Consider the following 72,089-nt stretch of genomic DNA (forward strand, 5'->3'; position numbering starts at 1 on the left):
ACTTCACCACCACTGTTTTAACACAGCATTTGAACCAGGTGTAAGGTATTTTCATGGTACTCATTTCAGAAAATATCAAGCTTAAAGCACAAAAGGTAAAGCACGGAGGTTCTCGGTTCGGGCTCCGTTGTAGTGGAATGACTTCCCCCTTTCACTCAGAACTGCTGAATCTTTGTCCAAATTTAAAAATGGTCTTAAACTCACCTTTTACAGACTCACTTTGCCCATGATCTCTTAAGTTCATTAAGGTATAAATGTTCATGCACTATAACTTTAAGATCATGCTTGGATCAATCCATTACGCAGTTACTCCTGTAATGTAATGTAAATATTTATCACACAGACACTCTGTCTGAAACTGCTTGTCCCGAGTGGGGTCGCAGCAAACTGGAGCTTAGCCCAGGGCGCAGGACTGAAGGGGGAGGGGATACACTCAGGGCAGGACGCCAGTCTGTCACATTGCACTCCAAGCAGGACTTGAACCCCAGACCTGCCAGAGAACGGGACCCAGCAAAGCCCGCTGCGCTACCGTGCCCCCCGTAAACGTTTATATGTATCTCAAAAAAATGACTAGGTAGGTGATCAGGAATCATCAATATTCTGATAAAGTTGTATGCAGCTACTCATGTGATGGACATTGGTGCATGTGGTGAAAGAAACAAACTAACTACTTAAGAATCACCTGTCTGCAACTTCTAATATAATGCACAAATTGTATTTTCTGTGAGATGTACGTCGCTTTGGAGAAAAGTGTCTGCTAAATAAATAAATGTAAATGTAAATGTAAATCATGGGGGGTGTGGTGACGTAGTGGGTTTGGCTGGGGCTTGCTCTCTGGAGAGTCTGGGGTTTGAGTCCCGCTTGGGGTGCCTTGTGGTGGACTGGCATCCTGTCCTGGGTGTGTCTCCTCCCCCTCCGGCCCTGCACCCTGTGCTGCCGGGCTAGGCTCCGACTCACCTTGGGACAAGCGATTTCAGGCAGTGTGTGTAAATGTAAGTCAAAAACAGAGCAAGTTTTAAATTAATATATGTTACCACTGGTGACAGTGTCTACCTAGAAAAGAGAAATAATGTGATGTCATTGAGGTGCAAGAAATTATGCATGCCCACTGAACCAGGCTAGATGCTGATGAAGAGGAAAAGCTCAGGGAGATGATAAGAGTCCGTAAGAGGCTTCCTCTGGACCACACCGTCCCACTGCTCTGGCTGTAGCCCCTGGGAGGCAGGTTTGTGCCTCGGCTCATGAGTATACACATACCCACTGAGCTTGCCCATCTACTTCTCATGCTGTTTGCGGCTGGGTGTCCCCACCCCCACAGACATAGAATCAAGCCCTAAATATTTACGCTCTCACACATAAGTGCTAGAAGAGTTATAAAGATACACACACATAAGACTCTAAACCCAAGTCCAAAGATGTCAGCAAAGATACACATACAGAAAATTGGGAATGAGGAGAAAAACACTCACAAGAGTAGTAAAGATCAGCAAACTCACACTCTCCTTGACTTGGCATTGTGTGATTGTTCGGTGATGCCTTTTGTTTCCATAGTGACAGCGCCTCATCACAATGGCCTTGCCTTATTAAGAATTCTCCCAGAATGTGTCCAGTCTGACCAATGAGTGTGTGCTCATGGATCAGTGGAGCTAGGCTGCTCTGGACTATACATGGAGTAGGCGGTTTGCTGTCCCATCTCTAACAACTGCATGTTGATACTGAGTTGATACTGAGTAGGGACGTGCAGTGTTAGAGCAAGTGTCCCCCTTGGGGACCGCAGACAGGTCAGGATCACTGCCATCCCACAGCTCCTGGCTGGAATAGTTGGCCTGCTTCCTCCAGGGGAAGCTGGGTGCCACTACAGCGTCTTCTTATACAGAGGGCCCAATCAGGCATGAAGTGTATCCTCTACTCAGAAGCAGCCTTTTGTGTGTGAGCTGAATACTACCACTGTTTCAGATAGTATGTGTAGTCCTCCGCTGATATACACACAATGAGCTTGTCCCCATGGCCATTATTTTTCCAAACTTGGAATGTAGTGACCTGGCAGGTTGGTTTATTTTTGCAATAAAATAAAACACAGTTGTGGATAATCGTAATATATGAATACTCCCCACGCAATGTTAGTATGTAATGCTACTGTGTGCAGCTTACTACCTACTAGGAGACATGTACACAAACCATGGTTTATTACTGTTGCAGGATCCTGCTGCATATCAAGGTCAGAATGTGTACACCCGGTCCAAGGAGCATGTGTACCTGGAATGTTTTGTGCTTATCTCATTTCCATACTGGTGAACAGTAGTGATGGCAGAGTGCTGGTAAGTAGTGGCCTGTACTTTGTGGGGTCCCTCTGGCAGGCCCTTTGCTGCAGACAATGTCATAGCTCAAGGTGACGTCACCCAAGCCACTGCATGCTGAAGGTCTTTCACTGACATCTGCCTGGGACAGCAGCGGTCTGCATGTTTTCCAGTGAAGCTGCCACTTGCGTATGCTGTATCTGGCTTTAATTTTACCAGTAAGAAGCAAAACACTAGCATTAAGCTACTACATTGAAACAGAACAAACTCTAGAGACTGTTAACTCTTAATTGTGCATTTGTAAGAGCAATAAAAATGTAGACAATGCTTTTTTGTTTCTGAAGACACATACTTTCACAACATGTATAGGTATGTGTGTTTAGTTTTCCCAGCTCTGATGTCAGTCTGTAGGTAGCATTCAGGTGCAGAGTTGTGGTGTCATTGTGTCTAGACTGGACCGAGAGCGAGGGAGTTAACAAGCACTGGGAGTAAACTGACACTACAACTAAAGGCCAAGTGGAGCAGGACTAATCCTCATTGCCATGGCAACCAACCAGCTGCTGCCTGTCTCTCTGGACAAACGTCCATTATTGCAAGATTGTGTTTGGCTTTTTTTTGTTCGCACTGGAACACAAACAAGTGGTGAGGGAACGTCTCAGGCGCTTGATTTGCTGCCTGGACCTCTAGTCAGTAGGGATTACACAGGCTAGTTGACTAGTCAATTTGTCGACTTTACTGCTCTGCGATGATGGTTTAAGCTTGATATCGACTAGTCGCTGATCATGTGATTATGACACTAACAACATGGATGCCTCTGAGAAGACAACAGTTGAGGACCCAGGTGGGTCATTGCAGTAAACCAGCAGTGGTTCATCAAGTGTGTGGAAATACTTCACCAAAGATGAAGCCTGTGCTACTGTCACATGCAAAATATGCAAGTCCATCCTAAGTACTGTACAACAAAAGTACAAGTGCAATGCACACTTATCTGAAAAGGCATCCACTAACACTAGCAGAGGAATGATCAAAATTCTCTCAACAGCAACCAATTAGCGACTTCACCAAATGCCCTGCTGTAACAGAGAAAAGATGGCTGCAATTCACCAATTTGCTGGTGAATTGTCAAAGATATTAGACCTTTAGTAGGAATGCCATCACGTGAGTTTTTTTATTTTGCATCAGTCATTTTTCTTTTGCACTTAAATGGGAGTTGTAGCATAAGCATACAAGTGTTATTGTTGCTGTTGAGTTGCAACTCAGCAGCAACAATAACACTTCTATACTCTCTAGCAGCAGGTGAAAAGTAGTGTTTAGTTTAAGATATAATACATTCAGACTGCTTCACTTTTTTTCCATATTTTTTATGTTGCAGCCTTATGTTAAAATCATTTAAATTCATTTTTTCCATCATCAACCTATGTTCAATTCCCCATAATGACAAAGCAAAAACTGGATTTTAGATGTTTTTGCAAATTTCTTAAAAATAAAAAATTGAAATATTACATTGTCATAAGTATTCAGACCCTTTACTTAGTTGAAGCACCTTTGGCAGAGATTACAGCCTCAAGTCTTCTTGGATCTGACACGACAAGCTTTGCATACCCAAATATGGGGATTTTCTGCAATTCTTCCCTGCAGATCCTCTCAAGCTCTGTCAGGTTGGATGGGGAGTGTCAGTGGACAGCTGTTTTCAGGTCTCTTCAGAGATGTTCAATTGGGCTGAAGTCCAGGCTCTGGCAATGCCCCTCAAGGGACATTTACAGAGTTTTCCCTAAGCCACTCCTCTGTTGTCTTTGCTTTGTGCTTAGGGTCATTGTCTTGTGGAAGGTGAATCTTTGCTCCAGAGTGCTCTGGAGCAGATGTTCATTAAGGATATCTGTAATTTGCTCCATGAGGGTGTGGTGGCGCAGTGGGTTGGGCCTGCTATGTGGTCGTGTCTACAAGGTAATGAATCAACGTTACATAAATACCGATAGCAGCACCGTTTGTCCAGGAGCTTATCAATATTTTGGTACTGACCAGTCAGGAACCAGTACCAATTTAGTACCGCTTCTCAATACCCATCCCTAGTAACGTTTATTATTATCTCTTTCTATGTCTCTCTCTATATAAACTGTACTTACATTTAGAGGGGGGATGCAGTGGCACGAGGCCTGCTCTCTGGTGGGTCTGGGGTTCGAGTCCTGCTTGGGGTGCCTTGCGAGGGACTGGCGTCCCCTCCTGGGTGTGTCCCCTCCCCCTCCGGCCTTACGCCCTGTGTTGCCGGGTAGGCTCCGGCTCCCCGTATGCGACAAGCGGTTCAGAAAATGTGTGTGTGTGTAATTTCCTCCATTCTGATTTCACTCTACCCCCAACAAGTCTCCCAGTCCCTGTTGTTGAAACAGAAGAACCACAACATGATGTTGATACTACCATGCTTCACCATTAGGATAGTATTGCACAGGTGATGAGTAGTATCTTACATCCTCCAGACATGGAGCTTAGAATTCAGGCCAAACAGTCCAATCTCAGTTTCATCAGATCAGAGGATCTTATCTCTCACTCTCTGAGAGTCCTTTAGGTACTTTTTGCAAACTCCAAGTGGACTTTCATGATGGTTGTTCTCCTGGAAGTTTTTCCCATCTCTACACAGGATCTCTGGGGCTTAGCCAAAGTGACCATCAGGTTCTTAGTCACCTCTCTTACCATTTAGATTTATTCATTTAGCTGACACTTTTCTCCAAAGCAACTTACAAAGTTAAGGTATTTACAATTACTTACCCATTTAGACAGCTGGGTAATTCTACCAGAGAAATTTAGGGTAAATACCTTGCTCAAGGGGGTGCGGTGGGGCAGTGGGTTGGACTGGGTCCTGCTCTCTGGTGAGTCTGGGGTTCGAGTCATGCTTGGGGTGCCTTGCAGCGGACTGGCGTCCTGTCCTGAGTGTCCTCTGGCCTTATGCCCTGTGCTGCTGGGTAGGCTCCGGTTCCCCCGTGATCCCTGTCTGGGACAAGCGGTTCAGAAAATGTGTGTGTATCTTGCTCAAGGGTACTACAGCCAGAGGTGGGGCTTGAACCAGCAATCTTTGGATCTACAGGCAGTAGTGCTAACTACCAGCTCTACCAAGGCCCTTCTCCTTTGATTGCTTAGTTTAGCCAGACAACATGCTCTAGGAAGAGTTGTACTTCTTCCATTTAAGAGTTATGGAGGCCACTGTGCCTCCCTAACTTACCCAGATCTGTGCCTCAGCGCAATCCTGTCTCTAAATTCTTGAGGCAAGTCCTTTGATCTCATGGCTTTGCTTTTGCTCTGATACACATTGTCAACTGTGGAACCTTATACAGACAGGTGTATGACTTTCCAAATCATGTCCAATCAACTGAATTTACCACAGGAGAAAAGGTATACAACATGTGTAGAAATATTTCAAAGATGATAAATAGAAATGGGATCCACATGAGCTGAATTTCAAGTGTCATAGCATAGGGTCTGAATATTTATGTCAATGTGATATTTCAGATTTTATTTTTAATACATTTGCAAAAATGTCTAAAATCCAGTTTTTTTCACTTTGCCATAATGGGCTATTGAGTATAGACTGATGAGGGAAAGAATGAATTTAAGCGATTTTAGCATAAGGTTACAACATTACATATGAAAAATTCAAGGGGCCTGAATACTCTCTGAATGCACTGTAACCTTGTGGTCTGTCATTTTGCACCTTCCAAGTAGGATTTCTGCACTAGTTATTTAAGACCTAGTATAAGTCATCTAAGCGGAGTAACTTAAAGGTGCACACTCAGTGAACAGTGTGTACTGTGTGGGGGTACATGTCATTAACCTACCTTTGTCTTCTTGAGGAAGTCCTAAGTTTATCCATGTCTGCTCTCCTTCACAATGTTGACATTGTTCATTTCTGTAAGGTCCCATACATGCATAAGATACGTGCACACACAGGCATTTTACAAAATATTCAGTTATTCATTTAGCAAATGCTTTTCTCCATAGCAACTTCCAGTGAATAGTATGTAGTTACATTCACCCTGGGGGTGTGGCAGCACTGTGGGTTTGGCCTCTCTGGTAGGTCTGGGGTTCAAGACTCACTTGGGGTACCTTGTGATGGATTGGCATCCTGTCCTGAGTGTGGACCCTCCCCTCCAACCTTGCACCCTGTGTTGCCGAGTTAGGCTCCAGCTTGGCACAACCCCGCTCAGGACAAGTGGTTTCAGTGTGTGTGTGTTTACCCTGCAGTTTTACCACCCAATGTGGCTTACACTGCTAGATGCACTACCCACAGTGAGTCATTCATCTGTACACCAAAGGAACTAACTCCCTCACAAATACACTATGGGCAATTTAGAGTCACCAGTCCACCTGAAAGTATGTCTCTGGACTCTTGGACAAAACCCATGTAAACTCTATACAAGCTGAGCAGGAACTGAACCAATGTCCTCTCACAGCACTCAGGTACTGTGACACAACAGCACTACTTACTGTGCTATCATGCTCCCTAAATATAAGTGACTGCTACAGACTGGTGGTTGCAGTGTAATAGGGTGGGGAATGTCTTAGTATCTATTACGATTTTTAAGATAGGATAGTACTTTATTAATCCCTGCAGGGAAACTCATATACAGCAGCTCAACATGACACATTATAACAAGGACAGTACACTGTTATTCAGACAAAATAATAAGTACCAGTTCAGCAACATTTGGATACCACAAAATCCCAAGCAATGCTGCAAGCCAGGTGAAATCCCTTAATGGCCAGTGTAGCCTTTCTCAAAATGATTTTACCAGCAGGAAAATGCATCTTGTCACAAAGCACACATAATCTTAGTAGGGTTTCACAAGCATGATCCAGTGCCTTTATTATACTCCAGTGGTCTGCACAGTCCCTACCTCACAAGGCAATTAAGCCTGTTTGAGATTCAGTGTAGTGCCATATAAGCGGAATGGGTGAGCTATGAAAAAATTTGCAGAAACTGTGTGAAGGTGTCAAATCAGTAGGGGTCCAGAACCCTGTGGATCATTTCCTAATCTTATTGCTCAGTTCATGCTGTTCTGGAGGATAAAGAATGTCCCACCCAATATTAGCTAGGTGTACTTATTAAAGTGGTCCGTGTGTATTTTCACTTTAAAAATCTCGTGATTGTTGTGCTGTCAAACATGCCATCACGGGTGGGAGCAGGCTGAGCCAATGTGTGTGTTGGACCAGTGGTCACTGTGCAGGCACCTGCAGCATTTACAGTCCCAGCACCAAGGAGCAACCATAATGGTAAAGAGTTGTTACGTAAAGCCTGGCCTCTTTGCTAAACAGGCAGATGATTGTGTGTATGTTATAAAAGAGACCCGGCAAAACTTCTCCAAATGACCTGTATCACCCTGAATACCTGCTCCCCCCCCCCCCCCCCCCCCCCCCCCCACACACACACACACACACACACACACACACACAAAAGCTGCTCCATGATAGTCTCAGCTCTGACAACAAAGGCATCCATTTTTACTTTGTTTCTTACACTGATATTCTTTGATCTACAAGCTAAAAAATAATCTTTCTCATCCATGGAACAATTGTGTCTGTTGCCTTGAGAATGAGAGACAGTTATGGCAAAAAAGCAAAAATTTTGGTAATACCACTTTGAGTGTTGTGCTTTGCAAAGCATTTGAAGTTGTGTATACAAGCAGTATTCAAGAAGATGCAGGTATTACGTAATGGTTATTTCTACTGCAGCACTAAAATGCTGAGCGGTTGGGTCACCCGAGGGTGGAGATGAACGTTCCTTCGTGGAGCTGCCTGCTGATTGGTGGAAACTGGGGCAGCCAAACCACGTGACGGTCACCATGGAGACAACAGCGAACCGAGCAATGAAAGATGTAAGGATCTATGGAGATTTGCATGTTTGTGTGTATATATTTGTGAGTGCTTCTCTCATCTTGTGGCTTCTCCAAGCCCCTTATTAGAAGGGCAAGCATCGTTGAGGGCACTACACTAAATTCATCCATACATAGGTTGCATGGTGCAATGGGACTGATATTTAATCACCCTGATGTCATTAATGGGGGTGCGGTGGTGTAGTGGCGCAGTGGGTTGGACCACGGTCCTGCTTTCCGGTGGGTCTAGGGTTCGAGTCCCGCTTGGGGTGCCTTGCGACAGACTGGCGTCCCGTCCTGGGTGTGTCCCCTCCCCCTCCGGCCTTACGCCCTGTGTTACCGGGTAGGCTCCGGTTCCCCGCGACCCTGTATGGGACAAGCGGTTCTGAAAATGTGTGTGTGTGATGTCGTTAATATATGCTCCGATGAGAGTGATATTCATTGACACTGATGTACAGGGTGAAATGCATAATAAATCATGTATATACTGTGTACAGTCCTGTAACACAAACATATTTGGACTCATTTAAATGCAATCTTTTTAATATTCATACATTAATTTCTTTATTATATATTTGTCAGTGATTTGTCTAACTGTAATATTACTGTTCACAAAGTAATAATAGTGCATTTATTTTCTACAGTAATATGTTGAGTAAAACCATTATGCTAATGATCTTGCTTTATTCTAGACGTCTATGATTTATTTTCCATAATGAACTCCATTTACTTTGTCATGAATGCTAGGCTATAAAACCATGAGGTGAGAAAGTAAAGTATGGGGCTCTACATTCCTGTATAGCAAATAGGTACAGTAATTGAATATTAAAGCATATAAAAAAAGCAGCTAAACATAGCTGAAAGGATCTGGACATTGAGACACTGCAACATAATTACAACTGAAATGTCTTTCATTCCACTTACAGATCTTTATTTTATACACCTATAATTTATTTTGTTTATTTCTTCAGCAAAGTTTAAAAAAATCTGGTATTTACTTGCCTGGACTGCTATGTTTTTTGTGTTACCTATTTACAGGAGTTTCTACCATAAAGCTTCGGTAAGGTAATATAACAACACATGTAAAGCTTTTCTTGTCACAAAAGACAATAATGTATTACAAATCAATCAGTCTTACCACATCAGTGTCAATCAGTTCACTTATCTCTGAGGATAAAATATCTTTTAATTTAAACACATTGCTGCAGACACTCATCTTGAACATGTCAAAACACTGCTGTGTCAGTGATGCAGGGGGCCAAAGATGGATCAGTACTGCCACACAGCCTGAGGGACATACTGATCAATGGCCTCTTAGTTACCAGCTGCTGGCTGGTCTGGGGCAACCAAACTGACTCCATATGCACACAGACAACATGCCAAAGAAGGGTAGGACTGTATGTGGGTCTGGATGACCCAAAGTCATTGTTAACTCTGCCAACGAAAGGCCTGTTGTGGACATGACGGATGTTGCTATTTGTTGGGAGTCCTGGAGGTTACAGCTGTCTTTCAACTATCCAGACTTTGAGAGCCTGGGGGATGGATAAACTGGTTTATTTAGAGACCATTAACAGTTTTATCAGCTTCCTGTTAGTTAAGCCCTTCATAGGCTTGTTATGTGGCGCCACCTGTCAATCGTATAGAGGAACTGCAAGGGCCTAGAAGTAGAGATGCAAATAAGGTAGTTGTGCTTAAATTTAATAAAATTTATTTTTTACATTATTAACCGTCCTTCAGAATTGGATGCCTGAATGTGTCCTGTGTAGTCAAGAATTTAGTACCATGTCTGAAGATGCAGTACTAGAAAACACCAGTACTGGCACACCTTGGCTGCACACAGCTGTTCCATGTGCACTCTGATGCTAATAAAGAGGAGTTTGGTGGGATCCTTTCTCTGTAGCCTGAGAGTCTTGCTGCTTTCTGAGTAGCGCAAGGCTGGAGCCACTACCTGAAAGGAGGTGTACTTGAGATGAAATGTCCCCACTGCATTAAACACCACATTAATGTGCTCTTTCAGGACAAGTTAATTTCTTCTCTGATTACAACAGTATGAGTTTACAGCAACTTACTGGAAATGTGTCTGTACTGCTCATATGGTTTCTAGTATTACGGCCTATTCTTATTCCTGGCTCAAGTCCATTGGTTTGTCTCGCTTACAAAGACAAAGTTTCACAACTTTCTGCAGGAAGTGAAAAAAGATCTGCTGCATCACCACCATGAAAACATCACTCCTGTATCTTATTTATCTAAGACATAATTTATGAGTGAGGACCTGGTAGGCCACCAGCCTGTTGTTGTTCCTAAGACATTAATGCAATTGACCCTGAAATACTATAATGACAATACAGCAGGCTGGAAATCACAGCAGACCCTGCTTTGCATATTATAAGTATTTGAAAAAATGTGCTAATTATCTTTTCAGAGAACTGAATGCCAGTTAACAAAAAATGTCTGTTTTCATGTACCTGTCAATCCAAATCTTGAACCCAACACCCTCAAGCACCGACATGGATTTGATGTCGACTCATTACCGACTCTTCACTGAGAAATTGTACAAACAAAATTAATCTTGACTGACTAACAGTACTATTCAATTCAAGTCAATTTAATTTTATAGAGCGCTCTTCTCACGCAGTGACATAGAGCACTTTAACACAGGCATAAGGCAAGAAAAACAAATACATCAGATAAAGAAACAATAAAGACAGTTTTACTATCAACTATCATAATATAATGCTTTTATAGAGCTATAAGTATGCCTACTGGCCACGTAAGAAAGGAGCAAGAACTCCTAACTGAAAATCGAGGGACAAAAAAATACTATAGACAACTCTTTGTACTCACTATAAAAACAAATCTTTGCATGCGCATGGAGAACCTCAAGAATATTCTAGAAATAATACACTAGTTTTGATAAAATATTTTGCTATGTATAAGTTAAAAATATGCTAGTATTTCAAAAAATCGTTCAAATTTGTAGTACAGTCGGGCACCTTGAAAATAAATTTGCATAGCAATGCAAATGAACTTGCCTGACAATTCAATTCATGTTTTTCAAAACACTAATAATACACACACACAGACACTGGCTGAAGCCGCTTGTCCCGAGGGGGGGTCACAGCGAGCTGGAGCCTAATTCAGCAACACAGGGCGTAAGGCTGGAGGAGGAGGGGACACACCCAGGACGGGACTAATAATACATTTTCCTTTTAAAATCAATTTTTATTTTACAAAAAACCTTCCCGAAAAAATATAGGAAGTGATTGTTCACAGCAGCCGTGTCTACAATGATGATAATTTGAATTTGCATCATGGAGGATCAGTGCCATGTTTTTTAAGATAGGATACTGAAGAGTATACCTTATTCACAGATTAATTTGTCTGCAAAAATATTTTTTGATAACTGGAGATCAGTTTCAGGTGTCATTCTGATGACAGCTCAGTTCTGGTCCTTATGTCTTGGAGAGTTTTGTCCACCCTCCTTCGTATTTAAGCATTTGTGGCTGCACGGGCTACCTTTTATATCAAGGGCAGCCTCTCTCCTGTCATCTGTGTTGGGGCTGGGGGCATGCAGAGAAGAACTGCAAAGACATGAGGTGCTGTCTGTGTTTTGAGACCGGCCGCCTGCCCAAGGATTGCGTAGGTCCCTGCTGCTGTTCCCAATGCGGAGGACAGGTAGATCTCTTTCACAGTTGCCCCCAGCGTAGGACGCTCTGGCTGGTGAGGTGCTGAGCAGTGTGACATTGGTGCAGGATGTCCTAGAGGCAGTACCATCGTCAACGGGCACTGGGGGTCAGATTGGAGCAGTGGCAGAAACTGAGGTAAGGGATCGTTTTGCAGCAGTGTTGGTGGGTCCCAATCAGCTGGCACTACTGTTGTGCGTCTGGCTGAAGAGGATTTTTGCTCTCCTGGTCAGAAGGATATGACCTTGAATTTTTCACAGGTGATCAGGAGGAAGAAGAGAGAAAGGAGGGAGGCTGGACATGTCACTGGTACTACACTGGAGGAGTATGGGCACCACACAAAATGGCCAAGAAGATTACCCCCTTCCCCATTGAGACCAGATCATTCAGGTGTTTTGGTTATTGATTTGTTCTAGGTGGGATTCCTTCCTAGGTTCAGTTTTTCAGGCTCTAGTGAGGGGTACCACCTGGGAGCTGGGGATGAGGGGGATTATTGTCTGGAAAGATTGTTTTAATGTGGGATTTTAATTGGATTTTATTTAATTTTAATATTTGTTGATATTTAATACCTTTTAATACCTTTCTTTAGAGTGTTGTTTATTGATAATGTATTACTGGGGATTTAATTTTGTTTTCTCTATTTATAGTGTGATTTTAATAGATTTAATTGATGGCAGATACTGAAGGCCGTGCAGATACTGAAGGTCTGAGTGCTTTGTTGAGGTCCGATGATTTTTTTGAAGTGCTGATGCTCTGCAACTGTGTTTTTGAATGCATGAGTTGTGGAATTTTTGGCTATCAAACGATGATTGAGATGAATTGAAGCAAAGTTGTCATGATAGTTATCTGATGTTTCAAGTGGTTTTTAATCTCTTTTTTTTATTGTTCATTGATTTTTGTTAGTCAGATCTTGTTTTTTTGAAGATACTGCACTATGTTTTAATAAGTTTTAATAACAAATGGGTGCTACTTTGCGACCCACATGGTGGCACATCAAAACATTGCACGTCTACAGCAGTTCATCGGCTCGTAGATGGGGTGTGTGAGCTTGAGGTAGGACACACACTTTCTTCTTCTCAGTCAGACCACGTTGCTGTTAACAGGACTCATGTGTTACTGTATGGCTTTAATTTTTTTGTTTTTACCTCCTAACCATGGCACCAAAGCATAAATGTGATGCAAGTGATGGTGATGCATCAAAGGGAAACGATCACGACTGAAACTAGTCTAAAGTGGAAATAATTAAGCAATCGAAAAAAGGTGAAACACCAACGAACATTGGAAAAGCGAACATTAAAGTTAATTTAATATTTTGCACACACGCATGCATGCGTACACACACTCGCTCCCTTTCTGTCTATTATAAATACTGCAGTTGTAACGACCACACCCCGCACCTCAACCAGCAGCTTCATTTGAAGCGCTTGGCTATAAAAGACACTTTTTCCCAGTTGTGGAATCTCACTCGAGACAACTGTTTTCTCTGTGTTCTCAAGCCTACCTCGCATTGCTCTTCCAAGTCCTGTCCCTCATTCATTGTTTCCCAGTCCCGTTCCACATCTTTTTGATAATGACCGCCCGCCTTGTCCCTCAACCACGATTTCGGATCCTCGCCACTGTTAGTTCTCTGATCGACCAACCAGTCACCCGTCCCCAAGAACACGCCTTTGATTCTGAATAAACGATCCTGCACTAGGGTCCAGCATCCTCTATGTCCTCTGTTTATCATGACAGTAACAATAACTAGGAATGGTTGTGTTGTCATTAAGATTTTATCGGTACCGATCCTGTTTATCAAAATCGATACTTATTGATACTCTTATTTATACTACTCTCCATAAATTTGGTGCAAAAAATAAAGACATGATGACATTAAAAGATATGAAGAGATTCAGCAGTTACTTTATTATTACTTTCTTGCAGAAATAATAAGTTAAATTGTTTCCTGAATTTCCTGTATATGAGGGAGGAGCAATCGCTACAAATGTCTGGTCAACAAAAATAAATAATAAGAAGAACTAAAGAAAATAACGTTCATAAAGAGTAAAGACATGTAAACAGAACAATATAGAGATTATATATAGAAATTACATAGAGAAAGAGTGCTTAAAACTGATGCTAACTCCAAGGTAACTGTATCCTGACTGAGTTAATAACTATATTGTTATTTTGATTTATTTTTATAATGATAACGAGTGTTACCTTGACTCAACGAGGTCGAGACACTCTCATTTTTAGTTTGTAAAATCCCAAAAGCATCGGAGCCGGGAGGCTGCACTAATTTCAAGATTCAAGATTCAAGAGATTATTGTCATATGTACAGTAAACGGTCTGTTACACCATACAGTGAAATTCTTACTCTGTGTATCCTCCCAGCAGCCTATGACATAAATTATAAGGACATAAAGAAAGAAGACACAAGACGTAAATTACAAATTTACAAAATTTCTATTAGTGCAAATGCAAGAAACAAAATTATGTGCGTGTATAAAGTGTACAGTGTGCAATGTAAACATGGAAGATGTGCAAAATCCTGCAGAGGTAGATTGGGTCCATGTTTTTATTCCCATTTGAAAAGGGGTGTGTGTGTGCGCAAAGTATGCAGAGGTAGTCTGTAGTCTCTGATGTTATTTGCATTGTGGGTGTGTGTATGTGTGTGGAGGAAGGATGGGGTAGTTGACACCCCTCAGGATCAGAGGGTAATCTATGTCTGCAGTGATGAGGGGAGAGGCAGTGGATGGGTGTCGTTCACAAGCCTGATGGCCTGTGGTTAAAACTGTTTTTCAGCCGTGAAGTTCTGGCTTTAACACTCCTTTAGCGTCTGACTGATGGTGAGATGTTGATGGCTCTCCTGATGGCTCTAGCCTAGTAGAGGCTCTCCACTGTTGGTAAGGCCCTTCCAGAGATGGTTTGGGCAGCTCTCACCACCAGCTGTAGAGCCTTATGATCCTGTGCTGTACAGCTTCCAAACCAGATTGTGATGGAGCTGGTGAGGATGCTCTCAGTTGCACACCTATAGAAGCTTCTGAGGATTTGGCTTGGCATGCCAAATTTCCCCAGCCTTCTCAAGAAGTGCAAATGCTGATGTGATTTCTTGACCAGATGTGTAGTGTTATGAGACCAGGTGAGATCCTCAGTAATGTAAACAACCAGGAATCTGAAGCTGCTCACTCTCTCCACCTCTGTCTCACCAATATGCAATGTTGAGTGTTGCTCCCTCCTCCTCTGCGGATCGACAATCATTTCCTTTGTTTTGTTGACATTCAGGGAAAGATTGTTGTCCTGGCACCACTTCACTAGGTCAACCACTTCCCTCCTGTATGCTGACTTATCGCCTCCCGTTATCAGTCCAGTGACTTTCATGCCATCAGCAAATTTGATGATGCTGGTGTTGTTCTGAGAGGCCACACAATCGTGGGGAAAAGTGTGTAGAGCATGGGGCTCAGCACACAGCCCTGCAGAGTTCCTGTGTTTATGTTTATTGACCTGGATGTGTGGTTCCCAATTCTAACAGACTGGGGTCTGCCCTTTAGAAAGTCCAGAACCCAGCTGCAGAGGGTGGGTGGCACACTGAGATTATAAAGATTGTTGGTGAGCTTCGATGGTATCACTGTGTTGAATGCTGAGCTATAATCAATAAACAGCATTCGAACATAGCTGTCCTTGTTTTCCAGGTGGGTGAGGGCAGTGTGTATTGTTGTACTGATGGCGTCCTCTGTGGATCTGTGCCACGCCCACACCTCCAAGCTGACACGGAACACCTGGGACGCAGCGCAGACTGGGGCATAAAAGGCTGCGTCAGACCAGCAGCTGATGCGGAACCTTGTTCAGCCTTGTTGTTTGCGACCTCCTAGACAATCTGTTCAGTCTGTATGCGAACTGGAGAGGGTCCAGAGTGTCCGGAGTCTGGACTTCAGGACTTAGAGGCAGCAGCCGCTACCTCTGAAACCTACCTACTGAAAGCAGTCAAACACGCTGCACTGCTTCGGATTTATAGAATGTTGTAAAGTGTTTCATGATGGTGCTGGTGTTACCCTCTTTACACGCAACTACCTTTTACATATATTGCATTTAGCTGTATTTTCACTGAATTTAGTAAAGTGAGCCTACACTTTCCAATGTTTTGCTCTGTCAGCCATGATTGGAGAGCACAGAATGTAAAAATGCATTACACAACGTCAAAAGTAATTGCCTGATGCCAGCAGCTTCATCGTTAGGGGACGGTTAGGAATTTGAAAATGCCTGCTATGTGGTCGTGCCTACAAGGTAATGAATCAACGTTACATAAATACTAATAGCAGCACCGTTTGTCCAGGAGCTTATCAATATTTTGGTACTGACCAGTCAGGAACCAGTACCAATTTAGTACCGCTTCTCAATACTCATCCCTAGTAACGTTTATTATTATCTCTTTCTATGTCTCTCTCTATATAAACTGTACTTACATTTAGAGGGGGGATGCAGTGGCACGAGGCCTGCTCTCTGGCGGGTCTGGGGTTCAAGTCCTGCTTGGGGTGCCTTGGGTCGGACTGGCATCCCGTCCTTTATGTGTCCCCTCCCCCTCCAGCCTTACGCCCCATGTTGCCGGGTTAGGCTCCGGCTTGCTATGACCGCGCTTGGGACAAGCGGCTTCAGCAAATGTGTGTATTTAGCAGACACTTTTCTCCAAAGCGACTTCCAATGGTTACTGTGTAGTATTATAGTTTCTGTTTGCACCGTTTAGTAGCTTTGACATAATAACTGTAGAGGAAATTACCGTGCTATTTCACTCTATGAAAGCTGCTACCTGTCCTTTAAACCCAACCCCCACTATATTACTGAAAGCCACAGTTTCCGTGCTTGCAGAACCTATTGGTAATATTATTAATACTCTGTTACTTAGTGGCTGTGTTCCAAAAGCTTTTAAAGTCACCGTTATTAGATCCATACTAAAGAAATCGGATCTGGATTGTAATTACCCAAGTAATAATAGACCCATCTCCAATCTATCATTTTTACCCAAAATTTTAGAAAAGATCATAGCTTCCCAAATTGTAAAATATCTTAATCATCATAATATATTTGAACAATTTCTGTCTGGTTTCCACACTGGTCACAGCACGCACAATGCTCACACATGTTATTAATGATATTCTCATTTCTTCTGATGCTGGTCAGATCTCTATTGTTCTGTTACTGGACTTCAGTGCTGCGTTTGATACTGTAGACCACAGTATCCCACTGAATAGACTTGAAAACCTGGTTGGACCAAGATACTGTCCTGAAGTGATTTGACTCATATTTAGCTAACTGTGAACAATTTGTATTGAAATCAGATGACTGCACCCCCTCCATCTCAACTACGGTTCAATATGGTGTGCCACAGGGCTCTGTGCTGGGTCAATTATTGTTCTCAATCTATATGTTACCATTGGGTGACATTCGTAAACACAATGTAAGTTTCCATTCATATGCTGATGACACATAACTATATATTTCTTTTAAGCCTGATAACCTATCACATGTGCTGTCTTTAATTGTTTTACCAATATAAAATTATGGATGAGTAAAAACGTTTTATGTCTAAATGCCAACAAAACAGAGGTACTTGTGGTGGGCAGTGATGCCACAACTCTTGACACAATCATGCCAATCTTTATCACAAATGGTAGAAATTTGAAGTGGACAGATTGTGTTAAGGATTTGGGTGTCTTGTTGGATGGAACGCTGTCATTTGTATCTCATGTAAATGCTCTGACTAAGCCATACTTCCTTCAGTTGAGAAACATAGCTAAATTTGTTTATTTTATTTATTTATTCTTAATTTTATAGAGCGCTCTTCTCACACAGTGACACAGGGCACTTTAACACAGACATACAGCAAGAAAAACTGATACAAACAAAGAAGACAGTCAACTAATGACTACCATAATGAAGAACTTATTATAGAGCTATAAGTATACCTACTGGCCACTGGGGAAAGGAACAAAAACTCCCAACTGAAGGTTGAGGGAGAAAAAAACGTCTGGGTGTCCACGGGCCAGTGGTTGCCCACCCCTCCCGGGCTTTCTAGAAAGTAACAATTTGTAAACTAGTGTGTAACAAGTAATTATAATGTTGGTAAATGGCATCCTGGATCCCCAGCTCGGCATGGAACGTCTCGATCGTCATGGCAGATGGACATAATCCTCTGTCAGCACAGGATTCGTCTGTTACCACTGGCTGGCCTCCTCAGGTCTTATGTAGCAAGGTAGTGCTCAACGAGAAGATAGGACAGAGTTAGTAATTTGTTAAAGTAAATTTAAAATCCATTTTTATAAAGGTGATAAAAAACAACCAAGGCAGGTTAAATTACATTACGAGGTGGAATGCCTGAGTGAACATGTAAGTCTTTAGTTGGGATTTGAAAACAGAAACAGATGGGGCATTTCTGACAGTAACTGGTAGACTATTCCACAGTTTAGGTGCTCTATAACTAAAGGCGCGACCTCCTACTGAGGTCTTATTGATCACAGGTACTTTAAGGTAACCTGCATCTAATGAACGGAGATATTGTCCTGGGATATAAAAATGAATGATCTCACAAAGGTAAGCCAGAGCAATGCCATGTATTGCCTTATAGGTCAAAAGCAGGATTTTATAATTAACTCTATAAGAGACCAGGAGCCAATGCAAGGATTTAAGTACCGGTGTTATATGGTCGTACTTCCTAGTTCTAGTAACAATTCTCGCAGCAGCATTTTGTACCAACTGTAGCCTGGATACAGTCTGGTATGGACAACCCGACAATAAAGCATTACAGTTATCCAGCCTGCTGGAAACAAAAGCATGAACCAGTCTCTCAGAATCCTGTCTACAAAGGAATCGCCACATTTTAGCTATGCTTTTTAACTGAAGGAAGCATGACTTAGTCAAAGCATTTACATGCGATACAAATGACAGCTTTCCATCCAGCAGGACACCCAAATCCTTGACACAATCCGGACGCTTGAAGGTAATACCATTTGTTGTAAAGATTGGTGGAATTATGTAGAGAGTTTTAGCATCACCACAAACCACAAGTACCTCTGTTTTACTGGCATTTAGAGATAAAAAATCGTTACTCATCCATAATTTTCTACTGGTAAAACAACTAGCTAACGACGCCACATGTGATGGATCATCAGGCTTGAACAATCCATAAAGCTGTAAAATAAAGCGGCAAATGAAGGCGATTCCTATGTAGACAGGATGCTGAGAAACTGGTTCATGCTTTTGTTTCAAGCAGGCTGGACTATTGCATTGCTTTACTATCTTGCCCATACCAGACTGTATCCAGGCTACAGTTGGTACAAAATGTTGCTGCAAGAATTGTCACTAGAACTAGGAAGTACGACCATATAACACCGGTACTGAAATCACTGCATTGGCTCCTGGTTACATTTAAAGTTGATTGAAAAACCTTTGACCTGTAAGGCAGTACATGGCATTGCTCCAGCTTGCCTTTGTGATATTATTGATTCTTATATCCCAGGACAATATCTTCATTCATTGGATGTGGGTTACCTTAAAGGACCTGTGATTAATAAGACCTCAGTAGGAGGTTGTACCTTTAGCTATAGAGCACCTAAACTGTGGAATAGTCCATCAGTTGCTGTCAGAAATGCCCCGTCTGTATCAGCCTTCAAATCCAGACCGAAGCCTTACATGTTCACTTGGGCATATCACTACGAAATTTAACTCCACTTGACTGTTTTTCCCATCTCTGTGTCAAAATGTATTAAACTTATTTCTTTAAATTATAAATTATTAATAATCTCTTCTTTTTGAGCAGTCTCCCTACAATAAGACCTGAGGAGGCCGGCCGGCTGTTACAGAAACACCCCATGCTGACTGAAGATGATGACCAACTGCTATGATGGATGAGATGTACCTTGCTAAACTGGGAAATCAAGCTACCATACAGCAACAATGCCATTGCTATCTGTAATCTGACTCAGAAGTCCTATTTAATCTAAAATGCCCAGGAGGGGTGAGCAGCCACTGGCACTTGGACCCCCAGAGGTTTTTTCCTCCCTCGACTTTCAGTTGGGAGTTTTTGTTCTTTTCCTCCATGCCCAGTAGGCATACCTATAGCTTTATAGAAGCATTTGTATTCAGCTAGTCTGTAGTGAGGGGACGCGGTGGGCTTGGCTGGGTGCTGCTCTCTGGCAGGTCTGGGGTTCGAGTCCTGCTTGGGGTGCCTTGCGACGGACTGGCGTCTCCTCCTGGGTGTGTCCCCTCCCCCTCCAAGCCTTACGTCCTGTGCTGCCGGGTTAGGCTCCGGTTCACCGCGACCCTGCTCAGGACGAGCGGCTTCAGCCATTGTGTGTACATGTAGTCTGTAGTGTCTTTCATTCCTTGTCTGATACCTTTGTTTCTTTGCTCTATGACTGTATTCAAGCACTCTATATATCACTGTGTGAGAAGAGTGCTCTATAAAAATAATTGATTGAATTGAAAAGGAGCTCAGTTCATGTCCCAGTTGATATTCTAAGAACATTTGGCCACCAAGTCACCTTCTAAATGTGTTTAAAATTATAAACTGTTATCACCAGATAGTTTTTCAGCATATCTATGTGTGCTAAGTGGATAAAAGCAGATATAGATCATATCTGGGACATTTAGATTTGGCAGTTCCAATAGAGCAACACAAAGAGTGTGTGTAAAATATCCACTTCCTTTCTAGGCTTAGATGGTGTTTTCAATGTCATCTCACTTTTCCTTCATCCGAGAGGCCTTTTTACCACTTTTGACAACGGTGCAGAATGGGATCTTTGTTATGCGATAGACTCAGGTATCAGAGGATATTCCAGGGACCCAGGTTCTTCTTATGTTCAAAATTTCCCCTTAACTTGCTGTGGAGTCTGTATACGTGGAGCCATGTTTTACCACTCCCAAGTAAGAATAGTTGGTTAACCGAGATGTTTGTGATACAGGGGCATAGCGCCTAATGGTGGTACTTCACAGTTCCTAAGCCGCTTGGTGGGTGTGGGGGTTGGATATTCTCCCTGTGTTTGTACCCCAAGACATGGGTGGAAGGAGGCACTGGCAAATCACGTGAGTGATCACTATGAGTCTACTGGAAAAATTAAGTAGGAGTAAAGAAATGAAGGTCTGAGTAAATGTTCTACAAACATAGTTGGAATTAATGTCCAGCACACTAGAGTCAGTCACAGAAACCATAAATTTGTTTAGGTGATACAGCAGTTTACGGTGACATACCAGGAAACGCAAGGAATGATGAACCCTAGCATTCTGTCAGAATTTTTTTTAACATTTTCTTTCTGTAGGTTATAACACTTGAAAGGTGTAATATATTTAAAGATGACGTAAGGCTTATGTAGGGATTTTGAAAAGTGTGTTACAGTTACCACAAATATCACTGAATGCGGAGGTAGGCTGAAACACTGCCTGGATTAAACAGCTCATGCATCAGCTCAGCGGATTTAAGGGCTGTATAGAGTACTTGTGATAAAGATTTCCCCCTTCCCTTCCTGGAGATGTTGCCCACTGGTCTATTGACAAATTATGTAATTAGCATTGCACAATACCTTAATGACAATGAAGTATTATATAATTTTGCTTTGAAGCATTTGCACAAAAACCCCAATTTTTTGATAATTAAGCTAACTGGGACCAAGCTGTGTTGGTATTAAAGATACAGCCTTAGTGTTACTTAAGTTCCTCAAAGGGCCCACAGCAGTATTCTTGTATTGGTATAGTGATGCATAGTCAGTTGTGGCATATTTTCTTTTATGAGCATCCTAATTTCCAAAGTATCTCCTACTGGACCCCACAGAAGCTGCTCAGGTTTGAATTGAATTGAAAGAAAACACTGATACTGCATTGGGAGGAAGGGCCCCTGGGGAACTATACTGTGAACAATACAGATTTTATGCCATTACCTTGGCTTTTAATTGGCTTCTCCCCATCTGTACCTGTAGTCATTTTCAATAGCTGCAAAGTGAAAATACCACCAAAGAAAAAGCTTAATTGATGGCCATTCAAAGCAGGAACTAAGTAGATGAATTTACACATTTCCAAATACATACATGACTCTCTCTCTCTTCTAAGTAGAAAACCCATTCATCTTTTTCCTCCTCTTTTGTTTAAGGTGCAAAGAAGATCAAAACGACATCCTTCTTGCTGATGCACAAGAAACTACCATCTTCAATGTGTGCAAGCTGTGGACTGATGGATCACCCATGAACCAGGTATGCTATTTCAAGGAGTCCACTAGGACCCCTAGTCCAATGGGGTAGAGCCTGGGGTGAAGCTTCCCCTTACTCCCTCCTCAACAATGCTGCAGAGGCAGGATGTGCGGGGGAGGTGTGGTGCAAGCAGTACTTCCAGCTTCCGTGGTGTGCCACTCCAGCCATCCACACTTTTGTGTCCCTCCATCCGCCTCAGCATCAGACGCACCAGGACTTGGTTGGCCCAGGCCATACCAAGGGCAGGCAGCACCTTTGTCTCTGCCAGCCTGGGGGCATAGAACCACTTAGGGCATTAATGTCTACAGTGAAACAGAAAACCTGGCTAAAACAAAGCTTAACATAGGCCTGAAACCCAATGACACTGGGATAAAGAGCAGCAGCACAGCTAAACATCACTGCTCTGTGGTCCAAATGGCATATAAATATGGGACTGCACAGGGTGCTCAGCTTTCAAAGCGTGATAAGACATTTCTGCAGCAGCTGGGCAACACAGATGAAACAGCAGATGTGTCCAGGTACTCTCCTCCTTGTTGACCTGAAGAGCACTGGCTTAAGCAGCCTCTAAACCCCCTTTCATGGCTGACATTCCACCAGAAACAAAGGAAAATAATGTCTGCACTCACCCCATATTGCTGACAGCCAAACCAGAGGGGTCTACTACATCAGTTACCTGAGGACATAGCAGAACGCATTCCTTGCTCATACTGTATGAAAATACACTGAGAATTTGTATTTAAAAACCGGAGAAAAATTAAACAATACTGCGATGAAGACATGAGGCATGGCTGGCAGAAAGTGCGCCTGTGTCTAGATGACTGGTTACTCAAGGCTCGCCAGCCCAATCTCACCTGGTTAATACAGAGTACAGGTGCACAGAAGGAGTGACTGAGGCGATGCAGAGTACTGGCAAAGGCCAGCAGGTGGCGTGCTCTTTCCACAGTTTCCTCTGGCCGGAACTCGCAGCGGAACAGAGCAGCTACAGAGTCCACCACCACTAGGCGCACCAGACCTTGTGACAGCAGTATAGGAACCCGCTGAGAGATGCAGGTCTGCAGTGCTCCCTGCAGCAATACAAGTGACATTAATTATTTACCCAAAAATGGCTTTGTATGGCTGTCCACCTGCACATGTTCAGGAGCTGGACACTGTAGCTGGGGAAAGGAAGGTGTGGGCCTGCTCAAACTACTACCATGGCAACCCCCAGCAGGAACAGCAGACAACAGAAACAGAATCACACAGCAAATAATGAAAGGAAACTACTTTATGATGACAATTAATGTTACCTATTTAAGTAGGTGCCCATTTTAATTGGATATGATGATTTTTGTATGAATAGATTTAGGACTCAGGAACATATAAAATTTGTTACTATCTAAACCAATGGTAATTATGTCACTGAGTTATGAGAATTCACCTTACAAAGGGTTATTCAGGAACATTACTTTTGTAAGGTGGAGGAAGATAGTCCTAACATATGATTAAAAATTTAAAAAGGATAATTTAGGTAAAAGCCCTTGTTTAAAATTGTTTTTGAAATTCTCTCAATTTTTAGTTTCACACTATCAAACACTGCTTTTTCCTGAATGCTCACCCAGTGTGACAAAGTCTGAAACTGCCCATGTGCCACTGATGTACTAATGCTTGTAACAAATGTACTGTTTTTCTACAACAAGCCTCCTCCCAAATCTTGGTTGTGCACAGTACTGAAGATTCCTTAAAACTTGCATTTCAATATGATGACTTCTTTGACAAACTTAAAGAACTACGTTTGGTCTGAATACAGTGCTAACATCTAAAAAAGTGACTCACAGTTTGCTGAAGTAAAACAGCAAAGTTAATATAAGAAGTCTGCAGAATTTCAAAAAATGTGTTCAATTTTGAAACAACTGTGATCCCTTATAAACACCCCAGTGCCTGTTGACATTTCAACTCCTTCTCCTTTGCTCAAACACTTGCCAGGGCTACCATGATTTTTGGGAGAGACATGCTGCTGCTGCATAAACAGATTATTACTTACCAAATCAGCAGCATGTTCAACATAGATGTTGTCACTAAAGGGAATTCTGCGCCGCTGGTCTTCGGGACAGTCTGCCTTCAGCCTGGACTGCAGGGTGATGAGCTGACGAAGACGCTTGATTGGAAATGAATCCTCTGTACAGATAAACACTGCTCCTGTTAATATATGCACACAGACAACAGATTGTCCAGAAATGACTGAAGTGGACTTTTACAAGACAGTAAATCACATGTAATATCTTAACTCTTGCAAATCAACTTATACAACTGTAGTTGTACTGTTAAGCACAGTATATATTATATATTGATAATCTGTCAAAGTAAAAATTATTTAAGATATTCATTTTTAAATGGCACTTTATTTCCTAAAATGTTTGTGGAACAGGAGTATGAAAACTGTTCATTCGACTCACTTCCACAGCGGTTACATCTTATTTCTTGTGTTTCTATCTATTAGTGCCTCTAATAAGAGTAAAGGGAGACAAACTGTTCCCAAGGAGTTAAAAACAAAGATAACAGAAAAATCTGAAAGTAGCACAAACATGAGAAATGTTACGTATGCTCATGCAATGAACTGGTAGTCACCTGAATACGGGTCTGGACCAAATCATGACAGATTGTAATCAGACAACTCACCAATTGCCCCCTTAATTAGGTTGATTGGGGGTCAAATTTTCAGTATCTTCCATGCCAAAAAAATACATAAAACCAATACTAGTGTCACTTTTTCCCTCCCAGGCTCCATTCATTTACTACTAGAACCGACCACAAGATACTTTAATGCAACTACTGACACTAGTTAAATAAACGCAACTAACGATACTAGCAAATTTACAACTCAACCTCTCTAAACCTCTGTCTAACCTACCAAAGTATTCCTATCTATCCTCCCTCCTTGTCTCTCTGCACTGGCTTCAGAAAGCTGCCCACATGAAATTCAAGACACTGATTACAGCCTACAAATCCATCAACGGATCTGCTCCCCGATATCTACAAGACCTGATCACTTACTATGCCCAAACAAGACTAATATGTTCCTCCATCTCTGCCTGCTTGTGGTCCCATAATCAAAAGCGCAAAGATTTTCCAGCCTGCCTCCAATGTGGTGGAATTACATCCTGCTGTCATTCAGAAATGCTGAATCTCTCTACATCGAACAAGGGCCCCAAAACTAATCTTTTTGGACTCGCTCCTCCCCTTATGCTTGATAAATGTGTATGGGTTTGTTATTAGTTATATAATTTTTAATGATGGAAAAGCTTATATGCAGCTACTGGTGTAATGTATACTGATGCTATGTGACAAATTGACTATACTCAATCATGTGTCTACATGCAAATCTCTCCTTTTGATGTAATGCACTTTTTGTATTGTTCTTGCAGATGTACACTGCTTTGGAGAAAGGTGACTGCTAAATGAATAGATGTCACTGTAATGCCAAAAACTTACAAAAGCAGCAAAAATTGGAAAAGGGCATATGTTTTTCACAACACTATACCAAAGTCATATATGTCTTAGAACATAGAAGCAGTGATTCCTATATGGAGAGAAAAAAAAATAAAAAAAAAATCAATAAAATACTTAATCTTGTTGTGGCTGCTGCCTGTTCACATGCATTTCACTTTGTACTGTTTCACTGTTCCTTTTGGTCCATTATTTTACTTAACACTTTCTGTTTGAACCAGGTTTGGGTGCTAGGAAAGGCCTACCAGTATCTATGTTTGTCATAAACTATTAACAGTTGTTTTACTAAGGAAGTATGACAACTACATGGAGTTGGTTGCTAAAAGTAAATATTTATTGCAGTTTTCAAAAATAATTTCCGTGATCTCTTTGCTTACCCTTTAGCGACTTAACATTTCCCATGCATTGGTTAACTCATGTTGCAAAACCCGGAGGAGTGAACGACGCTGTGTATTTCGAGGTGGGAGTCCTTTGGCACAACCCACTTGAGAGGGGTGTTTTACTGTGTAATAGAGGAATGTTTTTATATATTGTAAAACAGGGATATTTATAATAGACAAATGTTTTTTATTTATGTTGTTGGATGTTAGTTTTGGGGAATATGTATTTTAGAATTAGTTATTGAGGCTGTTATGTTACTGCTATAAAAGGTTGTATTAGGTCACTCATTAGAGAGAGAGAGACCCCCAGGAAAGGAGAACTGTGTATTGCTGGTAGTGGGAGGGGTTTAAGCCTACAGCTTATATGCACCCTTTTCTTTTAGAGCACAATGTTTATTCTTCTCACTTTATTTTTGGGATTTGGCTTGGGTTAATTGTTTTGTTATTACTGAAGATCACTCTTTACTTAAAGAAAAATAAATATTTTAGGTCTCCACTGCTGCCTCCATCCATTATCCATACCCTCACACTACAATACAAAAAGCCTTTTTAAGCATGGCAACAAGACATTCTACATTTGTAACAAAAATTACTTTGTCTTTTAATGTTATATTTTCATTCACTGATTATCAATAACTACTTGGGCAGTGCAGGGTCACAGAGAACCAGAGTCTGGAGGACAGGGTACACCACAGATGGAAACTTTTTTTTTTTTTTCCCCCCCTTCTTCCTCTCATCTAGTTCAAGGATGTTTTTAATATAAAGTGAAGTTAACAAGATCACAGCCTGTGTCTTTCACTTTGCAAGCTCACAGACACTCTGGTATCAGGATGAAATGTGTTAACACATATACAGTTTCTCCAACTCCTGCTGCAGTACCTTTGATCAAGGTATTTACCCTGAATCAATACCATAAAATTACTCAGCTGCATAAAGCCAAAAGTATACCCAACAGTACCAGGGGCACGGTGGCACAGTGGGTTGGACCAGGGTCCTGCTCTCCAGTGGGTCTGGGGTTCGAGTCCCGCTTGGGGTGCCTTGCAACGGACTGGCGTCCCATCCTGGGTGTGTCCCCTCCCCCTCCGGCCTTACGCCCTATGTTGCCGGGTAGGCTCCGGTTCCCCGTGACCCCGTATGGGACAAGCGGTTCCGAAAATGTGTGCGCGCGCACACACACACACACACACACACACACACACACACCCCCAACAGTATAAGTAGATTTGAAAAAGAAAGAAATTAACAGTAATGAGTCTTGTGTTTCTGTTCTGATACTAGAACTACCATAACCACTGGTGTCAAATGTGGCAGGATCTAGAAAGTACTCATGGAAGCACAGCTTTGCTGAGAAAATATACAGCACAGCAAGGCAGTGAAAAATGCATGTTGCAGAAGTAAAATCATCGTTGTACTGCATAAAAACCATGTTCTGTGAAACATACATATTCATAACAAACTTCTGTAGTGTTTTTACATTCTACGGGACCTGATTACTCAAGAGTGAGAATGACTGACTGGACAAATGAAGCTCTGCCTTACCTGAGCTAAGCCCTCCATACTCGCGTGGGTACTGCACAGTAAGGCACAGCTGGAGGCCGAGCTGCGTCTTTCCCGCGCCGCTCTCTCCAGCCAGCTCCGTGATGCCCGTCAGCGAAACGCCCCCTCGCAGCAAGCTGTCCAGTGCCGGGCAGCCCGTCGTCAGCTTGTGGCCTGGTTCCAGAGCTGGGCGTTCGCCACGGTACAGCTGCAGCGCTGTGTGGAAAACCCAGAAACGGCACTGTGAACAGTTCTCTTCATCTGGTAGGCCGCGGGAACAAGCGGAGTGCGTACCCGTGACGGCAGGCGATCGGCTGCGGCACGCGAGGGCCACGGCGGAGCGCACACTGCGTACATTGGAGGCGGACAGATGCGTAAGACGCTGGAGATCCGAATCGGAAAGAGATAGAATGTCCCGCGCCGATCTCAAGTTCGCTTGTTTGGCAGACAAAAATAAAATGCGACGATTTAGTGTACTCAGTACTGTGACCGCGTCCAACAAAAATATGAGAACCGTTGACATACCTTTTTTCACTGCATTTATAATCCTTGGGTTGAGTTCAAGATGCCCAATGTCCATAATTTCTTAGCAATTAAAATCGGAAGCGCACACAATTAAGCATAAAACTTTCCACACCCCATCTCACATTGACATTTTTAAACGGCGTTCCTACTGACGTAACTGTGATGACGTTGCATGCTAGTATTGGATAACGAAATCTCAACGACCCTTTCGTCGGTTTTGATTGGATTGTAACTAAATTTCCTCCTTTAGAGGAAAGTGGGTACAAAAGGAGAAAGTTTGCTTCATCTCTATGAAGAGCAATCGTGAAAGTGTTCTTTATTTATTCTGGCAGTGCTCATATACTGAAACGCTGTGACAAAATTTCACAGTGTAAATATTCGTAATGGAAAACCATTGTTACTGTTATCGGAAATAAAATGGTTTCTTGATTGCTGCAAGGAAGGTGAAGGACAAATATCCATAATGCAAATTCTCTCAAGAAATGTCTTTAGCGAATGAAATGACAAAACGAAACTTAGAATGAAATCAAACAGTACATTAATACTAACTGGTAGCGTAGTGTTTACGCTGCTGCCTTTAGACTAGACCTAAACCCTGTGTTTATGCACCTGCTTGACGATGAACCTCGGTGCAGGTAGGTAACAAACTAGGTTTACTTGAGACTTATATGTCTGCAGCTATGTCTCTTTCTCTTAATGTATGCATAACTGTACTTTTGCAGAGATGTGTACGTCGCTTCGGACAAACTGAAAAAGCGTCTGCTAAATGAATAAATGGAAATGTACGGTAAGTGTAAAATCTTCAGAATCGTATCATTCATTGAGTAACGTTCTTACCCTAAAAAAATAAAATTTGCTCCTGTGAAAAATGGAAATGCCCAATTCAATCATTGCAAGCATTTAACATAAGTTGGAGAAAAGCGTCAGCTAAATGAACATGTAATCCAAGTCCCTCCCGAAGAAGTAACTAAAACTAAACTGCACTCGGAGTTCGGATTGGGCGAACAAGGACGCATGGGCAGCGTTCCTAACGAAAGTCTATTGAAACACAGGTATACAGCGAGAGGTATTATCGGTGCGATCACAAGGAAATGCTCTCGGTCCGAAGACCGCTTTTCAAGGACCTCAAGCCAACCTTCCTAGCCTTCTTAGCACCCCTCAAACTTTCCGTCTTTCACGGGCTAACACATTCACCCACTAAGATTCCCCATGAGTTCCCAGGGTTGAATACAGTTCCATTTTACACACGATGGGCGGTGCAGTGGCACGGCGAGTAGCGCTGCTGTCTCACAGCCCTGGGTGGTATGAGGGACGTGGGTTCGCTCCCCGCCCCAGTCTGTGTGAAATTAGCATAGCATGCTTCTCCGGATGCGCGTGGGTTTTCCTCGGGTGTTAAGTAACGTTTACATCATGTACTGTACACTACTTAATGGGTCACTCATCCATACATAAGTGGAACAAACTCTCTCTGTCACTCACACACTATGGGTGAACCCGAACAGCATGTTTTTGGACTGTGGCAGGAAACCGGAGCACACGGAGGAAAGCCACGCAGACACAAGGAGAGCACACAAACTCCCCACAGACTGAGCAGGCATCTAACCTATGTCCTCTCGCACCACCGAGACAGAGACGCTAACTTGCTGTGCCACCGTGCCGTGTAATCTGTATTTGTATTTGTTGGCGCAGCCATCTCTGCGTTAGAGAAGTGGTAAATAGATTATACTTAACGGCGGTTCCCTTGCATAACATGACAGCGCACACGGTGGCGGAGGCTTTATTTAAAATTTTCACGAGGGTGGGTGTTCCGAAGGTAATCTTCACTCATCAAGGCACCATATTCATGTCACGCACCCTCAGGAATTTGTATGAACTGCTGGGGATTCAGCCTGTTCGCACCAGTGTGTTTCACCCCGAGACAGATGGGCTGGTGGAACGGTTTAACAGCACTTTAAAAAACATGATAGCCAAGTTCGTGGCTGACGACCCCAGACACTGGGACCAACTGTTGGACCCCCTCTTGTTTGCGGTGCGGGAGGTGCCACAGACTTCCACAGGGTGTTCTCCCTGTGAGCTATTGTATGGCCGGCGTCCCCGAGGGGTCTTGGACATTGTAAGGGAGGCATGGGAGGAGGGTTCCAGTCTCAGCAAAAATGAACTGCAGCATGTCCTTGACCTAAGAGAGCGTTTAAATGCTCTCGGACGCCTGTCACGTGTGCACCTCCAGCAGGCCCAGGAGAGGTAGGTGCGTGCATACAACGGGGATGCAGTTATGTCACTTCACCCCGGGTGAAAAGATACTCGTGTTGCTTCCCACCTCACAGTCTAAATTGCTCGCCAAGTGGCAAAGACCCTTTGTGGTCACACGGCGCATTGGGGAGGTCGACTACAAGGTCCTCCGCTCCGACCGAGGCGGCGCGCGGCAAATATACCATCTTAATCTCCTGAAGCATTGGCAGGAGGCCCCTGTTGCCTCCTTGGCCACCACAGTCCCGGTACGGGATGAATTGGGCCCGGAGCTGCCCGATCCGGGCCAAACCCCTCTTCCTGTTCCAATAGGCCCAGGCCTTACCGAGGTCCAACAACAGGAGGTGGCCCAGGTACAGCTGGAATTTGCCGATGTGTTCTCCCCTCTGCCGGGTCAGCCGACACTCATTCAGCCCCTTGAAAGGGGCCCGGTGTGTAGCCGGCCGTGTTGTGTCCCTGTCTGCAAACAAAAGTTCATGCAGGACGAACTGGACAAAATGCTGCAGTTGGGCATCATTGAGGAATCCCACAGCGATTGGAGCAGCCCACTCAGTTTTGCGTTGATTACAGGCGAGTCAACGCTGTCACTAAGTTTGATGCATACCCCATGCCCCGGGTGGATGAGTTGTTGGACCGGCTGGGTTCTGGTCGCTTCTATTTGACACTTGATCTCACCAAAGGCTACTGGCAGATTCTCTTATCTCCAGAGTCTAAGGAGATCTCGGCTTTCTCGACCCCTTTTGGTTTACACCAGTTCGTTACACTCCCGTTTGGTTTGTATGGGGCCCCAGCCACTTTCCAACGCCTCATGGACAGGGTCCTCGCACCCCACGCTGGGTACGCTGCGGCCTACCTTGATGATGTCATCATTTACAGCCCAGACTGGTCGCGGCACCTGGTTCACTTGAGAGCGGTTCTCCAGGCCCTGAGGGAGGCGGGCCTCACTGCAAACCCGGCGAAGTGTGCGACTGGAAAGGGAGAGGTGTACGGTATCTGGGGTTCCTCTTGGGGAACGGGCAAATTCAGCCCCAAATTAACAAAAAAACAGCCGCCATAGCGGCTTGTCCGGTCCCCAAGACAAAACAACAGGTGAGGTCTTTCCTGGGGGTTGCAAAGTATTATCGCTAGTTCATTCCCGGCTTCTCCACCTTGGCCGCACCCCTGACTGACCTCACCTGCCAAGGGGCCCCAGAGCCGGTCCAGTGAACGGAGCAGTGCCAGCATGCTTTCCAGAGGATCAAAGAAACGTTGTGTGGGGGTCCCGTCCTTGCCTGCCCTGACTTTTCTCTTCCCTTTCTCCTGCAGACTGACACTTCCTATCGGGGTTTGGGGGCGGTCCTCTCCCAGGAGGTAAACGGGGAGTGGCGGCCCCTGTTGTACCTCAACCGCAAGCTGACGGCTCCAGAGTGTAAATACAGCACCATCGAAAAGAGTGCCTGGCAATCAAGTGGGCCGTCCTCTCCCTCCGATATTATCTCCTGGGACGGGAATTCGAGCTGTGCACCAACCATGCACCCTTGCAGTGGTTGCACACGATGCGAGAGTCGAACCCCCGCCTCACTCGTTGGTACCTGGCCCTTCAACCGTTCCTCTTCTGGATAGTGCATCGGCCCGGACGGGAGCAGGTAGTCCCCGACTTCCTTTCGCGGTGGGGAGGGGTGGGGGTTCGGTCCGTCCACAGCGGGGAGGACCCCACGACCCCAGCCCTGGGGACCTGTCACTGGTGGCGGAGGGGTGTAGCATGCCGAGCCCGCCCGGGGAGGGGGCGGAGACGGGCTTAAAGCAGCCACAGCTGGGGCTGATTTCTTCCCCGGTGCCCGGCAGTAGGGGAAGACACCAAAGAGGAGAACCAGACCGAGATGACTGCCGACCCGATCCCTGACACGAAGCCCTCGTCCTGATCGACCCTACTCTCCCAGCCTGCACGAAACCCTTCCCTACCTGTTCCCTGCTCCCCCTTTCCCATCTCCGTCCTTCTCCGCTGTCTAGCAAATAAAAGCCCACAGCTACGGGCGACTGCATCTCCTGCCTCGTCTCTTACAAGCATGTTCCAGAGACTAGGTACTGACGTAGGGATGAAACTTTCTGTGGCAGTGACACATTTGTCAAAGGATTCCTCAGGAAAGTGCTTCTCTGTTGCAAAGTCCTCGGTACTGACCTGTAGTTCATCTAGAGGCCAACCCTCAATTTGGGAAGAAAATTTCATGAACTCAAGTATGTCCGTTTTTACTGACACTTTTTTTTTTTTTTTTTTTTTTTTTTTAAGTTGAAATCTTTTGATCATCTATCCGTTATGGGCTACATAGATTAACCAGTCCACTTTAGCAGCATTTGTTGAGCTTTCAGTAGTAGCAAACTGTAGTAGGAACTCAATGACTCAGTCCAGAGCCATAACAACATGCTCTGAGTCAAAGTGTTGTTCTTAAACTGAGCAGCATGTAGGTGAGTCCAAAGGCCGTGTTCATCTTCCTTGCTGTCCAGACATTGAAACACCGTCATGATCTAATAGCAGTAGAATGATGAGAACGGGCTGCATTGTTGTTATCCTGGATTGCACTGAGGTATTCGTTCCTGCACATTATCTCCTTTTTGTAATTTTACGTTCTGTTATTTAAAAAACTGAGTTGGTGGAATTGCTTTACTGGAAGCAATTCATATATTTTTAAACCATATAAAGTTAAAGACCTTATTAAACACAAGACGTTAGAATTTTGGTTAATGATTTAATGGTAGGGGATTGTGCTGCAACTTTTTGGTGTTAAGTCTAGTTTCATATTCACTATCATTTTTATTGTAACAGTAGGCTATTCGGTCAAAAAAATGTACAACTGTTCAACCTGAGAAATGCATGACAGCAAATATTAAGTAATATAAATGCAGATGGTATTTTTCATAATTAAGTTTATTCATATTATTTATTAATACGTATTAACACATACAGAGCAGTCACAGTGTACTTTAGCAATATGATAAGGACAGAGCAACCTTGGTACACATGTTTATTTTACTATACTAACTATGGTGTGTTATGAGAGATGAAAAGGACAGCCGTATCATTATCACAGCTTGGAGCAGCATGGTAGCACAGCAAGTAGTGCTGCTGTCTTGCAGCACCTGAGTGGTGCGAGAGGATGTGAGTTTGATCCCTGCTCAGTCTGTGTGGAGTTTGCATGTACTCCCTGTGTCTGTGTGGGTTTCCTTCCACAGTCCGAAGACATGCTGTTCAGGTTCACCCATAGTGTGTGACAGAGAGTGTGTTCCACTGATGTATGGATGAGTGACCCATTCTAAGTAGTGTATCTAGCAGTCTAAATCACCATGGTGAATAAGGTGTGTGGGCTGATAATACTATATAGTATCCACTGGAAGTTGCTTTGAAGAAAACCCTAACACTGCTAAGGTAGGTGAAGTGATCAATGTCCTTGATGGTCTGTCCATCAGTGGTGATGAGAGCTTCCTGCTTCCTGTGTGGAGTTTATGAGCAGGGTCTTGGTCTTTGTTGTACTGATCTCTAACCCTGGAGTCCTTGCAACATTTCTGAGCCTCACCGCCTTCTCCTGCATGTGTTGAAAACTGTGTGACAGCAGGCCAATATGGTCTGCAAAATCCAGATCTTCCAGCTTCTCGGTAAGGGTCCACCGCATACCCCTTGGTTTGTATAGCGCTGTCTTCATCACCCAGTCAATAATCAGAAGGAAAATAATGGGAGACAGGAGGCAGCCTTGCTTGACTCTGATGTTGACTGTGAAGGGTGCAGATGGTTAAGATTTGTGGATGACTCTGCAGCTGATTTCTTCATATAGGCTCTGAATCACACTGATGATCTTCTGAGGATGCCATAATATCTGAGGACTCTCCAGATCACTGTTCTGTCCACCATGTCGAATGCTTTCTTGAAGTTGATGAGGCTAAAATACAATGGCAACAGACTGTTCAATGATGATGCGGAGAGTCTGCACAGGATTTACTGGCTCTGAATCCTGCCTGCTTTTCTCTCATCTTGGCATCCACAATTATTTTGATCCTTTCTAGGATTACTCTGGTGAAGACTTTGCTCAGGAGAGATAGAAGCTGGATCCCTCTCCAGTTCTGGCAATCAATGAGGTCTCCTTTCTTCAGAATCTTAATGATGTAGCCTGTCTTCCACTCCTGCAGTATTTCTTCTCTCTCCCAAGCCTCTTGCAATAGGTCAACCATGATCTTCGCTGTGATTCCAAGGTCTGCTTTCAGTGCATCCGAGGAGTGCTTTCCCATTCTTGATCATCTTAATGGCTTTTATAATTTCTTCCTTTGAGATGGGGTCAAGGTTCACACTTGGGTCTTCTTCCTCTTCTATCAGATGTGGTTCTTCCCTTGATGTGCTGTTAAGCAGGCTGTCAAAGTTCTCCCTCCACCTATTACGCTGGTCCAATGGTTTTGCCAGAATGATTCAATCTTTTCCTTTCACAGGTCTTGATCTTTCTTCCTGAAAGCTGCCATGTAATTTTGTACAGTGTTTTCAAGTCGTTTTTCTCTGCTGCTACTTCAGCATCAGCTGCGAGTCTGTTGACCGCTCTCTCTTGTTAGGTCGTGCACTCTTCTTAACTTCCTTGTGCTTCATGTTATACTTTCTGTAATTGTTGCTTTTGTGCTCTGGTTCTGGCATGGCAAAAACGCTGCTTAATGGACTTTTGTTCCTTTATCTTCCTGACTGTTTCCTCAGAAAACCAGTTCTTGAACTCCCTCTTCCTGTACCCAAGCATCTCTTCAGCAGTTGCTGTAAATGTGCATTTGATACATTCCCACTTCTTCTCAAAGGAGCCATCTTCCAAGTCTGCAATGGCCTGGAATTTGTTTGACAGAGCCAGGGTGAACTCCCTTTGCTGTGTTGGTGTCTTCAGTTTGGAGATGTCGAATTGGGGATGCCTCTGTGGTCTAGTCTTTTGTGGATCTTGGATTTTGACTCGCAGCTTGCCAATCACTAAGGCATGGTCAGATCCCGCATCAGCCCCTCTACATGCTCTGACATCAAGAACACTTCTCCATTTCTGGGATATTGTCAAATACTCAATCTGGTTCCCTGTTCTTGCATCAGGAGACATCCATGTCACTTTGTGTATCTTGTGGTGGGTGAACACTGTTCCCCCAGTCACTAAGTCATTAATTCTGCAGAAATCTGCAAGAAGCCCGCCATTTATGTTCATGGTTCTAAGGCCTTCAGTTCCCATGATGAGTTCTCTACCAGTGTTATCACTTGCCATTTTGCTGTTGAAGTCACCAAGGACAATGGTGATGTCCCCCTTGTCCAGTACACTGTGTAGCTGCTCATAAAAGTCCATCTTAAAATCATTGTCTGCGGAATTTGTTGGTGTGTATCACTGGACAAGTGTCACAGAACAGAACATGGGGTGGAACCTGGCCTTCAGGGTTTTCTAGCTGACTGGCTCCCATTTTATCAAGCTTCTGCTTGTTTTCTGCGTCATCATCAGTTCCACTCTGTTTCTGTGATAGTCATTTTCATCTGGTGGTTCAGAATACAGCAATATGTGACCTGATCCTAGAGTGATCTCTCCAGACGTGGTCCACCTCACTTCACTTAATCCCAGTATCTCTAGTCTGTACCTGACCATTTCCCTAGCAACCTGTGCTGCTCTGCCTACTTCATACAGTATTCTCACATTCCATAATCCAGTCTTTGTTATGGCCTTGAGGGAGAGAAGGTTCATCGGCAAATCAGCTCCCTGCCGGGTTTGACTGTTTTGCTTCATGCGCTCCCGGGTCATTTTTTTGTTCATAAGATGAAGCTTTTATGGGTTCATAAAACTGAGTTTTTGCAGTGTTGGTTTCTGAAGCAATAAAATTTTTACGGGGTGGGGTTGCTAGCCCCACACCCAACCCTCTTCCTTTTGCAGCCGGACTTGGGACCGGGCTTGGGACCATCCTTGGCAGAGTTAGTGCAGTGATTGTGTAACAACAATTCAATGCATTAATCACACACACACTGTGTGCATTAATCATTTGGACAAAGTAGCAGCCAGAAGTGAAAAAATTTTGGGATTAATATGTAATATTGAACAATGACTGCATAGAAAATATCTTTACAAGAAAGTTATCCAAAACATCTATTAAAGCAGTGGTTATGAGTTGCAGTGAATTATTTTCTAAATTTAACAGTAAACAAAAACTTGTTTCAAACCGAGTGTGAAAGGTGGTGGAGTGTCATTATTTACTTCAGCACTAGTGTCCAAAGCCTAAAAATAGGCTCTTCCTCAATTCCCAGGTGCAGCTGAAGGAGAACTGCCTGCTCTGAGAAGCTATCTGTCCTGCTGTCACTGATCTCAGCTGCTTTCCGATCTGAATTTAATATTTGGAGCCAGGGCCAAATAAAGCCTTACACTAGAGGCATTTATTATGGTTCTATTTTTATACTATTTTGCAGTGGCAGGCCATGCATTTCACACCTAGGCCTTCAGTGGTGTCCTTAATCTACCTCTTAATACCATCATTATGACACCACGGCTATAGAAACCATCAATATTACACAGAAACGCAGTATAACGGCATTGCATCACAGACAGGTATCTCATGCAGCAAGAATGAATGCCATTACTAAAGCAAGCAACTCAATTAACACAGTTCAACAAGTCTCCTTTCACTGCAAGGCTACTGCTCGTCGTTACTGAATTGAAAGTGGCGGAAACCCTTTCCCCGGCTGGGACAGGCTTGCTAGCCTTGGGGTTGGCCGACCTTTCCTCACGATGTCCAGCTTTTCTTGAAAAGTCCATCTTGAAAATGGCTTTGTAAGTATATCTGCGACCAAATCAATTTCTTCTCCTCTGTCAGCCATTGTGGGTTGAAAAATCAGCTATTAAATCTATAGGAATATATTTTAGCTTGTGCAGTTCGCTACAGATGTAGTTTGCTAGCTCTGACTAGTACGCTCTCTGACCATTCAATCAAAGGACGTGAAAATGCCGACGTTATTGTACGCCTGCTAGATGGCCCCGGTGTCACCAACTCAAAATCTGTTAAAGAAACAGTTTCATTGCCATTTATTGTAAGCTACAGGCACCTGCACTGTTGATTCTGAAGGCCTCAAGGCAGATTTCTTTGACCCTGGCACCACATGATGGCTGAAATATGATTGGATAAAAGCTCTAACATAAACATACACTACTGGAAGCAGCGCAACCAAGAGAAAACTATGAAATGAAGAGAACAGACTATTGGGAATAATTTAATACACATTCATGGAAAAAATATATTAAAACATAAGTCAGTGATTCTGATCGTGTTTAGGCCAGCAGAGAAGGCCTTGCTGGCCCTGACGGCTCACCACTGCTATTTTGAAAGCTGTAGTCTGCAGTGATTGTGTTGGATTATCTGGCCTGTCTTCACAGTAACAATAATCCCATCCATATGAAGTTTAAGGAGAGCAAACTGGTACTGCAACAAATGGCCAGGTGAACCTGTTGTTGTCACCGTTGGCAAATGGGTGCAGCAGTATCTCTTGAGGTCAGCAGTTCACTTCCTGTTGCTTCACACAGAACTTGAACATGTAGCCTGTGGGAAGGAAGTCAGATTTGATCTAATTTCGCATTCACATGTGCTAGACCTTGAAGGTAAACGCTACAGAAGCAATGGCTGTGGAATCCAAAGCAAGTAGCAAATGCTATGTTTACTGCCTATCCAGTACTCTACACATTCCAGTGCAGTAGTTTTGTATCCCTGGTGCCAGTGGGCCATGAGTCCGGTAAAATCAAGTGGAATGGAGTAACTCAATACACTACTGGAGTCAGGCTGGGTGCCTCACACAGGGGTTTGAACTCTGGTCAAAAACACCAAAACCTAAACGATTCTCTATACTTTTCTCGATGCCATGAACTGTTTCCTCATAATCAGTCCATAGAGCCACTAATAGGTACCTCTTATAGTTACAGTGCTGGTCCCTGACAATCACAAAATATTTCAGTTGAGCTAACTAAATAGTATAATAAAGACTCCGATAATACAGTTAAAAGCAAAGTAAAAACCAACATGCCTTGCATCTTGCAAGACTCTGAAAACATTCCTCAAGTCCCTCAAGACTTGTGAAATGAACAAAACACATCACAGAGATGCTTCAAATGTCTGTTATGGATGTTGAAGAGTGAGGCAGAGCATCAAAAAGTACAGTGTCCACTGAACTATAGCCGCAAGCCAAGCACCATCAGCCAAAACAGCGTCTAAGATATGATGGAATCCTTATTTGATGTATGTTCCTTTCGAACGTATCACCGGAAGCCACACTTATGTGTTGCGTGTCATGTAATATGTATTTCTTAGTTGTACCTGCTGATACTGTTGATAATTTCATATGCTCAGAACGCGTAGCAAATAATGACTTGGTGCAGAAAGTCTGCGATTCATGTCTGCATAAAGAATTTGATTTCTTTTATAGAGATGGAGAGCTGGTTGAACTTGGTGTGTCCCAATGACTCTGTGGTATTGAACCCTTTCAAACAACAGTACAGTTGAGATGCCTGTTACCCCGGACGACTGTCATAGTGACTGGGTTACCATGAGGAGAAAGTCGAATAAAGGTAAGTTAACATAGTCACGGGGTCCTGATTTTGGTTCTACTGTCTCAACTCAAAATGAATGTTTGGCTCTTAGCAATTTGCCTGCTGAGCTTGGAAATAATATTAATAAGAATAGCAGTGTATTTATTGTTGGAGATGTCAAAATGTTAAGGTTCAGGGGCTTGGAAATAAAAGTGTAAAAATTAAGTGTTTCTCACATGCATGTGTTTGATATTGAGGCTCTTGTGAGTTCTGTGGTCAATAATGAGGTGTCCACTCTAATGCTAGAATTACACATCTGCATCCAAATCTCTACTTCTGTTGATGTAATGCACTCAATATATTTCTCTGAGCTGTACATCTCTTTGATAAAAAACATCTGCTAAGTGAATCAATGTAAATGATATTACCAACAGTCTGAAGTATTAAAGACCCACTTTATTTGTGTGTGTAATAAAGCCCGGAAATATTTTAATCTAATAGTGTCTGTTTCTTTACTTAGACTGTTTATGGGTGACATAGTCTACAGCAGAATGGTGGTTGGAGATGTGGTGCCACTCTAATTATACATCCTTCACTGACAACTGGGATGATTTCTGGGAAAGGTCTGGCTTTTTCCAAGACATAATGTATACACCCCAACTGGAATGGTTCTTTCACACTGTTCCAGAACTTGGCCTGAAAATTTCAGGATTGACTCAAATGTGGGCCATCTCCTTTAGCTTCTTTTTGTGTTGATGGGACTATTACTTGTTCTGGTACTAGTAGTCAGTTATTATGTGATGGGGTTCTTATGCCTTGTCCAGTGTACGCCTATAAATGAAAAGGGTAATTATAGCCAAAAGTAGAGTCTTGTAAGACCGTGGCATTTCACAGGGTTTAGCCACAAGCGAGCTCTCACCAGTAACCTAAAATATATTAAATAATTACCACTAGTAGTCTGAAATGCTGTCTGTTAAATATCTGCTCACAAGCTAGTAAAGCTGCTTTAGTAAATGATTTAATACACACACACACATCATCTGAAACTGCTTGTCCCATACGGGGTCATGGGGAGCCGGAGCCTAACCCGGCAACACAGGGCAAAAGGCTGGAGGGGGAGGGGTAACACCCAGGACGGGACACCAGTCCGTCACAAAAGGCACCCCAAGCGGGACTCAAACCAAAGACCCACCAGAGAGCTGGACCCGGCCCAACCCACTGCGCCACCACGCCCCCTGTAACTGATTTAATATTGTTACAATTCCAATCTCTTTATTCTAGAATGCCCAGAAAAGGTGGGCAGCCAGTGGCACTTGGACCCCAGAGGTATCTAGCAACTGTGGATCTGTACATGAAAAGCTTCCTCACCATTTTACATCCAAGTTTTTTTCTTTTTGAATTACATTTGGAATAGAGGTACAAACAATTTCAGTCAGTCATGTTTAACTTTTTTACTTTCTGTATTTATAAAATACATTTTAGAATACATTTGCTCTGTTTTATTCTTGGCCTCTCACTGCTGCTGGTGCCAGGATCACCTAAGGTGACTTACATTGCTGTATACACTACTTACAATGAGTAACTTATTCATACATCAGTGAAATAATTTTGTCACTCTCACATTACGGGTGACAGAGTTACCAGTCCAGTTGAATAGCATGGCTTTGGAATGTGGGAGGAAGCTGAAGCACCAGGAGGAAATACAGCCTAGCACAGGGAGAATATGCAAACTCCACACAAACTGAGCAGGGATCGAACTCCCCTTTTCTTGTACCATACAGAGACAGCAGTGTTACTCAGTGTGCCACCGTGCTGCCCATTTAAAGTTTTCTGAAAATTAAAACCTTTTTCCCCTTCCTACACTGTCACAGATGAAGGCTAATTGTGAAAAATGTCTGGATGATCTGAAACTGTTTCACACAGGTACAGTAAAAGTACTGTAAAAACAGGGTAAGAGTGAAAAATCATGAAATTTAAGAAATGACACACTGAATCCATTATAATTGCCATGCCTCTTAGAAAAAAAGAAGTAAAAAAGAACTTCTGGGAGGTCAGACCACATTTTGCACTTTCATGGTCTACAGGTTTGTAAATTGTGCTCCAATCATTTTATTGATCGACAAACAAATCAGTGTTCAGTAAAATGGGCTCCACACATGGGACATTACAGCTGTAGAAACAGAACTGCATGCTGGAGCACTGAAAATGTAATCAATTCTCTAAATAAAAACAGCTGATTAATGTTTGTCAAAGAATGACATCCATCAAACAAATGACAAGCACATAGTGTCATAGAAGGTCCCACTGCTTGCATCCTAAGGACAACAGAAGCTGGTTTTGAAGGTTGTGCACATTCCTCTGCTCCAGTGGTGGAACAGAAATGCACACCTCAGGTTAAACATAGAATACCAGCTCGGGGATTTGTCCTCCCTGTACGCCGGTCCCATTGGTACTGTCTGAGGAGCATTGGAACTGAAACGTCACCTTGCCGCACTGCACTTCTGTCATGCCTTCCTGTCCAAAGTAGCTCAATTCACTCCCATCCAAGATGGCACTGACCGTGTAGAAGGCATCCTGCTCCACCTGCACCGGGTGCTCAAACCACACCGAGAAGGTGCTGCTTGACCCGTCCGACACAAATTTGGTCAGGTTCTGGGCTAGGATCACACCCTGCCTCTTCAGTTCGATTTTGACGCTGTACTCAGCCTTCCCTCCACTTGATCCATACAGACCCAGGCCGGCAATGAAAATGCGCTTATCCACAGCAAACTGAATGCTGTCACAGCGTCCCCGGTAGCGCCACTGGTTGCTGCGATACGCTGACGACTGGAATCGGTGGCAGCGCTGTGGCACCAGCCCCTTGCGGCGTGCCAGTGGAAAATCCAGCTTGGGCTTCACACTTGCCGTGTACCAAAGGAAGATGTTGTGCGTCTCCTCCAGGGTCAGAACATCCGACTGGGCCGCCCCATCAGCAAACTCCTGCAGGCTCATGGTGGGCACACGCACCAAGTACAGTGCTGTGCCCAGCACACTGCGCTTGTTGTGTGCTGTGGCAGCCAGTCCTTGTCTCTTGCATTCAGCCATAGCCCAGTTGAGCACGGCCTCAAAGACCACAGCTTCCTTTGTGTTGAGTGTCTCTCGTGTCAAGATTATTTCCAGGGTGGGTCGGTCAATCTCACAGAAGCCCTCTGAGCGAAGTGCTAGTTCAGCCTGTGCATCGATCACCTCCCAGCAGCGCTGTGTCAGCTCAGGCTCCTCAAAGAGCCGGCTCTGGGACAACAGCACGCAGGCATTCTTTGCCTCCAGGCTCGTCTCCAGGAAGTTGACACAGGCCTTTGCTAGTGCTGGTACGATGTACTTCTTGGCAGCATACAGTGTGGCCAGCACGGTATCAGCCTCCAGTTCAATCTCATCACTGTACAGGTACCTGAGAAAAATCCAGTGCACAGTTAGCACACCCAAGACACAAGGCAACTTACAGCAGGAGGTGGTATTTCAAATATGGATCCTCCAAGTGCAAGGTCACTGCTTGAACCATCATGACACAACTATTTTATATGACAGATTTTATGGTATTTAACACATTTTTTAAATTTTCATGTGTGCCCTATATGTACACTACATGGCCAAAAAGCATGTGGAAACCTGTTCCAAGTAATGGGCTTGTCTATTTCAGCTACACCCATGACTGGGTCACTGGATTTATAAAGTGAGAGTATGCTCTGCTGATGTATGGATGAGTGACCCATTGTAAGTAGTGAGAGTCACCTTACAGAATAAGGTGTGTGGGCTGATAATACTACATATAGTACACCGGAAGTTGCTTTGGAGAAAAGCATCTGCTAAAATATAAATGTAAATGTGACTGTGAAGGGAAAATGTCTAGGACTAACAACAGCTCAGCCATGAAGCAGTAGGCTACACAAGCTCACAGAATGGGACAACTGAGTGCTGAAGCACGCTGCATGTAAAAAACAGCCTGCCCTTTGTAGCAACACTACCTACTGAGCTCCAAACTACCTCTGAAAGCAATGTCAGCATAACAACTTTGTCATGAGCTTCACGAACAGGGTTTCTATGGACGAGCAGCTGCACACCAGCATAAGATCAGCACGCACATTGCCACTGTGAGCTGGAGTGATGTAAAAACATGCTGCCATTGGACTCTGGAGAAGTGGAAATTCATTCGTAGAATGACGAATCACACCTCACCATTTAGCAGCCCGACAGACAAATATGGGTTTGGCAGATGCCATGAGAACGCAACATGCCTGCCTTCATAGCACCAAATGTAATGTTTTGTAGGGGAAGAATAATGTCTGGGGTGTTTTTTAATGGTTTGGGCTAGGGTCCCTAATGACACAGCATACAGTGACACTGTAGAGAATCTAGCTATATGGCAACAGTATAGATATAATAGATCCCTTTTCTGTTTCAGCACAACAATGCCTGTGTGCAAAAAGTGAGGTCGATGAAGAAATGGTTTCTGAGTCTGGTGTGGAACCACTTGACTGACCTGCTCAGAATCCAGACCTGAACCCCATGGAACACTTTTGGGATGAACTAGAATTCCAACTGCAAACCAGACCACATCAGTCAACATCTGTGCCTGATCTCACTAAGGCTCTTGTGTCTGAATGGGAGCAAATCCCCACATCCCTGTTCAAAAATCTAGTGAAAAGCCATCCTAGAAGAGTGGAGGCTATTGCAGCAGCAAAGGGGGGGCTCCATATTAATGCCCATGGTTTTGAAATGAATGTTCAACAAGGAGATATGAATGTGGTGTTCGTGTGCTCAAACACTTTTGTGGTAAAATAGATAACATAAAATCTATAATAAATTTAGAAGTATTCATATTTGAACTTAATTTGAATTTCTTTAATTTTAACAGCTGTGATGCTGTTCTCATTATTTCAGAAACAACTAAATTTGATTCTACAGTGTCGAATTTACGGTTAACTACCTTATTTTAGCCCAATTCATTATGTTAAATTTTTCAGCTGCAGTATATGCACATTGAGACTTCACAATTTTGTATGAATTATTAAAATATTAAAACTTACAAGAAATTTAACTTTAATCAATAGTTATCACTTTAACTACCATAAGTATAATGTTTGTTACAAGGTTACTGATCCAAGTCTAGGAAACTGACCCTGAAGGAAACCTACGAATAACATGTACAGTTGGCCCTTCAAATTCACGAGTTTCGTATTTGCGAATTGGTCCTCGGTAATTAAATAGGAATTTTTTTGGGACTTTGCCACCTCGCAGAAGATGCTTGCAGGCTAGAAAATATAAAGAAACATTCAGCAATTTGTAAATGCTTATAATATGTGCATTATTATTATATTTTTACGTGTATAACACGTTATACAGTACAAGAAATATATATTATTTTAATATAATATTAAATTATTTAATATGTTAATTTATAATAGAAAATTACAAAAAGATATTTGAACTTTTGTGAGGGGTTGTGGTGGCACAGTGGGTTGGACCACAGTCCTGCTCTCCAGCGGGTCTGGGGTTCGAATCCCGCTTGGGGTGCCTTGCGGCGGACTGGCGTCCCGTCCTGGGTGTGTCCCCTCCCCCTCCGGCCTTACGCCCTGTGTTGCCGGGTAGGCTCCGGTTCCCCGTGACCCCGTCTGGGACAAGCGGTTCTGAAAATGTGTGTGTGTGTGTGTGTGTGTGTGTGTGTGTGTGTGTGTGTGTGTGTGTGTATTTGAACTTTGTTGCCTCATGCGAAAAACTGCAGACGATGTGCACATTCAGTAAATCATAAAAGCATAGGGTATTATCAATAAAATAACATGTAATACTGTATTATACACAAATTCTTTAAATATGCAAAAGATATTTTTAAAAGTTCATGTAGATCCCACAATTCTTTACTGCACTTTATCTGTTCATGGACACTGCGTATCTTTGTCTCAGCAGCCAGCATCAGTCATGTGTTTGTTTCGCAGTAATCAAAGTGTCCGTTTCATCTCGCGTTTCTTGCAGCAATCTGAAGTGAACTTTGTGCAAGAAACTTTGAACTTTAGTCATGGGTCCAAAACATAGTGCTCCTAAAGCTTCAGGAAGTGATGCCAAGAGGCAGAAAAAAGTAAAGACCCTAGAGGGTCAAAAAATTATTCAGAAATTTTCGGATTCACAAGGGGCTGCTGAGAGCCAACAGAAAATGGTACATTATGTTAAGACTTGAGATCACACATTTTACAGTAACTTTTCATATTATTAAGCACTACAAATGATAAAACTTTTCACGTTTCACTTCCTCAAACATGGTTTATAATTTTGTGCTGCAGCAGTGCATGAGCTTTTACAGTTTTGTAATTTGTCATCAATTATGAGTGAACAACTGTTGTGGACAGGAAACATGCTGAAGCACAAGGACTTACTTCAAAAGAATCAGGAAAGCAGCAGGCTCCACATCTGGAATATGAATTTCAGACTCCCCCTCAGCGAGATCACCATAAAACATGGCACCAAATACAGAACTGCCCACTGCCAAAACATACTACAAAGAGAGGGAAGAGGGAGAGAGAGAAAAAAAATGAGATTTGGGCATGGGCGGTCAACTAGTGCTTGGGGCAAAGCAACTGTACGCTTACCTTGTGGGCCGGCACTCTCTGTGCTTCTCCAGGGGCACCCACAATGAAGTGAACATCAGCCATGAGCTCGTTGTTGAACATTAAGGCATTCCTACAAACACGGGCATTACATTATTATTAGCCCCTTATTTAGCTGAAAAAAATATAGAGTGCCCCACAAAGTTAAACAGGAAACATTAGTATGATCTACCCATTTTTACAGCAGGGTAATCTGTGTGGCAATTCACTTTAACTGCAGTCAGGGTCCCATAAATAAAAACTGCTGCAATGGTATTTTCCCCAGATACAGGGTTATTTTACTTTCACTACAGGTATTTTAGTTACTGGCTCCAGTTTTTCACTCTGCAAAGTAGGAAGACATGCTTCTCCCGTAACAAAACCATACTTCATACTTGCTATCATACTGACCCAGTCTCAATCAATCACAACTCTCAGTTAAGATAACATTGCATGAAAAGGCAGATTCATAAGTTCTACTACTGACTGACTCATTTGAAACTTTTGTCCAAAGTGACTTTCTAACTACCTTCTGCAATTTACCCATTGATAAAGTTTTTGTAACTTGTACTGTACCAGTTCATGGAAAGTACCTTGCTTACTGTAACGCCGGGGTTGATTGGTCACAGTTCCTGTTTAAGTACCCTTATGAGAATGTGGTGTACCTGCTATATGAACCGTTACTGCGTCTGCTGGGCACATCAGAATAGCATGACTGCCTTGCAAAGCGAACCCACCTCTCCCGCAGCGTCGGGTGCGACGACTGCCAGCTGCACGGCTCGACGTTGTTGTTGTTCAGGTTATGCTGGGTGGTGGCGCTCGCGGCAGCTGCTGCCGCCGCCGCCGCCACTGTCTCCGTCACTTGTGGCACGCTCTTCTTGCTCACACTCACAGCGTTCGCGATGACACCGTTGCCGCGCGGGAGGCTGGTGCTCGTGCTACTAGGGCACAGTTCCGCAGCCATGTTCTCCTTCCGGCACCTGGCGACGACCTCACAGCATCCTGGCGGCCCGCCGCGGCGCACCGCGATCCTCAGGGTCTCTGGCGACAGAAGCAAAAAGACTGGTTAGGCGGCTGTGGGCCGTCTGTGGAGCAAGAGAGAGGAGTTACACGTCCAAACAACAGTTTTAACTCACAAGGCGCCCGACCCTTCTCATCGCGTCCGTTCGCACTGAACGCGTTCTCTATCCGGCGACACACAACGCACGGCGGTCATTACCAGCTGAGCATTTTCCTTTGGGCTTCCATACTCACCATCGCATCTTTCGTTGTGCACAGGGCCGCTTCGCAGGGGCGTGTCTAAAGGGGGTGGCACGAAATATGATTGGCCCCTGGTGCCCCCCCAACGCCATTGGGCTAGAGTACTATCAATCTGATAATGCTCAACGTCATTGGAAAAAAGCGCTGTCAGTCGTTGCCTGATGATGCGGAATTACAGTAACACGTTTTTCAAAGAGGAGAGACACGAGTCGACCATCACCACGTCTCTCATGGTATGAACAGATTGAATTATATATTTTGAAATGTGTGGACTGGGGTGTTGTCGTTCTTTGCGGCAATAATATGCATATGTGAACTCCAGATAACAGCAATACAATACTACTCAGCTCGATTCACGATTGCCAACGACCCTCGCGAGTATCAGTATAACGGCTTCAAAGCTCCCAAGAAATTCCGTATTACGTAGTTTAGCTAACGTTCCGCAACCCCCGTCCGCACAGCGCCTCCCCGACTGGTTCTTGTTCCCCCCCTGTGTGCCACCAAAAAATCCTGTCGCCCCTGCCGTTTGGAAGTGTCTCTGCAGCAATAAACACCGTCGGTTGTCAGGAATCTGCCAATATTCTACCGGAGACAGAAACTACTAATTTACTGTCCCGCTTAAACTTAAAGGCGAAGGCTGTATAAAGTCCACAACTTCGCCCGTCCTGTTCATTTGTGTTGTAATCCTAGCGACCGCCCTATTCATTGTCCACCAATGAGATCCCCGATATCTATGACGTTTACAGGCATAGGGTCCTCTTCAGTGCAAGCGGCCGTCCTGTGACGTCGACGCCAGTGGGACTACTGCCTCAGTGTTTACTATTAGTTTAGCGCACTTCCATCGCGGCTTCTTTGGCCTCTAATACACAAAAAAAGTTAACTGCTCAAATACACCATAAAGATCACAAATGCACCAGATCCGTAGTCAGACCACGAAAAAAAGTAGCACCGAAACGCCCGTAAACCCAGAGAAAGCTTTTTCGTGAATATTCGCTGAATAATGAATTGCCACATCACCACGCACTTCTCACTTCTATCATGAAGATAGATCTTGGTTCGTGGCACACATTCTGCACTTATATGAAAGAACAGGACTAGTATATGTCTGATTTAGCTACACCTACATGCCAGGAATAAAATGCTCTGAGTCTGACAGGAGCGAAGTGTTATGTCGTTGCTATATCATCGTCTGTGTCACGAGCAATGTATGTTGCCATCAATCATTTAGTCCTTCGTAAATAGTCACTGATAAAGCCAGGTTTTGATAATAATCACAAAGACCGACCGACGTACGGAATGGTACTATCACACAGTCAGAAGAGAAGCCGTTCTTGTTCCGGAGCTGCCGCACCACACCGGAACGTCTCCAACAATACTCCCGTTCGATGAGATTTCAAGCAAATACCTGCCAACTCATGAGACCGAAACATCATGCGAACTGTTACCTTATGACGTGGCTGTGTTATTAGCGAAAAGTTTGCTTTGTTCTAGGCTCTTCCGTGGCAGAGTCCATGTTCAATTTGGAGATATACCGGAGAGGGGGTTGGGCTTACGGTGACCCGTCAGCAGGCCGCTTCCCTGCTAGCCAAGAGAGGGCGCTAGTGCTGAAAAACGGTGACCCTAATGAGGACTGCTGTAAGCGGTTTAACGTTCACTGATAAGTACTTAGTCATTGTACAGTCTTCCCCTGCCTTGTGAAGGTAATTGTAGACTCTGTGCAACTTACTGTCCAGGGCATGGTGATATCCTGCCTGGACTACTGCAATTCTTTCATGTCTGGTCTTCCAGCTACTGCCATCAAATCTCTAGAGTTGATACAGGATGCTGCTGCATGAGTTGTGTTTGACTTGCCAAAGCATTCCCACGTATCTCCCCTTCTCGTCTCTCTGCATTGGCTTCCGATAGCTGCTCGGATAAAATGCAAGACTCTGTTTATGGCCTACCAAAGCATACGTGGAACTGCTCCCAGATATCTGGAAGACCTGATCATCTGCTACATCCTAACCAGACTGCTACGCTCTTCCACCTCTGCCCACTTGGTGGTCCCATGCACAAAAGGTCCAAAAGCAAAAGCACGAAGGTTCTTGGTTCTGGCTCCAATGTGGTGGAATGACATGCCCCTCTCGCTCAGAATTGCTGAACCTCTGTCTACATTTAAGTCATGCTTCCTTCAGTTAAGAAGCATAGCTAAAATGCGGCGATTCCTTTGTAGACGGGATTCTGAGAAACTGGTTCATGCTTTTGTTTCCAGCAGGCTGGATTACTGTAATGCTTTATTGTCGGGTTGTCCATACCAGACTGTATCCAGGCTACAGTTGGTACAAAATGTTGCTGTAAGAATTGTTATTAGAACTAGGAAGTACGACCATATAACACCGGTACTTAAATCCTTGCATTGGCTCCTGGTCGCTTATAGAGTTGATTATAAAGTCCTGCTTTTGACCTATAAGGCAATACATGGCATTGCTCCGGCTTAGCTTTGTGAGATCATTCATTTTTATATCTCAGGACGATATCTCCGTTCATTAGATGCAGGTTACCTTAAAGTACCTGTGATCAATAAGACCTCAGTAGGAGGTCGCGCCTTTAGTTATAGAGCACCTAAACTGTGGAATAGTCTACCAGTTACTGTCAGAAATGCCCCGTCTGTTTCTGTTTTCAAATCCCAACTAAAGACTTACATGTTCACTTAGGCATTCCACCTCGTAATGTAATTCGACCTGCCTTGGTTGTTTTTTATCACCTTTATAAAAATGCATTTTAAATTTACTTAAGTAACAAATTACTAACTCTGTCTTCTCATTGAGCACTACCTTGCTACATAAGACCTGAGGAGACCAGCCAGTGGTAACAGACGAATCCTGTGCTGACAGAGGATGATGTCCTTCTGCCATGACGATCAAGATGTTCCATTCCGAGCTGGGGATCCAGGATGCCATTTACCAACATTATAATTACTTCTTACACACTGGCTTACAAATTGTTACTTTTTAGAATGCCCAGGAGGGGTGGGCAACCACTGGCCCGTGGACCCCCAGAGGTTTTTTTCTCCCTCAACCTTCAGTTGGGAGTTTTTGTTCCTTTCCTCGGTGGCCAGTAGGTATACTTATAGCTCTATAATAAGTTCTTCATTATGGTAGCCATTAGTTGACTGTCTTCTTTGTTTGTATCAATTTTTCTTGCTGTATGCCTGTGTTAAAGCACTCTGTGTCACTGCGTGAGAAGAGCACTTTATAAAAATACACACACACACACACACATTTTCAGAACCGCTTGTCCCTTACGGGGTCACTAAATAAAAATAAATAAATAAAAATTTAAAAAGGGTCTTAAAACTCGCCTCTTCCGGACTCATTTTTCCCATGATCTCTTAAGTACATGTAATGTGTAAATGTTCAAGGGTCTATAACTTTGAGATCATAACTGCTGAACAAGAGATAAACCTTCATGCAGCTACTTGTGTAATGTAAATGTTTAAAGATATTGTTAAGAATGTGATTACGAATTGTCAATATTCGGATAAACTATTCCTCAGCTACTTGTGTAATGTAAATTGGTTCATATGGTGGAAAGTAACTTACTATCTGTAGTTTAGAATCACGTGTCTGCATCGAAGTCTCTCTTTTTGCTAATGTAATGCATGCGTTGTATTTTCTATGATATACATTGCTTTGGAGAAAAGCATCTGTTAAATGAATAAATGTATATGTAAATGTGATTCTTTCCTTTAATATCTATCACAACTTCAAGATGTAATTGCTGTTAAAAATGTTCCTGAGCCCCAAAAACTGACACCAATTTTTGCTAAACTATCACTAAATTCCATTAAAATGGACAAGATTTTAACATTAGTTAACGGAACAAAAAAGGCAGTTTCCCATCATTATTTACTCTATAATACTGCATGACTATGTACATTTAGCTTTCTTAACTATTAGTATCATATATTTAACAAATGCTCACAAACAAAACTTAGATTGATACAATATCAGGATTTATGTATTAATTCAATCTTTAATGAAAAAACAAACTTAACAAAACAGATCAGTAGTGTCAAAAGAAATTCCTGAAAACAATGCAAATGAACTGCTACTTGCCAAACTTAACATGATGTCACAGCACCTAGACTCTGTAATTCTATGTAGATTTGATCCCTGTTCAGTTTGTGCAATGTTTGTATGTCTTCCTCCAGGTGCTCTTGATTCCTCCTACATTCTAAAGATGTGTTTCAGACAAAATGGGTGACTAAATTGTCCTGTGTGTGCTGCACTGCTGTACTATATAGGTTTGTAAATGACACCAGGGAGTTTAGTGCAGCGTATCTATCGCTTTGAGTCACCTTGCATAAATGTGCATGTCAATTTAATACTAGGTAATAGTCATTGTAAATTGCACTGGAGAAAAATTTCTGCTAAATGAATAAATGTAAATGTCTCACAGTACTCAGCTACCAGGGGAGCGGTGGAGCAGTGGGCTTGGCTGGGTCCTGCTCTCTGGTGGGTCTGGGGTTTAAGTCCTGCTTGGGGTGCCCTGCGATGGACTGGTGTCATGTCTTGAGTGTGTCCTCTCCTCCTCTGGTCTTGCACCCTGTGTTGCTGGGTTAGGCTCCGGCTTGCCGCGGCCCTGCTCAGGACAAGCGGTTTCAGACTGTGTGTGTGTGTGTACTCAGCTATTGAAAGGCACACAAAATGCAAATCCAGTGCTTGTAAATGGAGGAAATATCTTGTAAGAAAAAACAAAATATATTTGGTTAGGGGTGTAAACATGCAGATAAACTACGGTATTCAACATAAAAATAAATTTGAATTTTTACTATTACTTTTAACCCTGGAGAGTTTAATGTACATTTGTTGTGTTAGCTCAAAGGTATTATTAAACTCCCTTGGGTATTGGTGCCTCTTGTATGTTTGCAGTTTCTATGAAATTGTGAAAAGCACAGGAAGTATACAAACATTCACACACAGCTCAACTACATCCCACTTCAGGTCATCACAGTGGCAGCCCCAAGCCTGAATCCCCTTCATAATACAGCTTCTCCATAATGCTTAAATGCATAAATGATCTTCTGAAATCTCTATTCTGACAAGTTCCTTAGCCCTTCCATAAGCCTATCTATAATTTCAACCCCCTTTGTAGTCTATTCCAAAATCATTGGGTGCTAGGTTATAAGCAGTAAACCCTAGACAGGATGGTAACTGGTACTGTAGTGGTTAGAACTACATACAGCCTTGGAACCCAAAGGCTGCAGATTTGATTCCCACTGCCAAATATGGTGTCCCTGAGCAAGGTACTTACTCTGAATTGCTCCAGTAAAATTACCCAGCTGTATGAATGGGTGAAGAATCGTAAATACCTTAACAATGTAAGTCACTTTGTAGAAAAGCATCAGCTAAATGAATAAAAGTAAGGATGACAGTCCATTTCAGGATAGCCACACATGCACATTCAGACACTACAGGCACCTTAGAGTCACCAATTAACCTCAAACACGTGTCTTTGGACTGCAGGAAGAAACAGGAGCACCTGGCAGACACCAAGGAGAACAAGCAAACTCCACACAGACTGAGCTGGATACACCCTAACAGTGCATGGTAGACTGCAGAAGGAGAAAGAGAAGGCAAAGAAAATTCCTTGATTTACAGTATGAGTCAGAAAAAGATAACAGGCATTGTTGTTGGTGCACAATGGAAAAAGCCAGAGAATACCAGAAGAAGCTCAACATATGGACTATATAATACAGTGCAGCTTTACATTATAGCAATCACACTAAAATATGGGTTGTGCTCAAAGGTGAAACATCTATTCTAGTGAAGAATTTGTCCACTGGATATCAGGCCACAGTTACAACAGAACATGGAAAAACAGAATCCTTCTCAAGTAAAGAAGTAAGAAGTAATTGGCACCTTTTTTACCTTGTTGGTGAAGTATTACCAACAAGGTCAAAAGGAAAGTCCAAGACTAGCATCTGGCAGATAACAGAGAAGAATCTAAACATTCTCAAATGTACTTGCGTTACCACAAGATTTCAATTGTTACAATAGATGAATGTTTATGTCACGTCTGGTGGTGACACAGACATGTAATTTTAACTTTCCTTTATTTGGGCATAAAGAGGAACTCAAATGCAAATTGCATATGCAAGTGCAAAGCAGGAAATGAAGTGACGCACAGTGAATGTCACAGTGACTTAAAGAGGACTGGGAATACAGGACTGGGACAAGAGCATGGAGGATGGATGCAGACAGGACCAGAACAGAAACATGGTATGAGTAGGACTTTGAAAACCAGTGAGGAACCGTGGAACAAGAATTACTATGGAGTCACAGGAAAAAGCAATAGAGAGATTATCAAGGATCTGCAACTAGATGTTTGTCTTTCACTCTTTTTATAATGCTAGGGATCTGGTGTTCATTGAATTCAGGTGTGTTGATGTGGCTGAGTGGACCTGGGGTTGTGCCCTTTATGTTCTTCCTGAGTATTGTTCTCATGGATTTTGACAGTTAAAACCTGAAATTAAAGCAGGATAGGAAAAAGATTCCTTTTGAACTGTGGTGCTCGAGAACACTTAAGGACACCATGGACAGAAGGCAAAACAGATGGATCTCAGATCAAAACAAGCCTGAAATCTTAACAGAGACACAAATTATTAAACTGAGGTTATACTTTGGATATAAGATTAGATTCCCTCGCAAAGACAATAATGCTTTGAAAAGCATTTGAAGGCGAAAGAGGATGATGAAAAAATAGGACCCAACTGAAGTGACAGTGGAGATGCCTGTGTTGATAAAAGTGGAAGATGGATCATTCTGGATCATTGGTGAAGTATCAACGAATGCAGATTAATACATCACTTGTTCTGCAATAGGGGGGGGGTGCGGTGGCGCAGTGGGTTGGACCGCAGTCCTGCTCTCCGGTGGGTCTGGGGTTCAAGTCCCGCTTGGGGTGCCTTGCGGCGGACTGGCGTCCCGTCCTGGGTGTGTCCCCTTCCCCCTCCGGCCTTACGCCCTGTGTTGCCGGGCAGGCTCCGGTTCCCCGTGACCCCGTAAGGGACAAGCGGTTCGGAAATGTTCTGCAATACATATGGATTCTCCTGTGCTTTTGATTACTTCATATTGCATGCAGTTTTTGTATAGTGCTCTTGATTTCCATATGCTGCTTTCAGTTACTGTGCTTAGTGACTCAGTTACTAGGCTATGAAATATTTTCTGCCATTCATCACTATTTTTTGTCAGTACAGTTTATTTACTACGTGCTGCTGTTGCTTTATGCAATATTTTTGGCATTAAAGTTCTGTCTATAGTTGTTACATTTGGCAAGATGCATGCACACAGTTTTAAAACCTTATTTTTTAACAATCATTTCATTATAAAACAAACTTTCAAATCTTCATCTCAGAAAGAGACAGTGCCTCAACTTGTGAATGCAGAAGTATGTTTGAACCTTTTATGGACTCACGTCCATTCACTCCTGTTCCATAACTTTTAAATGTGACACATTAAAAATTGACACAGCTTCATCATGTTACCCATGAGTTGTTTCTTGGAATGCAAGCGTAAAGATCTTTATGAAGTTGTCAGTGGGTACCATGGAACTGAAGCTGTTTGAAAGGGAACATAAAAAGATCTGAGAATGGACTTGGGAGAAAGACACTCAGGCAATTAGCATAGGTTCAGGGTCCAATGAGCTGGACAGTCCCCCCCCCAATGGAATGCATCCTGTGGAATTCTGTGATGAAGGCTGGGTCCAGGATGTCATGGAAAGAAATCCTTGTCTACTGCCAGTACATCACTGGATTCAGTGGTCCAGGGGAAGAGAGGTGGCTGGTACCCCAGAACACGCTGGAAAGCAGTCAGGTTAGTGGAGGAGTGGGTCTGTAAATTTTGAACATATTCATCCCAGGAGAGGTACCAGTTCCAATCATGTTGGTTTTGGGCACAATAGCAGCAAAGAAACCAACCCCAACTCCGGGTTCAGTCTTCCCACCTTTCCATTGGATTAGGGACAGTATCCAGAGGTAAGGTTGACTTCTAACCATGAACAGAATCCATTGCATACCCTTGATGTGAGCTGGGGACCTCTATTAGACATAATGTCTTCAGGGATGCTATAAAGACAGAAGACTTGGAATAAGGATTCCACTGTTTCCTGCTGACCAATTCCTCCATTCCTCCAACCCCAGTTCATTGCTAGCAACTCCCAGTTCCCCACATCATAATTCCTTTCTGCAGGTGACATTTTGCGGGAAAAGAATGCACAACAAAACACTTTCAGGGGTTTCCTTGTCTCTGGGACAGGACCAGATGCCTACATCAACCTCTAAAGCATTTACTTCTACTACAGTCAGGTGGAGTCAGGATGGCTTAGAATTGCGGCAGTCGAAAAGTATTGCTTGAGATTCTCCAAAGCTTGTAAACATCCCTGCTCGAAGATGCCAGGATGTTCCCTTAAGCAGGTCCATCAAGGGCACAGAAATGCTACAAAATCAGGAAAACCCAAGAATCTCTGCAGCTGTTTCACTGATTTAGGTTGGGCCCAAGAAGTTACTGCTTCAACTTTCTTTGATTTCATCACAACACCCTGTGGGCCCAATACAAACCATATTAATTCCATTGTGTCCTTGTGGAATTTTCACCCTTGATGAAGAGTTAGTGATCCAATAACCATTTTAAAACTTCTCTGACATGTGAAACATGTACCTCATAAGTGAGTAAAAAAAAATGAAGTATATCATTGCGATACACCAAGATGAACTGGTTAAACGTACCTCAAAGCACATCATTAACAAAAGTTTGGAAAAATGAGGGAGCGTTAAACAGACCAAAAGGCATAATTAGATATGCTCATTTGTGATGCATGTTCTTTGTTCTGATGTATTTGTTTTTCTTGCCTTATGCCTGTGTTAAAGCACTCTGTGTCACTGTGTGAGAAGAGTGCTCTATAAAAATAAATTGAATTGATGCAGAATCTTCTTTCATGTTTCCCATAAGTTATTTCTTGGAATGCAAGCATGGTGATCTTTTACAAAGCTGGATCGATAGGTGCCAAGGAACAGAAAAAGAGCTGAGATGAGACTTGGGAGAAAGATAATCAGGAGGTTGGTGTGGGTCTGTGGTCCAAAGAGCTTAACCAAGTTCAGGGCGTGATCCAAAAAGTCATGGTTTGCTAGCCAGGGTCAGAGTCCAAAGGGGTATGGTCATGGTTTCAATGTGAACAATCATAGTTAGAGTCATGGGTATGGTTCAAAAATCAAAGGCCACCATCAGGAGGTCAAAAACAAGGGTTGTGGTGCAAAGCACAAGGAAAGGCAAGATGTCTCAAGATTCTACAATCACTGCATGGAGGTCTGCTTTTACTAAAGAGTGCTTTAATTAGGTGCAGGTGTTTTTAGCATGTGTATGATTAACTGATTACCATCCCTTATGGTCCCCTGGGATATTTGCCCAGGAAGTTGTGACATACTCTTCTTAGTTGCCAATGAGTTAGATTTGATGATGAGAGTAAGAGGTAGAGTGATGAGGTCAGGAGTTTGTAAGTTAAATTCGGGTTTGCAGAGACACACAAGCCCCACTACCACACCAAGGTAATGGTCCGTCAATGGGTCTAGTAAGGTACTTTAAATTTGTACTGTTCTCCCTGCCTGTTATGCACATCCAGTACGTTAACGCAGTTTAACAGCAAGCCAAACTCGATTCTCACAAGCCAGGATATGAGCGTCTTGCTCCTTTCGTCCTTTATTGTCTCCAAACGACAAGTGAAAATGCGAGTGAAACTATAATAAACAGAAACAGTAAAGGAAACTTAGTCTAATTACAACAATCGTTATAATAACCAGTTAACCCATTTGCCGATAGCACACTTGACTTACACAGCGCGAACTCACACACGTTTCACAAGGACAGTAGTAAATGTTCTTCCTGAGTATTGTCAACGTGGAGTTACGGCTGAATAAACAGAGTTTACATACAGAGGTCAAACTTAAACGCAAGTAAACATTTTAACTAATGTCTGTAAGAACTTCACAACTTACAGTTATTGCTTCCACAGGCGTAGGAAAAACACACGGAACTCAGACGCTTCCACTATGCCTATCCCGACAGTAGTGCATCATGGAAATAGCGCACATGCACAAATTGCGTATAACTTATGGAAATAAAGGTTCCGCTCAACAAAGCAATTAATCACATGAACTAAACAAATCTGCGGGCAGAACAAAATTGCTTCCATAAACAAAATTTGTTTATATGGGTAAATCATTCTAAGTACTTTTACATTATAATTATATGTTGTTTCTTTAAGGGGGTGCGGTGGCGCAGTGGGTTGGACCACGGTCCTGCTGTCCGGTGGGTCTGGGGTTCGAGTCTCGCTTGGGGTGCCTTGCGACGGACTGGCGTCCCGTCCTGGGTGTGTCCCCTCCCCCTCCGGCCTTACGCCCTGTGTTGCCGGGTAGGCTCCGGTTCCCCGTGACCCCGTATGGGACAAGCGGTTCTGAAAATGTGTGTGTGTGTGTGTGTGTGTGTGTGTGTGTTGTTTCTTTACTCTGCTTGTCAATGTGATAGGAAGTAGGTAGTATATATATATATATAGGCTTCTGTCATGGAAAAGTTAATAAACTGCTAAAAGGAATATATCTTTATCCAATACCTATATTTTAAACTGAGGAGTTCATCCAGCAGCACACACACACACACACACACACACACACACACACACACATTTTCAGAACCGCTTGTCCCATACGGGGTCACGGGGAACCGGAGCCTAACCCAGCAACTCAGGGCGTAAGGCTGGAGGGGAGGGGTCACACCCAGGACGGGACGCCAGTCCGTCACAAGGCACCCCAAGCAGGACTCGAACCCCAGACCCACCGGAGAGTAGGACTGCGGTCCAACCCACTGCGCCACCGCACCCCCTCATCCAGCAGCACTTTAACCATAATTTTACACTAGAGGTCATTGATTCTAGAGTAATTTAAAGGTTAATACACTACATTTAGGCAGAATATAGAAACAATGACACTGAAGTACGAAAACCTTTTGAGTTTGAGACATGTATGATGCAAGTATGATACAAGTATGTATCTCTCTTACAGAATGTCTGATACAAGCAGCAATGCTGTAGCGATGCTGGAGAATAAAATATCAGCCATGGAGGTAAACTGCTGTATGAAAAAGGGTACATATTTTCATAAGCCACTGAAGTGGCTTCCTGTTGTACAGGACCCCATTGTATAAGGTTGGAATGTACAGTACTGACGAAACTATCTTTTCCCACTTGCTTCCACAAGGGGCACTATTGGTAAAGAAAAATGATTGTATAAAAGAAGAGTAGGTTTCAAGTTCATTGTTATCATATGTCTGCAGCATGTGTGCACAGAGCATAATGAGGTTCCCAGTTGCGTGTCTCCTGCAGACCATGAAGGTAGTAAACAGAGACAACCCTCTATATGAAATTAATACAGACAATAAATGCAATACAGTAGAATCACAGAATACAGACAGTAGACAATAGACAATAAAACAGACAAATATTTAACATTGATTCAACTTATACAATATTTAAGAAAATGTGCATTCATAAAAAAGTGTGTGTGTGTTGAGAAGCTTTGTGGTTGGTGGGTAGAAGCTGTCCTTCACTCTTTTGGTTGTAATTGTTTGGTACCTTCTGCCTGAGGAATGGCAAGAGAAAACTGATCCTGTAGGATGGCTGAGGTCTTTGGACATACTGGCTTTTCCTTGGCAGCACATGCTGTATCTGTCTTTCACTGGAAGAAATTGTTTTCTGATTATACTCACATTCATTGCTTTCCAGCTGGTCAGAGATGTAATCCATTAGCAACTGCATAACTTCATGGTTCATGGTCTCCCCAGTTCAGCTGGACACTGAACAATTTCTAGCCTTGGTACTGGTGGACATGTGCATGCTAAATGTTGTTCCAGCTGACGGCATAAATAATTGTTAAAGGCAATTATGTGGCTGTGTTAAACATTCTTAGCTTTTTAAACATTCAAGCAATAAATTAAGTTGGTTAAATCATTAAACAATTTCTGACATATAGTATTTTGCTTTGGAACAGATCCAAAAATATATTTTAACCTTAGCAATATTCTCACAGTAGGTTTCAATAAAAGTGGGACTTGAACCCCAGACCCACCAGAGAGCAGGACCCAGTCCAACCCACTGTGCCACCACACCCCCTCTCTATTGGCTCTCCATTGGCTCTCCATTCCTGTTAAATTCAAAGTTGTTCTAAATACGCTTCTCAGTTTCATAAAATTAAAGTTTCTGCTACTTGTTCAGTTCACCACGGATTGAATCATCTGTCTAATTGAACAGATTAAAGTGAAAATAATCAATTAATTTAGAGTCCAACTGCAACAAAAGCTGTCACACAAAGGAATCTGTTTGCACCAGGGTATACAACCCCTATTGTATGTGTAGATCCAGGTCTTTGCAGGTTCCCCAGTAGAGGTGCTCTTTAAATTCCCACCTTAGGCCCAGCGATGGACAGCTTGGCTGACTGTACCGTTCACGTTGTCATAATGAGGAGCCTCCTATGACCTCACTGCTTCTTCATGCCTGAATTGAAAGTACTTCCTAAACTTTTCAGAATCCTTGTATTTTCCTTTTCTAACCTGTAGGTCTGTAAGTTTTCATAGTAGGTTTTGGTTTTTTTCTGGACACTGGTCTACAAAGACTCATGAGATATAAAATTCTGATTGAGTATGAAGGATGAGGTCATTGCTATGGAAACTCTTTAGTAATTCAAAACAACTGGCTGAAACTATATTTTTTTTCTTTAGGTGTCTTTGCCTGTGGGCACAGTGTTCAAATGGCTGTCATGCAGAAAGGTGACAGACAGCCCAACACAGGAGCACACTGTGTATGCCTGCCTGAGATCATAATATTCCTCTACACCCTTGGCTGCTGCTTATTGGAAAGCACACAAGCAATAAATGAATAGACTGCTGTTCTTTGTATAAGAACACAAAGCCAGAGCAGGGGCTTTTGTAGGATTCCTACTGGAATAAGACCTTCTGGGAAGCTTTTTGTAATACCAGTGAGTATGAAGAAGGAAATGCAGAAACTGGAATTAAAAACAACTCCAATGGCTGTTGATATAATATATATATACTTGTAAAATAAACAAAATTTTGTGACACAACTAGCTTAAAATTCAGTACAATGACACTTTTTCCAGTAGCAAAGTAACTTTATGTCCAAAACAGGAATGTACAAACTGTAAAAGAATTGCTATGATCCCATGAGGCCATACCCTAGAAAACCACTGTGGGTGGTTTTGCCACACGTACTGTAAGTACATTACACACACTTGTGCCGCATTTAAACACAATATAAAAGCAAGAGCTCCGACCACAAGTTGTGGACAGCACACACACGCAACCCCCCATTCACTTTTCTCCTTGTTCATTGTTCCCTGGTTTTGGAATTAAGATTCTTACTCTTCAGACCATGACCACGACCTTTTGAATAAAGCCCCTTTGTTTTTTGGTTAATGACCCGTGGGATCTCAAACCTTGTTCCTCGGACTGCAGCCATACGCCTTTGAATCATGATCACCGAAGCTCACCTGGCTTTTGGACCTTGACTCTTGCATTTCGGACCACAATCTGGACCCACTCTGACTCACGCCACCAAACCCTACCTTATCTGTGATCTCCTCTGTGGGCAATGATCTAAAGTCACATTGTGTGTCTTCTGCATGTCTGCCTCATTTTGCTGCCACAGCTCTGCACTTACATTTTCAATACTCCAGATAAAAACATGACAAGAATAAGTGAATGTATATTTCACCAATGGGGGGGTGCGGTGGCACAGTGGGTTGGACCGAGTCCTGCTCTCCAGTGGGTCTGGGGTTCGAGTCCCGCTTGGGGTGCCTTGTGACGGACTGGCGTCCCATCCTGGGTGTGTCCCCTCCCCCTCCGGCCTTACGCCCTGTGTTGCCGGGTAGGCTCCGGTTCCCTCCGACCCTGTATGGGATGTGTGGTTCAGAAAGTGTGTGTGTATTTCACCAGCAGAGGGAGAGATGCAGATGGTGACTCTTGAGTGATACCACAGTTTTTGTTAGCATACATTAGATGAATAGCAACCTATAGAATTGATATGTGTTCAACAGTTGTAGCGAGCCGTCTGGTCCTGCACCAAAACATATTCTTTGAAATGGGCTTAAACAACACCAGTGACATTTCTGTAGTCTTAGAGCCCTGATTATGGGGCATGTGGTGGCGTGGCGGGTTTGACTGGTGCCTTGCTGTGTGGCGGGTCTGGGATTAGGGTCCTGCATGGTGACTCCATGTTTCTCCCTGCGTTTTCCTCCATCAACATGCAGAGGGAGGACCTGGCAACCCACCTCTGTTCCTCCCTTCCCTTGCCTTGAAAACCACGCAACTGGTCGCTATGGGTCAGGTTTGATTCAGCACCTTGCATGCATACATAGCCCTGGGTGGTGCAAACTGTCTGCTCATTCTGGTGTGGACTTTTGATTAGAAGCTGAAAAAATCTCTAAAAAACCAGTTCCAGTTCCTGGATGTTCTCAGAGGTAAAGTAGGACTCTTTCGATCATTTTGAGGTGTTCAGTGGCGCAGGGCACAAAGTATCTCTAGCTGTGTTATTTTCACCCATCTGAGGGAGGCACGGTAAGAAAGCCTTATGTAAAAAGGGAATGCTTTTCCAGTTCCTGACCTTCATCAAAGGGCAGGCCAACATGTTTATTACCCCACAGACTGAAAAGAGCAATGCCATTGAGCACTTAAACTTAGCCCATTTGGTCTGCATGAAGACTAAGCCAAGGTGGATAAGCAGATAATTGGCTGGGGCTGGCTGCCAGAGATATCCCTCCACAGGTTCGAAGCCCAAATGATAAGCAGCATCTGTGGTGTTGAAATTTAATAGTTATAGAAATTGTTAAGCATGGTAACTGATAATATTTTTGTACTGGGTTTAAGGCTTTGCTCTGTGCTGTGGAATGCAAGACCATTGTGTGAGAAGCAGGCTGTACCAGGCACCAGGTCAGAGGTTATCTGATAAAGGCAGGCTGTGGAGACCAAGAGCATGTTATAAAAGGCTGGTGGTCCTGCCTTGTCTGAAGTGAGGTTAGTTTAAGGTCAGCTGGATGATGGGGGTTAGATAGTTCAGCTTCAGGGTGAGGAGTTTTAAGAACAAAGGAGCGGAAAGTTACTAGGCAAAAAGGCGGCAAAACATTGAACACACCTGTTGTAGCGCCCTGTAATAAATTATGTATGAGCTTGGCAAATAAACGCAGGCAATAAAGACTGATTGGGGAGAGACCCAATTTCCGGTGCTCTCCCATCGGCCAATGTTGTTGTGAAAAGTCTTTGTGTGTTTCTTTCAGTGTCTCCTATGGCTGACACGGGAAAGGGAAAAATTTCTTTCACACACCGCACCATTTGAAAAGAAGATGGTAGATGCTAGGATGGCAGATAGTCAGGAGGCAGCCAAAGCAAGGGCTGAAACTGCAGATTTCTTGTCTGTTGCACACGATAAACATTGCTGATGCATGAAATGTGTATGTGTCTACAAACACTGACAAAGTTACTCCATATCAAAACATACACTGCTACTATTACTACTGCTAATAATAACAAATGCTTAGATGCTTCTTGTTAGCTAACTAGAATTTAAGCTATGTTAATCATGTTGCTCAGCTGTGCATTTTAAGTCAGATGTAAATCTTAGAATAGTGCCTAAAAATATTGTGGTGCGCAGCACTGTAGGTCTGGATGGGGCAAAGAAGGACATGGAGGCAGCGTCCATCACAAACGATTTATTTGAACACCAGCACCAGGGAAATAATGCTCTCGGGCTGAGGACTCCATTTCCTCCAGGACCTGTGCTCATTTTTTTTTTTGCATCATATGGGGGTGCAGTGGCGTGGTCCAGGTCCTGCTCTTTGGTGGGTCTGCGGTTTGAGTCCTGGTTGGAGTGCCTTGTGATGGGCTGGTGTCCCGTCCTAGGTGGAGCCTCCCCCTCCGGCCTTATGCCCTGTGTGCCGGGTTGGGCTCCAGTTCCCCGTGCCCCGTCTGGGGCAAGCAGGTTCGGGTGGGCCTTGCTCAGGGTTACTCTATCTATCTATATACATTGTGGTACACAGCACTGTGGGCTTGGCAAAGATTCATTACAAACCTTTTCTTAGAACACCAACAGCCAGAAAAACAACACTCTTGTTCTAAGAACTCTGTTTTCTCAAAAACTTGCACACCAATTCAGCTTTCCCAGCATGCTTCGCACCCCTAGACTTTTTTTCAACATACTCCCGGACACAGTTACCCCATCATTTTCCCCCTAAGTGCCCCCAGTGGTTGCACAGCCACATTCAACATTATTCCCCACAATGCAACTATTTACATTAGATGGGTTTCCCTCCTAAAACAGTAACACAGGTCGTTACAATATGTAGGCCTACACACTCTTCATGTACAACAATGCTCCTTACACAAAGTTTTGAAAACTGATGTGGTGTACAAAGATGTGCTTGTGAAAATTGACGAATTAGGCAAAATGTTCACTCTTTACATCTAGACAGTTCCACAATGAAAATGACTGTAGATATTTTCTGCTAAAATGTGTATACATTTAAATATGAACAGCCACTCACTGGACTCTCCTGTGACAGAACACAAATATTACTGCAACCGTGTTCAGAAAACCATTTAAAAAAAAACTTTAAAATAAAAAACCATGTACATGATAATTCAGATAAATAACTCTGGAATGTCTGGTATCCTGGTTGGAGGACAGTTCCTCTCTTGGGACCTGATCAAGATTTAAAATAGTCTAATACTTTGTCCTTGTCTTATGTATGTGGGTGCATTTGAAATTTCTCAGTGTACTATTTCTCTCTTTGTGTTTCTGTGGCTCAGTGTGGTGCTTAATCAATTTTTTTAAAAATGCATACACTTCTGAGACAGTAGAATAACCAAATATTTAACAGAAGACACGGCCCCTTAAATAAGTATCTGAGTAGTTGGCACTTAATTGAAGTAACTGTAATTTCGTTGCAGTTGGTAAAGGAATAAAAGAAAAAGCAGATGCAGTAACACTGTGTATACTGGTACAGATACAGAAGTGATGGTTGTATATTCTGTTGTGCACTGTAGCGCTCCTGCGGTGTTGTGTGTCCTCTAGGCACCCGGTTGTGACCACTTTACGTCGCATAGCCTCCTGTTGTCGACATGTTTTTAACTGTTAATGGCGCCAGCTGTGCGCGCCCCCCTGTGGCACCCGGAGCACATCGTTGACATACAGTGGTGCTGCCATGATCCATTTCCAAATACCGGCGACCCTTCAGGGTGCATTACCGCCAGGTGAGTGGCAAACGCTTGATACCGTGATGCGCGGGTCACTCACAGCGACACCCCGCCCCACCTCCGTTCGCTTACGTTACAGAAGAAAACTCTGAATAATCGAACGTTTATTCGGTCACCGTTTCACTTCCGCCGGCGTGTATTTCACTTGCCTGGGAAGTGACACACAGGGATTTTGGTAGGTCTACAACTTTGTCTTTATCTTATCATCTAATGTTTTGGTTACTATTCTTGAGACTTCTTTACGTGGTTTGAGTGTTTGTGGAAATATTTGGCGATCATGTCCGTAAGTCCAGGACAGCATATTTTTTTCCCCCGCTTATGGGGAAAGAATCTAGAAGCAGTTTTCAGATTGGTATACAGAATTTTTTTCAGAAACGAATTAGTTCCGTTTAACGGGGATGCCTGTAATTTGTATTAACATATTTATCTGAAGCTTTTCTTCACTGAAACTAACTGTTAAGCTTTTAGACTTGTTTACCCATTATACAAGGGCAATTTCTACTGTATCAGTTCAAAGTCAAAGTGAACATCAACTTTGTTGTCGTTCCCACTATGTGTAGGACATACTGTACATGGGAGTGAAACAGTGTTTCTCCTGGACCACGGTGTGAACATAGAGAACAAGAAAAACATAGAGGGCAACATATACATATAGCATGTGCAGTCTAATACATACATACACACACACACATTTTCAGAACCGCTTGTCCCATACAGGGTCGCGGGGAACCGGAGCCTACCCAGCAACGCAGGGCAGAAGACCAGAGGGGGAGGGGACACATCCAGGATGGGACACCAGTCTGTCGCAAGGCACCCCAAGCGGGACTCGAACCCCAGACCCACTGGAGAGCAGGACCCAGTCCAACCCACTGCGCCACTGCCCCCCCGTGTGGTCTAATAATGAATACAAAAAAAAGGAGGTAGTGCAAAAGAGTAAGTTTTTTTTTAAAGTGTCATGGTCAGGTCTTGAAGGAAGCGGCAGACCCAAGTGTAGAGCGGTAATCGTGGTGTCTTCGGGGAAATCCAAGAGAGGAAGTCAGAGAACGGGCAAAGGGTCTTCGAGGTGCGAACGTCGTAACAGGGAGGATCCAAAAGGCGAGGTCAGTACACAGGAAAGAGGTCGATGATCAGAAAGAGGCAGGAGATCGGGGGAACAAGGGACGGGTTCGGGGAAGGCGTTCGGGAACAGGAAATGGCTAGAGAAGGTCGCTAACGAGTAGGCAGCTCAAGATTCCACATCAGCTGGTGGTCTGACGCAGCCTTTTATGCTGTAGTCTGCGTTGCGTCCCAGGTGTTCCGTGTTGGCCCGGAGGTGTGGGCGTGGCATAAAGAATATAGAATATAGATATAGGATCTATTAAGGTTTCAGCAGAACAGTCAGTGGCATAAAATTCTGTACAGTCCATGTTAAAGTGGCTGGTGTTGTTATTCTGGATGGGGGCTGTGGGTGCGGGGGTCAGAGTTCAAAGTAAGGTGGTAGAGAGAGTTCAGGATCCTGACAGCTTGAGGGGAAAAATTGTTGCACTGTCTGGTGGAGCTGGCTCATATGCTTCTGTATCTCTTCCCAGATGGCAGGAGGCTGAAGAGGCTTTGGGAGGGGTGTGTGGGGTCACCCACAATTTTTAAGGCATTGTGGGTGCAGTGAGCATGATAGATGTCTTGTTGTGGGAGTGGGGTACCAGTGATCTTCCCAACTGTAGTCACTATGCGTTGTATGGTTTTGCGGTAGGAGACATTTCAGTTCCCATACCATGGAGCAATACAGCTGGTCAGGATGCTCTCAATAGTGCCCTAGTGTAAATACTGTACATTGATCAACTGTATTACAGTAGAAGGTGGGATTTGTACAAAGATCCTTAGAGACCAAAGGTGGTGGCTCTAATCACTCTGCCATCTACTGTTTGACAAGCCGCTTGTAGTGCCAGAAGTGGAAGCGCCCAGATGTTGTGGGTGTGCTCCATCAGCAGAACCCCTGTGAAATGCCTGTGTTGAGGAGCTCCATCCACTGCATCTTTTTCACTCGTGCCTTTCTAACCCCTTTCATCCATTTGCACCAACCAGTGATCCTCATCCCAATGTCTTTTGGCCTGGCCCTATTAGAATGTTTCAAAACCTTGCCTTTTGGGGGCATGGTGGTGCAGCAGGTTTAGCTAGTGCTTGCTGGGTGGCAGGTTTAGGGTTCGAGCCCTGCTTGGGGTGCTTTGTGGCAGACTGGTGTCCTGTCCAGGGTGTCCCCCCCTTTGGCCTTGTGCTCTGTGTTGCTGGGTAAGGCTCCGGCTCACCACAGCAAGCAGTTGTTGATTGGTTGGCTGGAAACCTTGCCCTTGCCTTTCTTCCTTTGCTGGAAACAGTGGAATGCTGTGGTAAGTGGTAGGTGAATGAATCAAACATTTGCATTGATTAGAACATTACGGAAATTAGATTTTTTAAGAAATTTTTTAAAATTTCAATACACACACACACACACACATTTTCAGAACCGCTTGTCCCATACGGGGTCACGGGGAACCGGAGCCTACCCGGCAACACAGGGCGTATTTCTTTGTTTTTAGTGTCCAAAGTCAACAAAAATAAAGACACTTGCAGAGCATTTTCTAATTTATTATAGCTTTACATGAGGTTTTTATAGGACCTAAGTCATGAATAAATCTCTATTTTTCAGTATGTTACCCATTTTTACAACTGCGTAACCAGGATAAGCATCTTGTTCAAGGGTACTATAGGAGGTGGGCTTTGAACCCAACTCCCTCCAGTGTGTGAGAGAAAATTGTATCTATTGTTTCTTTACTTTTTGTAAGGATCTTTGTTCACCTTTGAACTATGAATTAGGGTTTGTGATTGCTGCAGAAATGTGTGGTGCGAGTGGTAAGGCTGCGTGTGCAAGGACACATTACAACCGCACCTGGTCTGCTGCTGCGTAAAGACAAGATAGCAACACCGCATGAAGGAAACCTTCCCGTGGGAAAGAAGGAATTAACCCCACACCCCCACAGGAGGAACACACAAAGGAAGAAGTCATAAATGACTAAAGTCATAAAGACTGAACTAACGGCCATTAATAACCCTACCCCGTGGTGTATAAGTATCTGTATTCTGCCTGCCCTCGGTGTGACTCTCCCAGGAGGCTCACCTGTGTGCACGTATTGCATTAAAGGCTTCTGTAACTGAGAGAGAAGTTGATGTTGTTCTTTCCTACCTCAAGTGTCAGATGGAAACTGTAACCACTGTTCTCTAAGTAGCACCAATTGTATTATTATTGTTTTATTTACTCAGAACTTTGAGATTTTAATCAATTAAAAATTTGTTTGCAAGACTGGGTTTCTGAAAGTAAAAAAGGAAATTACAAAATGCACTGATTTGGTTATTGTTATGTAGATAAATCCAGAATGAGAATGTAAAAGTGGTCAAGACTCAGCAGGAAGTTTGTAATGTTGTACTTATCACATCTCAAATTCAAAGTGGCTTATTTTCATTTCAACCATATACAGCTGGTACAGTATACAGTGAAATGAAACAACATTCCTTCAAGACCATGGTGCTACATAGAAGCAACTCAGAACTACCTACACAGTAAACAATGCAAATAAACAATAAATATATATTATTTGTATACAATAATAAATATAAACAATAAGCATATGATAAATGCTGTAAATGTAAACATAAAAGTTAGGTTTTAGCAGCCATTTAAAAAAGAAGAGTTCAAAAAATTGCCAACGGAGTAGAATGGTGTTCTGAAGTATGGGTGTGTGTGTGCGTGTGTGCTTGCATGCGTGTATGTATGTGTGGGTTAGTGTCAGTCCAGTCCCTGAGTATTGAGGAGTCTGATGGCTTGGGGAAGAATGCTTTGGTACCTTTTGCCAGATGATAGGAGGGTGAAGAGTTTGTGTGAGGGGTGTGTGGGGTCATCCACAATGTTGGTGGCTTTATATATAAATCTGTTAAATATCTGAGTGTTTAACTGAGATGTGTCCTGTTGTCAGGTAGAATATGATGAATGCAAGATTGTCTTGGGGTTGGAAGGGGGCAGCTGAACATCTGGCACTTGGAGGAGAAGCAGCGCTTACCTGGGGGGGGATGATTTGAAGACCCATCTTTCAGCAGAGATTATTTTGTAACTCATGGTGAAATTCTGGATTAATTATTCACCACTGTCATCTGACAGTTTCATAACTGGATGCATGTTCTTTTCCATCTTTCTAAATGCTCTCTTCATGATGGTGTCATCTCATCATTTTCACTACATACAGTATTTGGTGTTTTGTTTTTGCCAGCAGGATTCTGATATAATTTGTAGGCTGCCTTTTTATTTATGTTCTGCTTGAGCAAAGATGTTGCATGTTCACATCCCATCTCCAGCTGTCGCACCCTTGAATCACACACATATCATCTGAAACCCCTCGTCCCAGCAGGGTCGCAGGGAACCGGAGCCTAACCCAGCAGCACAGGGCGTAAGGCTGGAGGGGGAGGGGACACACCCAGGATGGGATGCCAGTCTGTCGCAGGGCACCCCAACCAGGACTCGAACCCCTGACCCACCAGAGAGCAGGACCAGGTCAAACCCATTGTGCCACCACACCCCTCCCCTTGCCCTGGAGTTGCTCCTGTAAAATTATCCAGTTGTATAAATAGATAAATAGCTGTGGGTAAATTAAAACTGTAAGTTGCTTGGAGAAAAGAATCTGCTAAATCAGTGAATTTAAATGTAGATGAGGGGTTCTGTAGGCTGGCCATAGGATCTCAGCATTGGTTTTATTAGGTACCACATTAAAAGAATATAACCTGCCATGCAGAAAAAAATAGCTGCTGCTGCTCATAAACTGGTCCAGTGTGGAAAAACCCAGGTGATGCTAAAACAATCAGTGCAAGAAAACAAAAACCTCACTGGGCAAAACTGACTGCCTCCATCTAAACCAGGGGTCCATGTAGCCCTTGGAGGGGGGTCTGTGAAATTCAGGCCTGCTTTGAAAATAACACTGGCTAAATAATTAAAAGTGAAAGAAAAATATTACCATCCTTTTCCTACCAAATAATTCCATGTATAGGTCTCTTTGGAATCTTCTGATGAAGGAGAGGTGATTGGGGCTCTGGCCCTCCGCTCCGTCGCTAGCCATAAACTCACAAAGCTGGACAATTTCAGTGATGAATTAAAAAGAACAACTCTGCTGTGTTGCAGTCTTGAAAATTAAATTCATAGATTTGATTGGGTAAATAGTTTTAAAAATTGTATTCCTGGCAAGGGCGTGCGGTGGTGCAGTGGGTTGGACCGGGTCCTGCTCTCCCGTGGGTCTAGGGTTCGAGTCCCGCTTGGGGTGCCTTGTGATGGACTGGCATCCTGTCCTGGGTGTGTCCCCTCCCCCTCTGGCCTTATGCCCTGTGTTGTCGGGTGGGCTCCGGTTCTCTGCAACCCCATATGGGACAAGCGGTTCAGAAAGTGTGTGTGTGTGTGTTCCTGGCACTGATCATAGGATCTTCTTGGAGGAGAGGCACAAATCACATGCTGAATCAAGCAGCACTCTGTAGCAAAAAAGCTTAGTTACATCAAGTAAAACTGGATAAGGTAAAATATAAAAACTGTTTCAACAATTCTGAAAGACTAAGACTGGTGGACTGAAGTATTTACATTTATTAATTTAGCAGATGCTTTTCTCCAATGCGGGGGGTGCGGTGGCGCAGTGGGTTGGACCGCAGTCCTGCTCTCCGGTGGGTCTGGGGTTCGAGTCCCGCTTGGGGTGCCTTGCGATGGACTGGCGTCCCGTCCTGGGTGTGTCCCCTCCCCCTCCGGCCTTACGCCCTGTGTTACCGGGTAGGCTCCGGTTCCCCGTGACCCCGTATGGGACAAGCGGTTCTGATAATGTGTGTGTGTGTGTGTGTGTGTGTGTGTGTGTGTGTGTGTGTGTGTGTTTTCTCCAATGCGACGTACACACAGTATCACAGAAAATACGATATGTGCATTACATTAGCAGAGAGACTTAGATGCAGACTCTTTACATATATATATTTAAATAAACATTTACATTACAGGTGAAGCTGCACAAAGGTTTATCAGATAGTTTATAAGATAAGGACAGATCCTGCGGATGTTATGCAGGATGTATCTGCAGGTCTGAGTTGTGGCTTCGATGTGCTGAGAGAAAGACTTGAGTCAATCATTACGCCTAGACTATTAGCTGAGGAGGTAGGCAGAATCAGTGAGGTGTCCAGTTTGATTGAGAGATCATGACAGGAAGGCAGGCCAGCTTGGAGATGTGGAATCTCTCTTTTAGAGAGCTTGAGTTGGAGGTGGTGATCGGACATCCATGCAGAGATGTCCGACAGGCAGGCAGCAGTGCGCGGAAATGTCTGATGCTCCAGGTGGAAATAAGCGAAAGAGCTGGGTATCATTGGTACAACAGTGGTAGTTGAAGCCATGGAGGCAATGGCAGATCCGTGGAAAAAGGTGTAGATTGAGAAGAGTAGAGGGCCCAGTACTGAGCCCTGTGGGACACCAGTTGAAAGAAGCTGAGGAGATGAACAAGAGCCCTGCCAGACCACTTGGTAGATCTGTCTGATAGGTAGGATTCAAACCATATGGGTGTCGATGAGATCAGATTGAACGAGCAGGTGGTGGCTGTGTGTGACAACAGGAGGTCAGAGACTTCAGTTTCTGATGGGGACCTGAATTTGGAAAGCGTGACTTCGCAGGGAGGTCAAGCGTTTTCAGGGCAGACAGATGCCAAGAACTGGTCCGTGATTGCATTGACTTTGTCTCTGAAAAACAAAGCAAAGTTATCAGCAGTGAGAGAAGATGGAGGAGAAGGCAGCAGAGGACAGAGCAGGGATGAAAAGTTGGCAAAGAGTCTGTGTGGTTTTTAACGGCGCTAACAGTGCTGTCAGTGCTGAAGGCGCCAATGGTGCTAACAGCACTGCCGTTGCTGAAGGCGCTAATGGGGCTATTAGCGCTGGTGGTGCTAACAGCACAATTGTCAGTTTGCATGCGGACAGTGCCAGGGCGGATAATGCTTTCACCATCTCAGAGCATGAGGTGAGGAGGGCCTTCAGGAGGGTGAACACCAGGAAGGCAACAAGACCAGACGACATCTCAGGTCGGGCCCTAAGAGCCTGCACGGACCAGCTAGCACTGGTGTTCACGGAGATATTCAACCTCTCCCTGGAGCAGTCGACTATCCCCACATGCTTCAAGCAGTCCACCATTGTCCCTGTCCCGAAGAAACCACAGTCTGCCTGCCTCAATGACTATCGCCCAGTAGCCCTGACTTCAGTTGTGATGAAATGCTTTGGGAGACTGGTCAGAGACTTCATTACCTCTTCATTACCTAACACAATGGACCCACTTCAGTTTGCATACCGTTCCAACCATTCCACAGAGGATGCTGTCATGTACCTCCTTCACACAGCACTGAGTCATCTGGACACCAGGAAGGGAAACTATGTTAAAATGCTGTTTGTTGACTACAGCTCAGCATGTAACACCATAATTCCCTTCAAACTCACCACCAAGTTGGAGGACCTGGGACTGAGCTCATCTCTGTGCCAGTGGATCTCCAACATTCTCACGGACAGACCACAGGCAGTTCGGGTGGGCAGACATGTCTCACCCACCCTCACCCTCAGCACTGGAGGCCCACAGGGTTGTGTTCTGAGCCTCCTGCTGTACTCGCTGTACACGTATGACTACGTGGCCACTTCCAACTCCACCGCCATAATCAAATTTGCTGACGACACTGCTCTGGTGGGCCTGATCTCTGACAACAACGAGAAGGCCTACCTGGAAAACAACCTCCTCATGAACGTCAGCAAGCCTAAGGAGTTGATTGTGGATTTCAGCACAAAGCAGGAGAGGAGCTACCAACCCCTCATGATCAATGGGACTCCAGTGGAGAGAGTGGACAGCTTCTGGTACCTGGGTGTTCACATCACGCAGGACTTGTCATGGTCCTGTCATGTTAACACCTTGGTGAAGAAGGCCCGACAGCATCTCTACCACCTTAGACACCTGAGAGACTTCAGACTGCCCTCTAAGGTGCTAAGGAACTTTTACACCTGCACTATTGAGAGTATCAGAATCAGAATCAGAACGAGCTTTATTGCCAAGTACAGTAGCTGACTTCCTTCTTCCTGTTTGGAA

General features: G+C 43.6%; 2 protein-coding genes and 1 long non-coding RNA gene across 5 annotated transcripts; 1 reads left to right on the forward strand and 2 right to left on the reverse strand.

The window, feature by feature from the left end:
* Nucleotides 1-8,071: 8,071 nt before the first annotated feature.
* LOC108918080 (uncharacterized) lies at nucleotides 8,072-25,258 on the forward strand. Its single transcript, XR_001964830.2, has 3 exons — nucleotides 8,072-8,158; nucleotides 21,953-22,052; nucleotides 24,987-25,258. It is a non-coding gene; the product is annotated as an uncharacterized LOC108918080 (long non-coding RNA).
* Nucleotides 22,002-28,116, reverse strand: xrcc3 (X-ray repair complementing defective repair in Chinese hamster cells 3). Its single transcript, XM_018725011.1, has 7 exons — nucleotides 27,974-28,116; nucleotides 27,743-27,883; nucleotides 27,452-27,664; nucleotides 24,070-24,224; nucleotides 22,901-23,113; nucleotides 22,676-22,722; nucleotides 22,002-22,318 (listed from the first exon to the last, which is right to left on the reverse strand). The coding sequence occupies exons 1-7, from the start codon at nucleotides 28,026-28,028 to the stop codon at nucleotides 22,084-22,086; spliced, it is 1,059 nt and encodes a 352-aa protein (XP_018580527.1). The 5' UTR covers nucleotides 28,029-28,116; the 3' UTR covers nucleotides 22,002-22,083.
* Nucleotides 28,117-40,781: 12,665 nt separating this feature from the next.
* On the reverse strand, nucleotides 40,782-48,400 carry LOC108918140 (BTB/POZ domain-containing protein 6-B-like). Of its 3 annotated transcripts, none has more exons than XM_018725175.2 (5): nucleotides 48,062-48,400; nucleotides 46,094-46,397; nucleotides 45,360-45,450; nucleotides 45,147-45,265; nucleotides 40,782-42,169 (listed from the first exon to the last, which is right to left on the reverse strand). In XM_018725175.2, the coding sequence occupies exons 2-5, from the start codon at nucleotides 46,318-46,320 to the stop codon at nucleotides 41,137-41,139; spliced, it is 1,470 nt and encodes a 489-aa protein (XP_018580691.2). In that variant the 5' UTR covers nucleotides 46,321-46,397; nucleotides 48,062-48,400; the 3' UTR covers nucleotides 40,782-41,136. The 3 variants fall into 3 exon arrangements, with proteins under 3 accessions (XP_018580691.2, XP_029110112.1, XP_029110111.1); XM_029254279.1 differs by lacking the exon at nucleotides 48,062-48,400 and adding an exon at nucleotides 48,022-48,038; XM_029254278.1 differs by lacking the exon at nucleotides 48,062-48,400 and adding an exon at nucleotides 46,611-46,771.
* Between the last annotated feature and the right edge of the window lie 23,689 nt (nucleotides 48,401-72,089).

The sequence above is a fragment of the Scleropages formosus genome, chromosome 8 (assembly GCF_900964775.1).
Source record: "Scleropages formosus chromosome 8, fSclFor1.1, whole genome shotgun sequence".
NCBI classification, from domain to species: Eukaryota; Metazoa; Chordata; class Actinopteri; order Osteoglossiformes; family Osteoglossidae; genus Scleropages; species Scleropages formosus.

Excerpts from the sequence above, each read along its gene's own strand:
- xrcc3 (XM_018725011.1), bottom strand. The coding sequence starts at position 28,028 with ATGGACATTGGGCATCTTGAACTCAACCCAAGGATTATAAATGCAGTG. Across the intron at positions 24,225-27,451 it reads GTATGGAGGGCTTAGCTCAG|GAGCAGTGTTTATCTGTACA; the intron begins GTAAGGCAGAGC and ends ATATATTAACAG. Across the intron at positions 22,723-22,900 it reads CTGTACTCTGTATTAACCAG|GTAACTGATGTAGTAGACCC; the intron begins GTGAGATTGGGC and ends CTATGTCCTCAG.
- LOC108918140 (XM_018725175.2), bottom strand. The coding sequence starts at position 46,320 with ATGGCTGCGGAACTGTGCCCTAGTAGCACGAGCACCAGCCTCCCGCGC. Across the intron at positions 45,451-46,093 it reads CACCCGACGCTGCGGGAGAG|GAATGCCTTAATGTTCAACA; the intron begins GTGGGTTCGCTT and ends CCGTGTTTGTAG. Across the intron at positions 42,170-45,146 it reads GCTTTCCTGATTCTTTTGAA|GTACCTGTACAGTGATGAGA; the intron begins GTAAGTCCTTGT and ends GATTTTTCTCAG.